The 72,089-nt window shown below is 40.2% G+C and overlaps 4 protein-coding genes across 5 annotated transcripts in view; 3 read left to right on the top strand and 1 right to left on the bottom strand.

The window, feature by feature from the left end:
- Positions 1 to 1,153: 1,153 nt before the first annotated feature.
- On the top strand, positions 1,154 to 11,109 carry LOC107568055 (bone morphogenetic protein 7-like). The gene is made up of 7 exons (XM_016253903.1): positions 1,154 to 1,526; positions 6,398 to 6,590; positions 8,730 to 8,872; positions 9,194 to 9,409; positions 9,576 to 9,652; positions 9,741 to 9,851; positions 10,960 to 11,109. Exons 1-7 carry the CDS (start codon positions 1,154 to 1,156, stop codon positions 11,107 to 11,109), a joined length of 1,263 nt encoding a protein of 420 aa, XP_016109389.1.
- Positions 11,110 to 14,106: 2,997 nt separating this feature from the next.
- On the bottom strand, positions 14,107 to 19,851 carry LOC107568056 (uncharacterized). Its single transcript, XM_016253904.1, has 3 exons — positions 19,784 to 19,851; positions 16,202 to 17,621; positions 14,107 to 14,476 (listed from the first exon to the last, which is right to left on the bottom strand). Exons 2-3 carry the CDS (start codon positions 17,282 to 17,284, stop codon positions 14,150 to 14,152), a joined length of 1,410 nt encoding a protein of 469 aa, XP_016109390.1. The 5' UTR covers positions 17,285 to 17,621; positions 19,784 to 19,851; the 3' UTR covers positions 14,107 to 14,149.
- Positions 19,852 to 25,863: 6,012 nt separating this feature from the next.
- LOC107568061 (dysbindin-like) lies at positions 25,864 to 61,068 on the top strand. The gene is made up of 4 exons (XM_016253909.1): positions 25,864 to 26,122; positions 56,087 to 56,236; positions 56,990 to 57,133; positions 60,313 to 61,068. Exons 1-4 carry the CDS (start codon positions 26,080 to 26,082, stop codon positions 60,573 to 60,575), a joined length of 600 nt encoding a protein of 199 aa, XP_016109395.1. The 5' UTR covers positions 25,864 to 26,079; the 3' UTR covers positions 60,576 to 61,068.
- Positions 61,069 to 65,335: 4,267 nt separating this feature from the next.
- cdh27 (cadherin 27) overlaps positions 65,336 to 72,089 on the top strand; it is a 13,916-nt gene continuing 7,162 nt past the window's right edge. For both annotated transcript variants that reach the window (XM_016253912.1, XM_016253911.1), the window contains exons 1-5: positions 65,336 to 65,440; positions 66,279 to 66,395; positions 68,340 to 68,489; positions 68,622 to 68,766; positions 71,660 to 71,823. In XM_016253912.1, coding sequence (XP_016109398.1) covers positions 65,414 to 65,440; positions 66,279 to 66,395; positions 68,340 to 68,489; positions 68,622 to 68,766; positions 71,660 to 71,823 — 603 coding nt within the window. In that variant the 5' untranslated portion in view covers positions 65,336 to 65,413. The remainder of the gene's footprint in view (positions 65,441 to 66,278; positions 66,396 to 68,339; positions 68,490 to 68,621; positions 68,767 to 71,659; positions 71,824 to 72,089) is intronic.

Below are 72,089 nucleotides of genomic sequence, written 5' to 3'. Positions count from 1 at the left end.
GGGATGATATGCAACAGTTTGTGTAGTGCGAGAGTCAATGTAATGGAAAGGGTGACCTCTGATGGTAAGCAGACGGAAGTTCATGGACCAGATTCATGACAGTTCTGTTCTGTTTACCCTGGGGGGTTATTGCTGCTCTCCCTGCTCTCATCCATGCTAGGCTGCATGGAGGCGCAGGGAGTTCTTGCCCAGAACAGAACTGAACCATACAGCCAATCCAAACTGTATGCTAATTGTCAATCATCTTTGATAGTTGTCCTGACAGAACTGATGCCAAATACCAGTGTGTCTTTACTAATACTATCATAGTATTCTCAACAGTTAATGTCACTGCTTACTAAAAGGCAGCCCGGTGTATTTTACACGGTTGTTAACTGTAGGCAAAAGGAAAATGCAAACTTTTTAGATGGTGTAAATAGTCACATGACCAGAGGCAAAGTCTTCTCACTTAAAAAAAAAAAAGAAGCTATTTATTTAGCCAATTTACTTACAGTTTGCATCATCGAGCAATCAAAGAGGTAAAACTGATCCCTAATAATAATAACATCCCTTGCGAAAATTAACCATGGTTTTATTATAGTAAAAGTGTAGTAACCATGGTTTTTGGTGCATTGATTACCGTTTGTATAACCACAGTTTTACAACAAATATCATGGTTAAATATATATATATATATATATATATATATATATATATATATACATTATTATTTATTTATTTTATTTATTTTGGTATTTGTAGTAAAACTGTGGTTAATCAATCTGAAGAAGAAAAAAAGACATGGTTACTACACTTTTACTATAATAAAACATGGTTAATTTTCGTGATGTGCAAATGTGCCTGTACTAATTAGAACATCATTTCCAGCAAACTAGTAGTTGTATGTTGTTGTGTAGGCTACTAAAAGACAGCCCATGTGCGCCCGCCCCACCCACGAGCTGCAGCGGGCTATTTAAAGCGTGAGACCATCAATGCACCATTACACATCATGCTGCATTTATCTCTGGATTGGATTATTAAACACAGTCAGTGTATTTGAAACCAACTTAACTTATTGATATAATCAAACGAAGTAGCAAGACTTGCTGTCAGCTCAGGACTGAAAAATATTATTTATTATCAGGACTTTATTTTGAAGAATAAGTTATTAAATATGATTCCAGTGCAGCTGATCTCAGCTTTGATAGTGGCGTGTGGTTGCAGCGCGCTCGCGGACGCAATGCAAGCAAACTTCAGTCTGGATAATGACATTCAGTCCAGCTTCCTCCAGCGGCGGCTGAAGAGCCAGGAGCGCAGGGAGATGCAGCGGGAGATCCTCTCCATCCTCGGGCTGCCGCACCGGCCCCGTCCGCTCCTGCAGGAGAGGCACACCGCGGCTCCCATGTTCATGCTTGATCTGTATAATAACGCCATCCTGGAGGACTCTTATAAACCGGCGTACACCACCCCGGGACCCCCGATGGTGACCCAACAGGACAGTCGCTTTCTCAGTGATGCCGACATGGTGATGAGCTTTGTCAATCTGGGTGAGCACTTTATGATATACAATCTTTAAAACAATAAAATACATAAATAAAAAACCTGAAGTAGCCTAAATGTGTGGATGGATTGCTAATGGAAAACATGATTCCTAGATTCAAATGTTAGATCAGTTTCTACTTTAATCAGTTTAGCAAAGAGGATCTTATCTGTTTCAAGGTGGATTCCGTCTTTCTCCCTCTTCTTATCATAAATCATGTTGGCTGTATTCTTGAGAACTATGACTTTTTGGCAATGCCAAACCTTCTTGTTCTTTTCCCTCTTGATTCTTATAGTTGTTAAAAAAAAATACTAAGAGTGTTTTATGATAAAATGGTACTTGCAGTCATTTGGGATTATTTTGTTGTTAATTAGTTTTACATTTTTATATTCTAAGTTATATTTAGGTATGAATGAGATTATGTATGTTATTAATCATAGCTAATATTTTAGCGCAGTGTGTTCAGAAAATGTATCCCCAAATTTAGTAGCAGCTAACTGTATTTACTTCAATTTATTACATTGATTTTTATATAAATGTATACATTTTTATTTCGCAGTTGTCCATCAGTCATTTCATACACAAATAATGTGTTTTGCAGTATTTCTTTTGCCGTTTCCGAGAGATTGAGAAAATATGAGTTATTATTATTATAATCACTATCGTTATTAGCATTTACTTTTCTAAATTGTTCAACACAGTTCAATATAACAGCAGCAAGCACATATCCAGTTTCCACAGAATCCCCTCAAAGCTCTAAGACACGGGGTTTAATGGGGCTTTGTTTCGCATGACTAAGATTTAGGGAGGCATTTCTGAAGAGCGCTGAGGGCAGTAGACATGGAGGGTCACATACATCATCCAAACACTCTTGCTTTCAAGACTAGACCTTCTAATGTGTGTTAAGTGTGTGTGTGGTCAAAAGAGATGCTGAATATTTGAATGACGGGGCATTCTGAGATGTGGATGTAAATGCAGCTGTGTGAAACTAATGATGCAAATGTTTTTGCAAGTGTGTGAATTTATTAAGTTCAGAAGTGCATGATCTGGTCAGTGACTTCCTTGAGCATTTCTCAAACCCAGTTCCTGTCTTTATATTGTCTTCAGTATTCCAATGCGCTGTAATTCACCATACAGCTGCAATACCTTCCAGCAGAATGACAGCTGCAGCTTATGCTGCGTTTAGAAGTGGAAAATAATGCACGTTTTGGGTGACCTCTTGGGAATTTCATCAAAAGTAGTCGGAACACCCTGTAAAGCAACCACCTTAGCAAACTCCTATACAAAGACGCGCATCTCTTCAAACCTCAAATCTCTCTTCAAACTATACTAAGGTTTATATAACTCTCACATTTCAATCTGTTCATGTATCAAACTTCACAATGTTTAAATAGCCTTCAAAATGTTTTAAACTTCCAGGCAAGGCTTTCTTAGGCCAACAATCCAAATCGGTTTTTGACAAACCTTTTCCTTTTCATATTATGGTGAAAAAAGGCCTGTATGACCTTCGGGTTTTTACTTTCAAGTTCTGTCTTTACTTTTCAACTCTTAAACAATGCTTTGTCATCAATGTGTGCTACTTTTCTAGTTTTAATTTGCAAAGAGGTTGTGGTTTCCAGCAACCTGGCTGTGACCTTATGGTAAAAAGCTTTTACTTGTGGTAAAAAAATTACTCCTGTTTTCCATGTTTATCTGAGTTTATCACTGATGCTCCTACTAAGAAAACTGTAAAAATCCACCAAAATCTTTCTTATCGGAATCATTTACAAGACATGGCCTTGTAGATTTTAAACTAAAACAGCTGAATGAAGTTTTTGACATGGAGCATAAGGCCTATATAAGATAAAAGTCAACCAAGATTACCATAACTAAACATAAACAAACAGTGATTGCTTATGTGAATTGTTCATCCAAATTCCAGCGAACTCTTAAGTCAGTGTAGAAGCATGCACAACAAGCAGCGTACAAATCCACCTGTTTATGTTCATAAGCAGATTTGAAAGAAAGTAAGCAGATCTTCTATCAGATTTCTAGCATCGGCACCAAAAGCCGATTAGACCGCCAATTAGTTTTTCAGCTCTGCTCAGAAAACACACTTTTCATTGTCTGATGATCAGCATTCAGCCTGGAATTTAGACAATAGAACATCCTGCTATTGTCTTCTAAAGTCTATTCTTGTAAACACACTTTTTTTTCATGATCTTTGAATGATCATTTATGAGCTTTTTTAACCAAATGTTGATATACGCAATAAAATACAACTGATAGATTAACTGCCGTAATTAATTTGATAAAAAATTTTAATTGATAGATAGCCCATATCCCACAGCGGAAAAGGCTTACGCTTGCATCTGTGAGTGTAATGACTGTTTTTACTCAACAGAGATTATAACAATTAAAACTTTTTGTTCTGCCAAGTGTATTGGCCCTCATTCCAGTCCCCTGATCAAGAGCTAAGTGTTAAAACACAGCACATGGTGCGACATGCATATCTGATCTTTGCATCATATGGCCTTTCACATAAACACACCAAACCTTACAAGCAATTATTGCCTTCATAAAATACCCATGTTTTCCTTTCCACTGTTTAATTGCGGTCAAACAAATGACTCGCTATTTTGAGTATGTGCATGCCTCAGAATTTTTCCTCTCCGAGTGCTTCCCCCAATAATCATGCTCTCGCAAGACAGTGAGAAGCTGGAAAAGACTCAAGTGCATCGCTGTTCCCTAGCACTTGATGTCATGAACTTACAGAGAGTATGTGCATAAAATTAAGAGGAATCGTCATAACATATTCCCTGCATACCTGCAGGAGGTCAAAGCTTGGAATTGGTGGAAGGGTGGAACTCAAGGATGACAGATTGGTTGTAAAAGCTGCACGCAACCTCCAGGAAATGTTTATGCCACCATCAGGCTGGAAATTCTGAGGATCGGCAGGCTCAGCTGGGTTTGGGCTGGGTTGATACAACACTGGGTTTAAGTCAGTGTTGACCGAGACTTCATTATAATTTTTTCCTCTGCACTCATTGAGATACTTTATTTTAGTCGCTCTTGGTGTTCATGGACGTGGATTAACGCAGATTAAGATGCCAAAAAAGAGGAAAGGAGGCCTACCCTACTAAAAAGACTAGCTTTGAATTGGTTATGCTGGAGTGGTGCTGTTCAAGCTGGCCCCTTTGGTGAAGCTGCTTGACAAGGCTGGTGGTGATCCCAGCATCCACAACCCAACATATGCTGGTCTTTTCAACAGGATAGGGACAACCTTCTCCCAGATGTGGTCAACCATGTCTGGTATACTTGGGACAAGCCAGATGCTACTCAAGACCTCTTCCTCATCCGGAATTAGATTATTTTACCACAGTTAACAGGTCTCTCAGGTTAGCACTGCGAGGAGCCACCAATATACAGCCTGAATGTGCATGTGTATCCATTACGTATATGTATATGCGGGGCACCGTTGGTTTCCGGGCCAGGCCTTTAGCTTTTCTTGTGGTTGGTACATGTGTGTGATTGAAGTCTATGGTGGGTGGGTGCAGGGCCTGTGGTTTCTCCCCCAGCTTCGGTCCCCAGGGTACCCAGCGCCCAGATCAATCACCGGCTTATGGAAGCAAACATTTCTTTTTTGGACACAGTGATGTGGGTGAGGCAATCAAGCGTAAGCGCTCAGTGTGACTCCACAGCGTTTCTGACCGAATGAAGTCTGGTGCAGTGACTTATGCTGTGGTGTCAGTGTGTGCGCTCATTGATTGGCAGCAGTACTGTGAAGTCAAATGAGACAAAAGAAAAGCTCGTAGTTTGCATTCGGACCAAACCAAATTTAGATGATTTTTTTTAACGAGCTCACACATATGTGTCTCACGCACAGTTAGCTGAGGCAGGAAATGTTACATCCTAAGGCTACATATTGCACACAAGTTTGCAAGCACAGATTCATAGAAATTGTCCATGTAAAATTCCAATTAATATGAGCTCATGAGCTTTTTAACATTTTTAAGGCAATATGTAAATTCATCAGTCACTCAAAATAGACCTCAATTACATAATACAAATATATTTGTGACCCTGGACCACAAAACCAGTCTTAGGTCTCTGGGGTATATTTGTAGCAATAGCCAAAAATACATTGTATGGGTCAAAATTATAGATTTTTCTTTTATGCCAAAAATCATTAGGATATTAGTAAAAATCATGTTCCATGAAGATATTTTGTAAATTCCCTACTGTAAATATATTCAAAAGTAATTTTTGATTAGTAACATGCATTGCTAAGAACTTCATTTGGACAACTTTAAAGGCGATTTTCTCAATATTTTAGATTTTTTTTTTGCACCCTCAGATTCCAGATTTTCAAAGTTGTATCTCGGCCAATTGTTGTCCTATCCTAACAAATCTAAATATCCTATTTATTCAGCTTTCTCCATTTCGAAAAATTGGCCCTTATGACTGGTTTTGTGGTCCAGGGTCACATTTAAATAATTAAATTCAATATGCTCAGATGTTCTGTTACATATATCTGAAGGTTCTCTTTAATAGGGAAAAATACAATCCAAAAATGTCACACTTCAAAATATTAAAAGGCTTTTATTCAACTGGCTGGTTTATGATATAAAACATTTAAAAAAAGATACTATTAATAATGGGCTGCAAACCCACGGCTGTGAAGGAGACACCTCGAAGAAGACATTTGTGGCCAAAATGCCACAAATAATATAAAACATTTTTAAAAACATCAATATAATGAAGTATAGCTGGTTGAATAAATTATTTATAATATTTGAATGATGAAAGTATAATAGAAATGACTTTTTCTTTAAGGACAGTTACATTAATATAATATAGTATATACTGACCATTAAATTTACCTTCCCTTTTCTGTAGGGGATCTAGATGAAGACCTCCGTCTCTATCATCAGCACCACAGAGAGTTTCGTTTCGACCTGTCCCGCATACCGGCGGGGGAAACCGTGACAGCTGCGGAGCTCCGCATTTACAAGGACTTTGTACATGAGCGCTATGAAAATGAGACTTTCCGTGTCAGTGTGTTCCAGGTGCTCCAACAGCAGCCCAAAAGGTATGTCATTATAAAATTCATAGAAACATAATTGTAAAAGTCCTTGACATCATACAGAACATTACTTGTGCATGATTCAATCGTTCATGATATTCCAAAATGTAATTAATTGTTTCATCTTGGAAGCCATATTCTTTTTCGGCTGACTTTGCAAATCCCATCTCAACCACTCTTTTCCAACCTCCTTGTCCATTGTGGTACCTAACACCCACTTTCATGATCCAATCAATTCCCTGTTCTACTCTAAAATCGCTCTGATTATGTAAGTAAAGTAAGTTTTTCACATGGACTTTGGATGTGCATCTGTTTGCCCTTGGCATTTAATGGTTTGGTTATTTATTGTGTAAGTCAAGGATATCATTTTTCAGGTATGTAAAAGCTAATTCACGACTTTGGTATGTTCTCGTTGGTTGGGTTTTTAAAAGAATAGTTTGCAAAGGCCTGCAGGCATAATAAAAAAATGAAATGAAACATATGCCACCACCCACACTTTTTAGCCTAAATGTAGGAGTGATGGACTTACACACACACACACACACACTGATTTGTCTGCCCAACGGTACATGTCTAGTGCCAGGGCTCCCACAGAATTCCTCCATCTGATTTACGGTGTGGCCGCTAACAAGCAGTGAGAGCAGCCACCATTACAGAACCATTACAGTCAATAATTGAGATGCAGAGTCCTCAGTGGAAGGGAGGTTCTCTGCCCCGGACATCTGGAGAAACCCCCCATTCCTCGACCCAAAATGATTTCCCCTTCATTCCCTCATCCTTGATCACACCTCCTTGGAAATTTTCTGATTGTGTCCGTAAAGCAGAGAACCTGAAAAAGTCCTCCAGGTGAGACATGCCCAGACAGACTGTCTCTCTTGAGGTTTCCGTTGCTTGTTCTAAATTACACGCACACTAAAGCATTATCCACCCCCGACGCACACATTCGCTGTGAAGACCACCCATTGTGAATCATCCTTCCTGCACCTCTCCTATTGTCATGCAGAGACGGTTTGCCCCGTTGAAGTGCACAGACAGCAAGGCGACTAGACAGGAGGAACATAAAGACCTAGTCTCTTGTTGGCCTCAAGGTCTGAAATCCTACCTGTAAGTCAAGTCATTGTTCTGGAGAGCCATACAGAAGCCCTGTTTTCATCACCGTAGGACAATCTGATCTCTGAAACATCACATTTAATAAGAGCGAACTTTGACGCTATCTTGGGAACATGTTGTTGCCTGCGCTGTGTCAGTTGTTTTGGATTTTATGGCTCGTATCAGTCAGACCTCAAGTTCTTATCTCATGGAGTAGAGCTTATTTTGTGATATCTGTATCTGAGAAGGACAACAAGTCCTGGCATGTCATGGTATTTTCGCATCTCATTTCTGCAGTTTGTAAATTTGTCTGTAGAGAAAACCTCAATGATGCTAATAGTATCTCAAATTTGACTACATTATGTGAACAGGGTGTTTTTAAACAACTGAAGTGAAAGTCTCTCTGAGGGTTATTTACTGTGGTGGACATTTTAATGTGCGGTCATATTTACATTGTCTGACAAATTTTTTTTTTGTTACAAAATCTAATAATTTCAATGGGAATCTACGGAGCCCCACACATGACATGCAAGAAAAAATAAATAAATCGTGCGCACAATTTACTAATAATTACACAATTTATAAATCGACGGAACGAAATAGTAAAGCGTGCACACGATTTAGCCTACTATTTTTTTTCCTGCATGCCATGTGCGGGGCTCCGTAGGAATCTACACAATCAGGAATTTCACATTAGATCGAAAGTTTTTGCCATGCAAATTTCACAGGAGGTTTGAGATAGACGTTCGGATTCGCCGCGTTGACCAAAAGTTTGAAAGTTATTTCTGTGTGAGCTGTGCCTTATACATGATTGACAACAGACAGTTTACCTTTTTTATCCATTAAATTGTATAAAATTGACCCCACCATTACTATCAATATGAAACGTAGACTTAGACCAGTAATCCCAGAACATTCTAGCATTGCGTTTTTGGGTTTAACATGGGTAAAGAGCACTAATGTAAAACCTAGGTGTTTTTTTATTGTTTCAGTGATCATATCCACTTTTTGCATTTGTAATAAAGAGGTATTGACCCATATTTGACCTCTTTGTAGGGAGCTGTACCTGCTAGACTCACAAGTGGTATGGGCGGCAGAAGAGGGATGGCTGGTATTTGACCTCACGGTCACCACTAACCACTGGGTTATAAACCCAGGTCAGAACTTGGGACTGCAGCTCTCTCTGGAAACCGCATATGGTGAGCATCTTCAAGATATCTTTATAACACAACCTGCCAAACTACCATCCTAAACAGTCAATTTTCCATTTGGGATAGGGGATAGAAACATCTGTCATCATTTACTCACCCTCATGTCGTTCCAAACATTTCTTTATTCTTTGAAACACAAAAGTAGATATTCACATCAGAAACATCAGAGCGCTCCAGTGATTTTCTGGACACCCAAACAGTTGACAAATTATTACAATTATTGGAATGACGTAATGTTTAGAATTTCAGAATTTTATGTATTCTAACTCATGGACAGAATATCATGCAGCTCACTGTCGCCCTCTGCAGGTGAAAGATTGAACCCAAGGAGAGCAGGTCTGGTGGGCAGCACTGGACCTCGGAATAAGCAGCCATTTATGGTGGCGTTTTTGAAAGCGTCAGGAATCCATCTCCGTAGTGTTCGCTCAGCATCAGGAAACAAACAGAGGGGTCCCCACCGCTCTAAAAACCCCAAACCTGGTGTTGCGCCCAGCCAGGTGGCTTTGAAGACAGCTGAGGCCGCAGGTGACACTTTATTACTAACTTTGTGTTAGTTCATTGCTGTAATTTCATTGTCAGGCTTTTTAATTTCTACCAGAAATATATAGCTTCATAATTAATAAGCATGCAGTTTATTAATGTGTTATTAACAAAAGTGCTACATATTTATTCTTCCTCCTGTTCTATGCAGAGGTTTCCAGTGTAGACCCCAAACAGGGCTGCAAGAAGCATGAACTCTATGTCAGCTTTAGAGATCTGGGATGGCAGGTACTGTGATCAGCTTCCTGTTTTAGACTCCTCTTTCATTGCGGGCCTTTATCTCCTCTAAACTTTCTCATCTTTCTTGTGTTTCCAGGACTGGATCATTGCTCCAGAGGGTTACGCTGCATACTACTGTGAGGGGGAATGTGTGTTCCCCTTGAACTCTTATATGAATGCCACAAACCATGCTATTGTACAGACACTGGTGAGTCCCACAGTCATTTTCTGTGTTAAAGGAATAGTTTACCCCGAAATGAAAATTTGGTCATCTTTAACTGACCCCCGTGTAATATCAAACTCACATGATTGTGTTTCTTCTATAATGATATTTCAATGTTTTGGACGTCAATAGGGCCTTTCGCACCGCAGGAACCTTTTCATAGTACCAGAACTAATTGTGGAACTACCCACTTTTCGGCATGTTCGCACCGCCGGAACTGGGAGCGATTTTAGTACCGGACTGCCTTTTTCGAGAACCAAATTAGCTCCTACTCCAGAGCAGGGTCTAACCAGCACCACTGGTACTAATCATGAGGCAAGTAGACATTGATTGGCCAAACGCGTACGAAAACACCCTCTCCCGCCATGATTTAAAACGCTGTGTAAACATACTGTAAGCATGTCAACTTATTTCGCAAGTATGGAGAACAGCGATAAATGGACGGACGCTGAAGTGCAGGCACTTGTAGCAAATGTAGCACTGCCAGTTGTCGTTGGAGATTCTTAGTCCTCCTTTCCGTTCTTTCAATCGCTTTACGTATACGTCGACTTTCCATGTCCATTATTGTGAAACCCGCGAGACACAACAAAAACACAGCTCCGATCACAGCGTCCTCCATCCTCCTGTTGTTAATGTTGTTCTTTGTTTCCGTTGTTGAACGCCGCGCACAAATGACGTCGCTGTCGACCGGCTTACGTCACTTCCTAGTACACACTGTTGGTGCGAATGCAACCCTTTAAATGGTACTGGGAAATAGTTCGCGCAAAATCGTCCCAGTACTTTAGTACCGTACGTTTAGTTCTGGAAATAAAGAGGTGCGAAAGGGCCTAATGAGATTCAAAACAGAACCAAATTAATTGGTTATTCCCTCTTAAATAAAATCTATTGATTGATCAAGAGCCCAAATCGAATATGGCGACATGTCAATAACATCAAACTGTGTATAATTGCATATACTTTGCAGAGTTCTCTGAGGAGTTTGATGGTCATTAGTTTAATTCGACTATTCAATATTTTATATACTCATGTTCTGCAGTTATAATTATGTTACAATGAAATCATGTCAAATCATGTGTTTCTCTGCTTATCCTAGGTCCATTTCATAAACCCAGAAACAGTCCCAAAGCCCTGCTGTGCTCCTACTCAGTTACATGGAATCTCCGTTTTGTACTTTGATGACAGTTCCAATGTAATATTGAAAAAGTACCGCAACATGGTCGTCAGAGCCTGCGGATGCCATTAATTACTATGCATGCCCTGGAAAAAATAAGGGATGCAAATACTTTTCAAGTGCCCAGAGAGGAAAGAGTCTCATTACTGGAGCAAAACTGGAGTCCTTTGTTAGAGGGGTGTACATCCAAAGCATACATTTTCATTTAAAACTCAAAACTCCTGGAACTGTATGAGGTTGACCACAGCTGAGTCAAGTGTGTGGTGTTCTGGCTTTCATTTCTGCACAGAGAGCCAAGTTTGGAATATCAAAGAGGACATACAGAGAGAAAGAACTGGCCTTAGAGATTTAACCAGACTGATCGGGAAAAAGGCAGTGGATTTAAGCACATTGCTTTATAGAGACTTCTTTACAAAAAACACTTGTATGATGGCATGAATTCACTAAAGTAATTCCTGGAAAATTCCTGCCATGACTTATCTTGAACTTATAAGAAAGTCTGAGACCACTAGTAAAAATGTTTATATTGTGGATTTTCTTATTTAATTAGTTTATTTCTGTTAACAACTAAGCACAACAATGTGAGTTAAAATGAACGTGAATGGGGGAAAAAAATTTAGAATCTTATGTGTTTCAATGGAAGAATTCAGAATTTTTAATATCTCTTTACTTCATTCTGGTTATTCAAAATTCTGGTTATTTCCAGGTTTAAATTAGATGATGAATCACAGAATTTCCATGTGGTTGCAGACTTTTAGACCCACTGTATTTTGCACGAGATGTGAAATAGAAATGCAAATGATGGGTCTTCGTTACAGTGAGTCAAAGCAATGGTTTTTAATTTCACTCTTTCAGGACACTCAACAAACTCTAACACAGATGTTCAGCACTCGATTAAACAGGACTGCGGAAAATATGCAACTCAACTTTGCCTTGGAATCACTTTGGTTTTGTCACATACATGAAAGAACACGTGTTTTCTCTCAGCAGCTATCAGTCATTCAGTTCATATAAAGCCATGTGCCTGTATTTGGCCTTTGAAGGGTTTCAGAAGAGCCAGTGTTTACAGTGCAATTGGTAATTTATTTTCTGTGAATTTGTTCTCTTTTGGTCTCATTTACTAATAGTTGTGTTATTACCATTAATTATCATGGTATATTGTATTAACTAATCAGAATAGCTTTTAGTGCTATGCTTAGCTAATAGTCTAAGCTGCTATCTTGCTAACTAAAGGTCACTGAAAAAACTGAGAAAAGGAAATGCTTAATTTGACCATTTTATAACTAATGTAAGATAATGTGATGCGTACTTAAAAATACATCAACAATTATTTTTATAATTAAGACTCAATAAAGCAAGGATTTAAGTAATTTTTAATCAGACAACAAATAAGAGTACACATAATATATATATATATATATATATACAGTATATATATATATATATATATATATATATACATACACACACACACACACACGAGCAGGAAATTATGTCATAAATATTATTTGCATATATATATGCTAGGCTTATTTTGTCAGCTTTTAGAAGCACACAGGTATATAGATTTCCACCAATTTAACATAAGTCCATGAAGTCCAGTGTCAAAAAGTTATCAGATATTAATATCAGATATTGTACAGGCTTTTTAGCATGTTCTTGATACCAGTGTATGTGCATACAGGAAATTATAGACTGCAAAACAAAAAATAACAACTGTAATATCCAATTTTGTTGTTGTTAGTTGTTGTAAGAATGTTGTAAGGAGTCTGATATGTATTTTGTGACTAAATAAACTACTGTTCAAAAGTTTTGGGGTCTGTAAAGATATTAATTAATACATTTTTAATGTTTGAAAGAAGTCTCTTATGCTCGCCTATGCTGCATTGATTCGATCAAAAATACAGTAATATTGAGAAATTTTATTATATTATATTACATAGTTTTTTTTTTATTAAAATATTTTTCAAGATTGAATTCCTGTTATATCAAAAGTACATTTTCAGCAGCCATTACTCCAGTCTTCATATCCTGTCAGTCTGTCACATGATACTTCATAAATTATTTTAATATGCTGATATGGTACTCAAGAAATATTTATTTTTATTACCAACGCTCAAATACATTGTGCTACTTAGTATTTTTGTGGAAATTATGATACGTTTTTTGCTGGATTCTTTGATGAATAGAAAGTGTAAAAGAAACGCATATATTTTAAATAGATTTTATTTCTAGCAATGTAAAAATAAATGTACTGCCACTTTTGACCAATTTAATAAATAAAATATTGTCTTATATTTATAAAAAATATTTATTTATTTAAAAAAAATAAACTCACTGACCCTAAACCTTTGAACGGTAGTGTAATTGAATTGGTAACATAGCAGTTACTATGTACACAGTTATATTTGCAAAAGATGGTATTTACAATGTACAAAGACTTATGTACAATAAAAAAAGTAAATGAAAACTTTAAAAATAAAAATAAAAATTAGACAATATATGACTTATGGCGGTTTTCCACTGCATGGTACGGCTCGGTACGGTTCACTTTTGGGGGGTTTTCCACTGGGTACAGTACCTGTTACCTGGTACTTTTTTTGGTACCACTTCGGTTGGGGTTCCAAGTGAACCGTACCGTTACCAAAACGTGACGTGTAAACTCTGCTGATCACGGATTGGCCGGATAGAATCGTCACTATCTGCGTCACTGAACTTGCGACACAAACACAAAAGAACCGCTAGATTTAAATCAGCACAGCCAGCGAAGGATCGAACGCAACTGTTTTGAACGAGTGCACCTTTTTTTTAACAACCAAAAAGTTTTGTTGTCTGTTGCGGAAGTACAGACGTTCCTCTCATTGATAGCAGAGGAGCGGATCCAGCGAGTGCTTGATGGGGCGATGCGGAATGAAAACGTTTTTTTTTAGGAGTCGTGGTAGTAGAGGCGGCACAACTATAACGACATGTGAATAATCCCGCCCACTCTAAAGCGGTACTGAGCTGCAGTGGAAATGCAAACCGTGCCGAGCCGAACCATGCCGTGCCGTACTGAGTCGTGCCGAGCCGAGTCGTACCACGCAGTGGAAAAGCGCCATCAGCCTTTAGCTGCTCAATCTTCGATGTTGTGTACCTTGGACATTTCCCTGAGTTCAGGAGCTGTGAAGTGTCTCTTTCTTGATTGATGTTTTTTCTGCATTGTGGGGTTGTTTTCGGCATGACACTTTGGGACCGCGTGATCTCCACCAACTTCAGCTAGGCTCTGATTGGCAGGCTGAGATGAAGAGGCGGGCATATGCGTCAGTGCCAGGCACATGTCACCCACCTTTAGTTGGCGGCATTGTAGTCTGCAGGTTTGACTTGTATGTTGAGGGTTACAGGAGGACCAGCCATGACCGCAAACGAAGAAGGGTAGCCCTTCACTCACCTCCAGTGACAACTGCAGAGAAAATGTGAATATTTTAAAGACATACTTGTCCAGAAAATGACAAGTGTGTCATAATTTATTTCTTATGTCCATCCCTGTTTTTGTTGCATCAGCAGCCAATGATCTTGCTGCTCAACATGTAAACACTTGGCCAGTGTTTGCTTAGTAGTTTGCAACATGCTTCAGAAAACCTCCACCTTCCCCAGCTCCACCTGTATAGATCTGCTAAGGGTAATTCCATTTATGTTAATAGTAATTTAATTTATGCTTCAGCAGGCCGCCCTCGAGCTCCACCAAAATGCCTTCTGCAAAGTGACGGAGAACCCAAAGGGCAGAAGAGGAGGATTTAGACTGTGAGCTAGTGTTTGTTTGGGGATTGTGTTTTTTTCCTTCTTCTCTCCAGACCAGCAGGGGGAGCTCCTCTCTTGTTTGCTTTTCACTTTCACACTTTGGTTTTTCAGGCACAGCATGAGTAGAATGGTCCAAATCGAGCGGCTGGTGATGGTTGTACTGAATATTGTGTTTAAAATATTCTTTATTAGATTGTATGTAATAAAGAACCTAGAAATGGGTTGTTTTTTACATAATGATTCTCTGACTTTGTGGTACTTTTTTGTTTTTTTGCATCAGCAGCCAATGAGCTTTGAATGTTCAACATTCAAACACTTGGCCAGTGTTTGCTTAGTATTTTGCAACATTCCTCAGAAACCCTCCACCTTCCCCAGCTCCACCTGTATAGTTCTGCTACGAGGTAATTTCGTGTACGTTATATGTGCAACAGTAGTATTTCTTACATGCTCACAGTAGTAGCATGTCTGTGGATGTATTGGCAGTCGCAAGTCTTGGTACTTGCTCTGCCACAGCAGAAGCAGCAGAGCAGATCTATTCTGCCAAGACCAAACACATTAACATTGCCAGGTATATTATCATACTAATCTTTCTGAGAGTTGTCATGACAGAACTGTGTTCAAAACACAAAAATAGCCGAGGCAGGACATATTTTCTTTTGTGTTTTACAGACAGTTTGAATAGTAAGATTTAATGATTCCTTTAAAGGGGTCCTATTATGCTTTTTCACTTTTTCAACTTTAGTTAGTTGTTGCTATTTGAGCATAAAAAGATCTGCAAAGTTACAAAGCTCAAAGTCCAATTTAAAAGGAGATATTTTATTTAACAGAAATCACTTTTCAAAAACTACAGCGAATGACTCATTTGGACTACAGCGCATATTTTCCGGGATTTGTGATATCACAAATATCGACGAATGGGACGAGACCTGGTTGAGCTGCACTAGAGAAGGCAATGAGTGTTATCACTATGTCGGAGACACGCTAGTTTTCCCAAGGCAGACAAACTTAGAGTGGTTACAATCATCCGGGTTTAAATCGCGCTCAAATTGATTTGATTTTGACGCAATATTTACACTGAAGCTCGCAGGCGGTTATGGTAAGGGGCATGACATTTCCAGACAGTGGTGCCAATCACAACACACACTGGCCCAGCTAACCAATCACAACACATTTCGTATTTCAGAAGGTGGGCTTTCATTTGATGCAGGAACTATTCGAGCCGTTCATGCCAGACTGGGGAGAGAGGTGTTGTAATAATGTAAAATATGTGAAAAATAACGTGTTTACCTAGTATAAAACCCTATTCTAGTACACCCCCAAAACAAGATCAAGACTTTGTAAAAGAGCATAATAATGTGCAGCAAATCAGGAGTATTTTCTTTCTTACCTGTGAGTGGTCATGCTCAATCTCCACATGTAAACATGAGAGCGTTGGGGTCTGTGAGGGAGTCATCTTCAACACAGTGAAACGCTTCAGTGTCAGCTCAGGATGTAACTGAGCACACAGATCCAAATCCTCCATCTTTAAATCCTCCACCCGCTTCAGCCGGCCACCCTCGAGCTCCACCAAAGTGCCTTCTGCAAAGCGACGGAGAACCCAACGGGCAGAAGAGGAGGATTTAGACGGTGAGCTAGTGTTTGTTTGGGGATTGTGTTTTTCTGCTTCTTCTCTCCAGACCAGCAGGGGGAGCTCCTCTCTTGTTTGCTTTTCACTTTCCCGCTGTGATTCTTCAGGCACAGCATGAGTAGAGTCATTCAAATCGAGCCGCTGGTGATGGTTGTACTGAATATTGTGTTTAAAATATTCTTTATTAGAATCTGTATGTAATAAAGAACCTAGCAGTGGGTTGTTTTTCACATAATGTTTCTCCCGATCTCTTTTAGAGCAGATTCTATGACTTTGTGGTTCGTGGTACCAATGTGAATATCTCGGTCTCTCTTTTTGCATGCACATTTTGACTTCCTCATTTGGAATATCTCTTCTTAGAGTATCCCTAACAACCCCTCTATAAAAATATGAAGCTGACAATGGGTCAATTTGTGGATTATGCAGCTTTCTGAAACCTTTGACAAGTCCATGTCCTACTTCTGGAGTTAAATAACTCCAGTATGATGTGCCCCTTCCAATACTGTGCAGCGTATTTGGGTCCCTGACAAGTAATTTCGATGAAGGTATTAGATATCTACTGCTAGTAGAGTTCAGACTCGGTGAAGGGTGGATCTGATTTGCTCCTATAACACAAGAGAGATCTGGGGTCGTGACAGAGCCTAAATCACACCTGTAAGTATACAAGTTAAACCCATCTGTGACAACACCAGGTGTGGATTCACGTACTTGTCTAGATCTTCTGTATATTAAATCCTGATTCCAAAAGGGTGAAGGGGTTTTAAAAATGGGTTCGGATGGCTGTTCATTTGGTACGGAATCCCATTTTTCTAAGACTGAGGAGGAACTTATATTTTTTGCCATGAGCACAACAAAGATCGTGCAGTATCACATTTGACATAAATGCTGTGCTGTCCTCCTCTTTCTCTCGTTAAAGCGACTTGTTTAGTAGTTGTGGAGAAATCTCAATAACATTGCCTTGTTTATGGTGGAAATTTGCTTATGGGGAAGAATGAGACCATTTGAGATGTTTTCAGAAAACGTTGTGAAGGTATTTTGAGGGCATAAGCACTTGCTGGATGATTAAAGTTCAGCTGAGTAAGGTGCTAATAGTTGTTTAAATTGTTGTGATGAGGAAAATTATTTAGGACTCAAAGGAGACTTGTGGCTTCATATTGACTGGGGTACTATTGGGTGGTTTCTGAAAAAGAAAAGAAAAAAGTGTAAATTAGATGGTGTTAGATATAATTGTAGATCTAATTGTAGCAAAACCAACCTTTAACCAGCAGTTATGCTGTATTTAAGTCAAACTGAAACTGTATAAAAAGAAAGAAAGAACATTTTTAAGTTTAAAGATACAGAATATTATAATGTATAATGTTTACTATGTTATGCTTTTATGCTTTCATGATATTCATGTTGGCTATTAACTTATCTTTGCAAGTTTAAAAAAAAAAAGTTTTATATTACACTACCATTTCATTTTTTTTCATTTCTTCAGCCCCAAAAAAGCCCCCGTTTTTTTTTTTTTTTTTTTTTTACATTTTCCTTTATTTTAAGTAAACATGTAACATTTAAATAACCAGCTGGGCACCACTTTTGATTGTGGAATAAATAAATATTGCGGGGCATTATGCATGCAAATATTATATTTCTACAATATAAATATTGTTAAGCTCCTTTTGTGCAATGCTACATGCAGGCCAATAGGTGTCAGTATAAAGTATAAGACCACTGTTGTATCAGCCAATGAAACTAACCGAAATCAAATGAACCACAGTAGTCTCTCAACACACAGTATGCGTCAGGTCACCAAAGTGTGGACACGTCAGAGGACAGTAAGGGTGCAGGTGCCATAAACAGGGTCATGTCCCCTCTTGTTTAATAATCAAAAAGTAAAAATTTCCAAGTTCCTGTATGCCAAAGACTGGGTAACTACAGTTGATCCCCTTTACCTCCAAACACTTGACTCCATTCTAGTGTATAATGGCAACTTTTTCACAATTCAAATGACCGGTTAAAATCAAGCCATTTTCTCTCACTGAATATCCTGTTTCACTCAAAAATGGGAAAAAAAAAACATTTTAAACATAATTTTTATTTTATTTTACGCAAACTAACATAATATTGTTTTCAAGAACTTCAAGATTAGTACTATCAAGGTAGTGTAATTTTGATTTCAGACAAGCTGCTTAATTTATGGCGTTTTCTTAATGTTTCTTAATATTTCCTTTAACTGCTGATATAATTTATTTTAACCCTGCAGAAATGTGCTCTATACTTTCCAAGTGTCTCTTCGCTAACAATTTGATAGCTTAATGGTACACTAATAACAGCATTCAGCGCCAGACGAGAGCTCTCACTCCAGCTATTAGTCTACAAACTTCAGTCTGCCCCCAAGTCAGGGCGTTTCTATGGCAACACATTTTCCATAATAGCAGTGCATGTTTGACTGTCATGAGGGTCAAGAATAAAATAACTATGGCCAGTAGGAGAGGTTACAAATACGTTTTGGAATTAAATGAATTAAGAACAACCCAATCTCATTTCTGAATGGGATGCAACTGGTCCATTTCTTTCGATTTTCACCCCAAATGCTGTTAGACTTATGAATGTTTTCAATTCCCACGCTGTCATAAAGACATTATGCTTATCACACATTGTCATCTGAGGTATGTACTGTGGAAAGAGGTATTTACCTATTCAAATCCCCCAGCTGTTTATTCAAATGAAATGACTAATGCTGTCATACAGTATTTATAGCCCTCAATCTTCACATACATTTTTTTCAGGTAATGCTACACAGAACATTAACACTATTTGACTAAGTGATAGGCAAATACAAGAATTGCTCATTTCTGTGGGACAGCGGATAGATTTTTTTATGCAAAAAGTGAATATTTGTCATGGAATGTCATTGAGCTGAACAATCCAAGAATTCACTGCAGTTCTGCAACCCATCTAAAATTCTAAAAAAACATAAAATAATAATAATCGGTGGTCTATAGCACATATATAGCAATATACCTTGCATATTTTTTAAGAGAAGGTTCTGACTGTGGTAATATTGTACGGCTCTCTCTAAAGCTAAATATAAAACTGTGCAGTTCTATGCAAATGAAATAATGTAGACTGACTTATGAAAGCAAAAGTGTTGTGAAATGAAAAATGAAATAAAAAAGTAGCTTTTTTAATAGTAGTTTCATAACATAACTTGTGCTTAATTACACTTACATTACTGCAAAAAAAAATAAACATTTAATAAAAAAACTAAAGTGCCCATTTTTGACTATATAAATGAAACTGTCAAATATAGAGAAGTGCCACTGCACACAACACATCAATAAAAAAAAATTACCTTACCTTCAGACACCCCTTGCTTTACATAACATAAAGGTCTGTGCTGTTGAAATGCTGTGCATCCAGTTGTGATGCTGACTTGCATATAAACTCTTATTTTCATTCCTCCTACTCTCTCTCAGTTTCTCCCACTCTCCTCTCAACTCTGTCTGACGGCTGATGCACTCTCTCTCGCTCGCTCTCTCTCTCTCTCTCTCTCTCTCTCACACACACACACACACACACACACAGAGAGTTGCTCTTTTCAATATATTTTGTAGTGTATGTAGCTACAGAGTTGACTATTTGCACAAATGTACAGAAATGTAAATTGCTAGGTTGCTTTCTGAGTAGCCTATATGATCTGAGTATATGTTCCTGTGCAGTTAAGGTGTTTGTGTGGTTGTTAGCACATTGCTAAGTAGTTGTTAGTGTGCTCTGGGCAGTTGCCAGGGAATTGTGTGTTAAAAAGTACCGACTTTGGTTCCCGCCGGTCCTGAAATGTAAAAATTTTTATGATACCAGCATTTCCTGTGAGCTTTTTGAGCACTGCTGAGTGGACTCTTAAACACCTCTGATTGTCCATTGTGTTCACGCACTCAACACATATGTCTGTGATTGGCTACAATGATCATCGCTTCACGCTCTTCACCGAACGCTTACACAGATACACATGGGAGCATTTGAAAGCTGTGTCTACTACCGGATCCGTCAGCGGACCCCTAATATATCTGCTCATAGACTGATCCGCTGATAGACACGGCTTTCGAACGTTCCCGTGTGTATCTGTGTAAGCGGAGCAATCAGAGGTGTTTAAGAATCCGCTCAGCAGAGCTCAAAATGCTTGTGGGAAATGCTGGTATAGTCACATTTTTTAAATTTCAGTACTGACTGCTCCTGAAGTTGGTACTTTTGACAACGCTTGCTATGCAGTTTCTAGGGTAGAATCCAGGGTGTTGTTAAGGTATTCTGAGTTTTTAATACACAGTACATATATAATAGTACATTTCAAAACAATTGCTAGGATTTTTGGGTGGTATCTGTGTTGTTGGTGGTTGCCGGGGTATTCCTATGCAGTTGCTAGGGTGTTCTGCACTGTTGCTGTGGCAATGCTATGCATTTAATAAGGTGTTTTTTTAGCATGTTGCAAACTTGCAATGCAGTTGCTGGGATATATGCAAAGGTGCTGGTTGTTAGTTGTTCTGAGTTTTTATACGGTTGCTAGGGTGTTCGTGGTCATTGGCAGGATGTTCCTGTGCAGTTGTTAAGGTGTTTGTGTGGTTGTTCACACATTGCTAAGCAGTTGCTAGAGCATTCTGGTGGGCTGTCAGGGCTTTGTAATGCGGTTGCTAAGGTGTTGTAGATTGTTACTGTTTTGCTATGCAGTTGCTAGGGTAGAAGCCATGATTTTGCCATAAGGTTACTAAGGTGTTCTGAGGTAATGTTAAAGTCCCCATGAAATCAAAATTAAAGTTTTTTGGGTGTTAGTATCAATATGTTAGTCTTAAGGTTATCTATAAGGCAGTGTGCTCCAAAACAGTGACAACATTTGCATTTAGAAGATATAAACATTCAAAGCTTGCAGTTCGTCACTTCCGCCAAAACGGCTCAACTATTTTTTTGACGTCACATCGTACTTCAGCTTCTCATCAAACTTTCTGTCCAATCAAATGCTCTCTAGAATCCGAAGCGCCCGCCCCCTACTCTATAAAATAGACGCTGAAGCCGCGGCTGAAATCGGTCACTTGTCCACAGAATTAGTATTTTCTGTACAGTGAATGGCACGTAGTGCACTATGTAGGGGACAGGGAACGATTCAAACAGTGTAAATATGCTTTTCATTGCGGAAAAAAATAAGTCTGGTTTCGTGCTGTGTCACGCTAACCACCGCACTGCACACACACTCTGCTCCGGTCCAGAGACACGATAGCATGGAGAGGATCACATGTGCGAGTCGGCGCAGACCACAAAATGTATCGGAGCTATTTGAATTCTACACAGAATGCTATATTTTATAGCAATATGGATGAGATTGTGTCTGGCATACCCTGTCAAATGCGGCTTTACGGAGCTCAACGGCTCTGAACGGCTCTAGCCCAAGCTGTGATATAAACGAACGCTATTGGCTATTTTAAAAAGGGGCGGGGCTGCTTGATATCCCGCCCTGTCTTCCTGTTTCAGTTCAAATGACGTCAACACATAGAGTAACTCTGCGTGTTTCTAAGCATTTCAGGGGACCTTTAATGACTTTCTAAACTGTTGCTAGGATTTTTGGGAGGTGTCTATGGTGTTCTGAGTGGTTGGTTTAATGTTACTATGGTAACACAATGCTAAATAGTTGCTGGGTGGTTGCCAGGCCATTGCTATGTAGTTGCTAAGGTGTTCTGAGTGGTTGTTAGAGCTTTTCTGCATGGTTGTTAGGGTTTTGTGTCTCGTGCAAGAATGTTGTTTTACATTTGATAAGGTGTTGCGAGTGTTAATTCATTGCTATGCAGTTGCTATGGTAGAAAATAGTGTGTTGTCATAAGGTTGCTAAGGAGTTAACAGTAATGCCTTTTTAATCAGTTGTTAGCATTTCTTCATGGTATCTAGGGTGTTCTGACTCTGAGTTGCTAGAGTGTTGTGGGTGGTTGTCAGGGCAGTGCTTGGTTGCTAAGGTGTTCTGAGTTTTCTGTTTAATAAAGTGTTATTAGTGCTTGACTTGTTAGTCATTGCTATGCAGTTGCTAAGGTGTTCTGAGTTTTCTATGTTTAATAAAGTGTTATTAGTGCTTGTTAGTCATTGCTATGCAGTTGCTAAGGTGTTCTGAGTGGTTGTTAGGACTTTGCTATGTGGTTGTTAAGGTTGCCTCTTGCAAGCGTATTGCTATACATTTAATAAAATGTTGTAAATGTTTTTTAGTATGTTGCTATGCAGTTGCTAGGGTGTTCTGGATGGTTGCTATGGAGGTGATAAAGTCTTCTGATTGGTTTTTAGCTCATTGCAGTGCTGTTGCTAGTGCAGGTGCTAGGTATTCTGAATTAATAATGTTAATGCATTTCTAAAGCTGCTAGGATTTTTGATTGTATTTATGGTGTTCTGGACTGTTGGAATGATGTTACTATGTGGCTGCTAAAGTGTTATTATGAGGGCAGATGCCAGAGTCTTGTGGTTATTTCCTTTAACCAGGAAATTAACGTTCTTAGAATTGACAAGACGGTTGACCCTGAGTGGTCAGCTAAATATCTACAGTGGATCTAAAATATGAATAGTTAATTATAACTAGTTATGGTTAATTATTCATATTTCCCCATGAGCTAAATTCGCTACAATGGTTTTTAAGCTGTTCTGAGTGGTTAGTAGAGCTTTGCTTTGTGGTTGCTAGGGTATTGTGTCTATTGTGTTGCTAGTTGCCATGGTGTTGCTATGCAGATAATAAAGTGTTCTGACTACTTTTTTTGCATGTTGTATTGCAGCTGCAATGAAAGATGCCAAGGTGTTGTTATATGGTTGCTAAGGCATTCTTAGGATTTTGCTAAGTGGTTGCTAGGGTTTAGTGTCTCAGTGCAAGGGTGTTGCTATGCAGCTGATAGTGTTGTGAGTGCTTATTGTTACATTCATATGCAATTTATGGGGGTTTCCAGGATGTTGCTGTGTGGTTGTGAGTGTGTTCTCTGCAGTTGTTGGTATGCGGCTATGCAGTTATTAAGGTGTTTTGGAAATGGGGTAACAAAATGTTCTGGGTGCTTGTTAGGGTGTTTGAGTGGTTGTAATGTTAGGGTGTTCTGGGTGGTTGTTAGGGTGTTCTGAGTTGTTGTTAGGGTGTTCTGAGTGATTATTATGTTAGGTGGTTGTTATGGCATTCTGAGTGGTTGTTAGGGTGTTCTGGGTGGTTGTTGTTGGTTACTAGATTGATATGGGGTAACAAGATGTTCTGGGTGATTGTTAGGGTGACCCGAGTGGTTATTTGGGTGTTCTGGGTGGTTGTTAGGGTGTTCCAAGTGATTATTAGGGTGATCTGAGTGGTTGTTATGTTAGGGTGGTTGTCAGGTTGTTCTGAGTAATTGTTAGGGTGTTCTGGGTGGTTGTTGTTGGTTACTAGTGTGTTGATTTGGGGTAACGAGATGTTCTGAGTGGTTGCTAGGGTGTTCTGGTTGGTTATTAGTGTGTTGATATGGGGTAACAAGGTGTGCTGAGTGGTTGTTAAGGTGTTCTTGTTGGTTATTAGTGTGTTGATATGGGGTAACAAGGTGTGCTGAGTGGTTGTTAGGGTGTTCTTGTTGGTTATTAGTGTGTTGATATGGGGTAACAAGGTGTGCTGAGTGGTTTTTAGGGTGTTCTTGTTGGTTATTAGTGTGTTGATATGGGGTAACAAGGTGTGCTGAGTGGTTTTTAGGGTGTTCGGGTTGGTTGCTAGGGTGTTCTGAGTGGTTTACTGGACCAGTCATCAATTTCCAGGAAACACATGTACTAATAAAAATTGTATACACTGAATGCACTGTTAAAAAAATAACAGCTATTGGTGCAGATATGATATATTTCACATTCAATAACATTAGTGGGCGATAAACAATTACATTGAAGATTATGTCCATATAATTGTACATCAGAATATGATCACATTTTATGCACAACAGATCTCATGAAAGTACTCCTTATTTTAACTGATGGGACTTCACATTATCTCATTGCATGTTTTTCCTAACTGGGTCACATTTTACATTGTTTTTCACCCACCAAATTTAGACCCAATCAACAGTCAGACGTGTTAATATTATCAGGGTAACCCGTCTGCACTTTTGCTTTATTCTGCTTGCACTTGAAACGTTAGTGACATGCTGAGGCCACAAACACTAAAGTGAAGCCCACACACAGACGCAAGGATTCTCTGTCTGAGTCATATGAGAGCTCTATAACACCACACAGCCCTCCAAACACACATTGCATGCATGTCAGTCTGGATTGTAAAGATAGATGTGTGTGTGACATTTAGAAAGAACTAATGCTGATACAATCATGTTTTCCACACATCCTACACACTCTTACAGCTGTGGTAAACTACTCTTCAGACGCAACAGAAGCTCAGCTGCTCTTTTGAGACTGTGTATCTTCTGAGGACAGTTGAAGAGCAGTTTCAGTACTAAACCGGAGAGAAACATTTAACCTCAATTCTGATCCTCTCAGCCTCACATTGGCACCAGTGGTTAGCGAATGTTCAGACGAAACAGTGTAAAACAGAATTGTTTTTGTGTTTTGGTTTGCATTTCGCTATTTCCTAAATGTGTATCTATTAGATGCTGCAGTGGTTACTTGAGTGATGCCCCTGAAAGTTTCCGACATATTTTAGATATATAGTTTGAATGTGGGCCTTCAGACAACACTTACACAAAGGGCAATTGCTAATTGTAAATGTACCACAATTAACAAGTGTCTCAGTATTAAGTGTTGCATTTCACATCTAAATTGTATATATCTGTGCCAGTATAAATGACAGCCTTTAAAATAATTAAATACACACCCTGATCTGACAGGTTTTGGTTAATTGCCACTAGATGGCGCTTTGCATGTAATCTTAAAACTAGGCTAAACGCACTGAAAAAATCCCCCAAACCTAAAAAAAAAAAAAAAAAAACCTTCTCTATTGGACTTGACACACACACACACACACACACACACACACACACACACACACACACACACACACAAACACACACATGTACGTTCTCATAAACTCAAATAAAATCTGAAAGAAAAAAAAAATGTATCAGGTGGGTTAATAGTATTATCTAGTCCCTAACTAAAAACTTGTGCAAAACACTAGATTTAAATAGAAACATGATTTGGTTGTAAATTCACTAGTTGGTAATCAACAGGTTTCACTATGTTAGTGAGGACATTTTGGACCTCGCAAGTTAAACTTGTACACAGAATAAGTTTATAGTTCATTTAAAATGAGTAAGTGTTTCGTGCACATCATCTGATATTACAGAAACATTTCTCCTTTCATGGAATGACATGTAAGAAAGAGACATTAGTCATTACATAACCCCTCCCTCCTTCCTCTGTCTGATCCCATCTATAAATTCTACTGTCCTCCTCCCACAAGGGTGGATTTGGTATGATCCACTTGCCCAAGACCTGAGGTCTGGGTCTGAGCAGAGAGATACGGCCACTGGCGCTGTTGCAGAGGACGTGCACGACTGAATCTACTGCCTAAAGCCTCACAGAGAGAGAAAGAGGGGGGAGATGAGCTGTGCTAGAGTCCAGTCTTGCTCTGGGACGGCAGACTGACTGAAGCTGCTGGTAGTTTTACAGCTGTGCATCTCTGTCACTCTGGAGTCATGAGCTCAAAGGGGACGAACCTCCACAACAAGCGTCTGCCGTGTGAGTATTTCACCTTTAGTCGACTTATTTTGTTCATCTTCTTAAACTTGGCTTCACATTAAGCATGGCATATGACCAGTCATTAATTAACAGAAGAATCATTGTGTCCTTAAAGAATATGTATAAGAAAAACTGGGGCTAGTTGTCACATTTTTACCCCAGTGAATATTTCTCATTGTATGTTTATTTTTTGATTATAATTGTTACAATATACAAACCATAAAGTCTTGGCAGCTCTTGAACATTTCCATCTTCTTTGCCCAGTAAGTTTACTTTTCACTGTTATTAAACATGCCAACCTGTTATAATAAACTTAAAGTAAACATTCACATATTCTACATATGAGAATGTAAGTCAAAACATATTACCTGTTATTTTCACTGGAGTATCACCAATAACACCATTAAATAGGCCTCCCTTATTTGTACTCATCACTTCCTTGGCTGAATAAGGAAAGATTATCTAAAACGGTCTGAGCTGTGGCTCTGTTTTATTTTAGCCTATCATAGTTTCCTGTGTAGACTGCAGGGATTTCATTTATAACCTCATTGTGGAAAGTCTTGCTTAGTTTTCTTAGTATTGTTTTAAATGTTATGTAGAATTTCTATTTTAAGGGGCTTCAGTCATTGTTTTGACCACACATTTAAAGAGCCAGATTGGCTTGATGAACCTGCCAAAGCTTAGAGAGCAAAGACGTACTTGGTTCTAGATTTGTTGTGTGTACCCTGACTGCAATCCCTCTAAATGGGATTGTTTTTCTGCCATTTTTAGCAGATGGACTGTGGGTACAATCCAAGTTCCCACACTCACTGGTTACACACACACACACACACACACACACACACACACATGCTTGGAGGTTGAGACTAGAAATTAGATTGGCCACAGGATAATTTGCCTCACTATCTTTCAATTTTGCTCACATTATGAGTAAAGTGTCCATGTCTGTCAAAGAGATTTAGAGATTTGTGCCCCAGATGTTTAAGATGCTGTCATTCAGGTTTTGTGGAATGACTCTACAGGAATTGTACTTGTCTTGGAATTTGCTAATTGTCTTGGCTTGCATGATTATGATAATGTTTCTGATTTGTCAAAAGGCCACATGGTAAAATGGAATAAAGGTGGATAGATAGATAGACAGACAGACAGACAGACAGATAGACAGATAGATAGATAGATAGACCATCAGTATGGTATTCAATAATAATCTGATGGTATTCATTGTAAAAAAGTATTCATAAATCCAGAAAATCAAATGGCGGCGGAAGATAGCATAACAATGGGAAGAAATTTCATTGAAGTTACAAGGAAACATTTAATCTATTTACTTTAGGAGCTTGTTTTAATGACATCTGAGAAAAAGATAACATTCATTTTGGTGGACAGCACAGACTTCTCTACTCCCTGTTTCATAAACCTCATTGTGGAAAGTCTTGCTTAGTTTTCTTAGTATTGTTTTAAATGTTATGTAGAATTTCTATTTTAAGGGGCTTCAGTCATTGTTTTGACCACACATTTAAAGAGCCAGATTGGCTTGATGAACCTGCCAAAGCTTAGAGAGCAAAGACGTACTTGGTTCTAGATTTGTTGTGTGTACCCTGACTGCAATCCCTCTAAATGGGATTGTTTTTCTGCCATTTTTAGCAGATGGACTGTGGGTACAATCCAAGTTCCCACACTCACTGGTTACACACACACACACACACACACACACATATGCTTGGAGGTTGAGACTAGAAATTAGATTGGCCACAGGATAATTTGCCTCACTATCTTTCAATTTTGCTCACATTATGAGTAAAGTGTCCATGTCTGTCAAAGAGATTTAGAGATTTAAAGATGTTTAAAATGCTGTCATTCAGGTTTTGTGTAATGACTCTACAGGAATTGTACTTGTCTTGGAATTTGCTAATTGTCTTGGCTTGCATGATTATGATAATGTTTCTGATTTGTCAAAAGGCCACATGGTAAAATGGAATAAAGGTGGATAGATAGATAGACAGACAGACAGACAGACAGATAGACAGATAGATAGATAGATAGACCATCAGTATGGTATTCAATAATAATCTGATGGTATTCATTGTAAAAAAGTATTCATAAATCCAGAAAATCAAATGGCGGCGGAAGATAGCATAACAATGGGAAGAAATTTCATTGAAGTTACAAGGAAACATTTAATCTATTTACTTTAGGAGCTTGTTTTAATGACATCTGAGAAAAAGATAACATTCATTTTGGTGGACAGCACAGACTTCTCTACTCCCTGTTTCATACTTTCCTCATGACTCATTATCAAGTCAGTCAACCCGTGGACTCTACTAGAAATTCCTCTCAGTTTGTTCAACTCACACTGTTCTTTGTGGTACTTTACTGTGAATCTTAGTTTATCTAAGCAGAACAGCTGAATTGGGGGTTGCCTTATTAAAGATGCTGAAGTAAATGTGTCTAGGAGGTTAGTGTGTGTGAATGACTTCATTGTCAGATCGCTAGAGAGATTTGGGGTGTTTTCTGGGTTTTGTTTCCTTATTTCTAAAACTTACATACCCACACATTCCGCACACACAAAAGCAACTCCCACTATTACTAATTCAGTTAGTTTAGGAAACCACAGACATGCGTGTATATTTGACACATGGCATGACAGGGGATTTCTGTTTTATACAGTAACTATTTATGCTTTTGTTATATTATCAGACTTTCAGGAATACGCTCTAGTAATACTTAGACACTTAAATGTAATTAATTGTGTTATCTGCACAATAGTAAGAAAATTAATAGGATGCCAAACAGGATTGAAGCCAAGAGCCAAAGTCAACAGATGTTCTACAATGAAGTTATTTTTTATTTAAACTGTGATAATAGCAATGTATTTCTACTTCTTTTTGTTTAAGAAGAACACACACACACATACATATATGTAAATGTTATATACTGTATATATATATACAGATTAGATAGATGGAAGATTTGCATAACGCCGCCCAAATGTTCACGCAAAGAAAGAAGGCGTAACTCTTATTCTCGCTGTAGTATTGTTGTTGCCGTCGCCACCATGTCGTGGAGGCGCTGTGTGTTTCGTTGTGAAAGCGAAACTACTTTGTTTGGCCTTCCAAAACGCTCCTTTGTCGAATCTGCCAGCCGGCCCGTTCTCAAGCCCGCCCGCTGCCACTCACTCAAGCCGGCCTCCACTCACTCAAGCCCGCCGTGTGTTTCATTGTGAAAGCGAAACTATTTTGTTTTGTCTTCCAAAAGAGGACATGACTAGAAATTAGTGGTTAAGTTGTATTTACAACACTGTTCCAGAACAGTTCAACCCAAATATTCAGATGTGTGCAGCACATTTTATGGAGGACTGTTTCCTGATCCTGGGAGAGTAGACTACAATACCGGTTGTTCTGACTCACAGTCTGTAAGTACGTTTTTTTATATTTAAAGAATTTGCCACTGACAATTCAAAGTGAGTTGTGAATAGTGTAGAGTAGCGCTTGTTGTTTGTCATTTCTCCGATCACAAATGCAGACATGGTTTTATGTTTACACGGTGCGATGCAAAGCAACGTGTAAAAAGACAGTATAAGTCATTATAATCAGTAATTATGTCCCCACTGGATGCAACAAATGCCTCGTTTATAATGGGTTTTAATGACCGGGACACGGCATCACAGTATGGTAGGGGCATAACATTTCCGTCACACGCTTGTGGTATTCGGCCAATCACAACGCACTGGATAGCTGGCCAATCAGAGCACACCTCACTTTTCAGAAGGCCTCCCTTATTTGTACTCATCACTTCCTTGGCTGAATAAGGAAAGATTATCTAAACCGGTCTGAGCTGTGGCTCTGTTTTATTTTAGCCTATCATAGTTTCCTGTGTAGACTGCAGGGATTTGATGAATCGAACCATAAAAATCGACGCGTTTCAGAAAGGCGGAGCATAGAGGAGAAACAATAATGTACAGTATGTGGAAAATAATGTGTTTTTTGAACCTTAAACCGCATAAACACATTTCATTACACCAAATACACAAAATACTGTTCTTTTTAGCAACGTCATATGACCCCTTTAATTTAAATGTATTATTGTGATTGAAGGAAATTGATTTAACACGTTTTTAAAAAATGTGACTTAACTGTGGATATTTTATTAATGGGTGTTTCTGCAACTTCGGGCACTTTTAAGTCCCAGCAGTGAAATTTTCGATTTATGTTAAAATTTGTCATATGATGCTTTATAAATATATTGTACAGTGTCATTACACACCTTGACACAAAATATAATTAATGATTAATGTGATTTAATATAAAATTATGAAGCATTTATAGGTCTAAACACCATGTTTGTTCATGTCCCACAACTCTGGTCACAATGTTGAGATACAAAAAATAAGCTAATTGAATTACAATTTGACATTATTTCAAATGGAATTGTTTAATATGCATATTAATTTACAGCATCTTAAATTGTTTTGCATTATTTACTGATAATTGTTATGATTTTTATATGTGCCTGTCCCACACTTTTGAGTCCTTACCGCAACAATGAAAAAAGGCTTTTATTATGACATTTTATCAAAGACAATCAAGTCTAGTTTCTATAGAAACAGAAATTAGCACGTGAGCACATTGCTGACAGACTGGGCCACCTCACTCACAAGATCCCAAAAATATAAGGTAAATATAATATTTTCTGTGTCAGTATTTATTGTATGTCCTAACCATACAGCTTAGTAATTATGTACTTTGAACTACATTTTAAAAATAAATGTATATTACTGTTTAATTCATGTATATTAAGATGCTAAGAGTCTAAACTAATGTAGTAGACCTTGCTAGCTGCCAATTAGCTGCAATATCGGCAAAAATGTAATTTCTGCAACATGTCTTTACCACAGCAAATTTAGCTGTTGCGGTAAAGACCTTGTGTTGCGGTAGAGACAAGTTCAAGGTTTACTGTATATTAAATTACAAATATTTCATATGTTGTTCTCTACAGTAGCCTGTTTTTGATTTCATGGCACTTTAACATTACGTCCTTACCGACAAAAGATGTAATTACTGCAGCTCTGCTTTATTTAATTATTTTTTCATATTTTTATTTGCAAAAAAAATATTTTAACCCTTCAGTTGAGATGATTTACACATTGAAATTGCAACATCTGTCATAAAAAGCTAAATACGTTATATTTAGTGTGCATGGAAACAATTTACATGGCATAGAGAAAACCATGAAATCCCCTATTTTGTATATTGCTACTTTTTAATATCAGTATTTACAAAACTGCACAAAATTTGAAAAAGTTGCTGCAATATGTTACATTTTTATAGAAATTAAAAAAGAAAAATTTATATAACGAACATTATTGTTACATTGCGGTAAGGGCGTTTTGTAAGAAGAGTTGAAAAACATAAAAAATAAACATGTTCCAGATTAAAATCTTAATGACTCCATGCAATTTTGTTGACCTTTTTATATTTGATGGGTAAAATTAAAATTCCCAGGGGTTGATTTTTTTAATTTTGGAGGGTCAAAAGTGCCCGTAGTTGCAGAAACACCCTAATAAGTTTTCTTCTGATAGGTTGCACCTTGGAACGGCTTCCATGGCATAATGAACCCGAATATAATGAGTAATAAGATTACTAAAACATGACCTCACCTCATATGTACTTGCTTAAGTCAGAGATGCTTTTTAAAAACTTTTTGCAACTGATATGTGTACAGACTGGACAGGAAATGTTGATGAGAAAAGAGGGAACAGGATCAGGAAAACCTTACCAGACTGAAAGTATAATTACCCTCATGAACGCAGATCAGTCAGTCAATGGATCTTTGTTAACCACTAGTCCATGGCTGTAAGAGAAGCATGTTGTCCCTCTAAGTTCAGCGTGTAGCCTATATATTATCTGTTTGGAAACATATTTGGGTACCTTTAACGTCACTCTTGACATGATGTGAGCTAATGCTTCTGTCTGCAGTTTAAAGGATGGCATTGTGAAAACGCAGCAGGTCAGAGATCAGTAAAGCTAACAAATAGCGGCATATGCAAATGACCTGACAGATCATGACATTGGTAGACATGACATCTTTTATAACAGACCTGTGACATCACATTGTGCTTGAGACTTAGTGTTACATAACCGTGATGACCCAAGGAGTACATGGACATGATAATAGCCTTAGATCAGCTGTTTTCCTTGTAAGACGCATAGGTAGGCCTATAATAAATTGCTTGAATTTCATCAGTATTATTACTTCTTAAATAAATGTATTCATTGTTGTCATATATCCTAGATATGTGTACCCTATAGTACCCTATGGAGATTTGTGGCTATGTTTTTAGCATTGAGGCTAACATACTTATGGTAACATATTCCTTATACTTCACAAATAAAGCAGGAAGCGAAAGAGAAATCTGAAGGTGTGTGTTATAGTGAGTTTACCATGTCTAATGGGTGTTCTTAAAACCCGTTGAAGAAAACAGTGTTTTGATCAATGTTTATACGTGAAGAAGTGATCAAGCCTCTTCAGAAGACGTATTTAACCACTCAATTCTTATACGATTTCTTCATGAATTTTTTGAAGCATTTTGGTGGAATGTGTTTTCAATGGAGGGACAGACTCTCAGGTTTCATTAAAAACTTCATTTGTGTATTGAAGATGAACAAAAGTCTTGTGGTTTTGGAATGACATGAGGGTGAGTAAATGAGAGAATTTTCATTTTTTTGGGGTGACGTAATCTCTTAAGAGGTTGTAATGACAGCTGAATACCTCATCCTTCATCCAAGGATCTCATTCCTTTTGGTTTGTGGGTGAAATGAAACCACCAGAATGGCCATTTTGATCCAAAGTTACCATACTTGTTGTCAAAAGTGGGTAAAACCATTCTTCAATGGGAGAAACCAGCATCTGTATTTAAATGGATAGATCACTCAAAAATGAAAATTCTGTCGTTAATTGCTCACCCTCATTTTGTTCCAAAACCGTAAGACCTTCATTCATTTTTGGAACACAAATTAAGATATTTTAAGCTTTCTGACTCTGCATAGACTGCAATGTAACTGAAACATTTTATGGCTGAGAAACGTATAGGGGCATTGTTAAAATAGTCCATGTGACGTCAGTGGTTCAACTGTAATGTGCTACTCTCGTGATTAGTGGAGGAGACTGGCCTGGAAGAGAATAAATTGTTGAATAAAGTTGTTAATTTCGTTTTTCTTTGTGCACAAAAAGTATTCCTGTAGCTTCATAACATTCCAGTTGAACCACTGATGTCACATGGACAATTTTAACAATGTCCTTACTACCTTTCTGGACCTTGAATGTCAGTTACGTTGCTGTCTATGGAGTGTCAAAGAGCTTTCGGACTTCATCAAAATATCTTCATTTGTGTCCGAAGATGAGCGAAGGTCTTACGGGTTTGGAACGACATGAGGGTGAGTTATTAATGACAAAATTTTCATTTTTGGGTGAACTATCCCAAAAATGTAAATCAGTAAATCAGGCTTTTGCTCTCTAGTCCCTGAGGTTTAACACATGAACTTTTAACTCATTCATCTGGAAAGTTCATTTCCCATGTCCTGTTTTCAAACTGTCCTCAGAGGGATGTGGTGGACTGTTTTAGGTTGTTATTTGGTCTGTAATTGCTTCTGAAAGTCACCTTCTAGAAGAAAAATGTCAGTGTTTTGGGTGAGATGCCTGGAAGAGGTTGATGTGTGGTTTAGGCATTCCTACTGTGGTAAGTAATTAAACAAACCTACGACTATTTATACAAACTGAATATGTTCCTGTGAATGAGAGGCCAAGATCATATAAGCAAGACCTACATGATGGTTTTACTTGTGTCTGAAAGAGTTGGGACTGTTGGCATGACTCTGAGAGGGCCTACATGGATGCTCTGCCTTTTCCGGTACCCTGCTGGATCATAATCCCAGAATGCTTTGGTGCGAGACCCACTGTGACAAAGAAAGCTGGGTGTGGGGTGTGGTGGAAACAGAGCTTTGCCTTGTACGGAGGGAATAACAAATCAGTCCTTACAGACAATCCGCCTTTCTTCTGCTTTGATCTAACAAGTCTTGCTCACCCCTCCCAGCCTACACCGCAGTGTGAATGGACAACACAGTGCGAGAAAGAGATGAGACTGAGAGAGGAAGAGAAAAATAGAGTGATCTCATCCTCATGTGGTTGTTTACTCGACTTATGAATGATCTTATTGGATGATTTGGGACAGGGTCAGAAAACCTCATGATGGAGTCATTCACTTAAAATTAATCACTGATTCCGTCCTATTAGAAAACACTGGCTGATCAATTATGGAACTTGCATGACTCATATTTTCCAACGTGATGGACACACTACAGCTCTTCCTTTCCCATCTAATGCCAGTGTGATGTAACTCGATTAATATCATACCGTGTTCAATCGCTTAGGCCAGAGGATGACAGGTGCCCCAAATGAGTCTAGTTTCTCCATTTCTGTCACCTGATGGAGTTTGGCCACTGTGGTCTTCTCGCTTGCTTAGCTAGGGTCTGAAAGACACTTAACTTTCAGTAATTTATTGATATGGCCCATTGACTGACACCATCAGGTGACGAAACGTGAAGGTAATTAATTTGGATGATGGTACAGTTGTCTTTTGTAGAGCTGATTTACAGCTAAATCGCATCTTGCAGCATTAACACTGGTATTGAATTGACTGAATCCACACTCGGATAGTGAATAATGACATTGCTGCCTTTTGCAAAACTGTCCTAGTGAAAAATAAATACACTAAAATGTATTTGTAATACATTTATTTAATGCTAAGTATGCTACAAATACATTTACATATTTATATACTTAATAAAAATACCCTTTAACTGTACTTTTAGTACACTAAGCTGGTATACTTAAAGTCTGCTAAATTGGAACAAATTAATGCACTTTAATTGTGCAGAAGTAGTTCTGAAGTCAAGCTAAAGATATACTGAAGTATATTTGATTGTGCTAACGTGGAACTATTGCAAGTATACTTCAGGTACACTTTAAATATCTTGCATTTAAAGACCAGTATTATTCAAAGACCATACAATCCTCAACAATAGTGACACTAAAACACATTTTAGACTTAATATTATTAAATGTGCATTGTGCACAAGTAGTACTCCAAATAAAGTTGAATTATAACTTTTATATAAGTCTCCAGCGATACGTCAGTAAATATGAGCCGAGCATAGAGTTGAACTATACTTAGTATGTAATAAATGTATTTTAAATGTTACTTTTTTACTAGGGTGCTGCTTATCCCTTACCAAAAAGTAGTATACTTCAAGTTTATTTTATTAAGTTATACTTAAGTACATTTCAAGTATATGTTTAAGTATACTTTATGTAAACAATACATAAAGTATACAAATATCAGAATACTAGTAGTAAACTTGTAAGCAGTGTTGGGGAAAGTTACTTTTAAAAGTAATGCATTACAATATTGCATCACTCCATAAAAAAGTAACTAATTACGTTACTTAGTTACTTTTTATGGAAAGTAATGTGTTACGTTACTTTTGCGTTACTTTTTAAATCTGGACAGGGCTTGCTTGTTTGTTTTTAAAATAAAAAAGTTATATTTTTGGCAAATATAAAAGCCTTTTCACACCAAAAGTGAAATGAATAAGCCTCAGGCTGAAGGGAAATTAAATTTACGTCCATACAGTAGAATGCAGAAGAAGAAATTTCAACACTCTTCAGCAATAAAAAAAGACACAAATGTTTGTCTAGAGTAATTTTTGCTTATTAGTACGCTTGAACTGGATCATCGAAGGTCAGAAGCAAAGACATTGGTTAATAGAATGGGATTAAATACATAAAGGATATTTGTGTTGTTTAACATTTAATTATTGCAGGTTTGCGTCATATATTGCGTCATTGAGTTGCATTATTTTTATTAATTTTGAGGAATACTGAATCTGTGTTTTTGTTTTTTGTGAGTGAGATGAATTAATGCATATTCATATTTGTTTTAGAACTACAATAACATCTTCTGATTTCTCTCAACATGGGGACAGGAGAGCTGTCAATCAATAAATTGGGAAAAAAAGTAACTTGCGTTACTTATTTGAAAAAGTAACTCAGATATTCTCTTGTAAATTAAAAAGTAATGTGCTGCTTTACTAGTTACTTGAAAAAAGTAATCTGATTACGTAACTCACGTTACTTGTAATACGTTACCCCCAACACTGCTTGTAAGTGTACTATTTCAATACTCCTTGGAACTAAATTGGCCCACTTTCTAGTATATAAAAGTATACAAGTATACTTTAAGTATAACTGTAGTAAACTTTGAGTACACAACTAGTTTGCATCTATGTTTTTAGTTTGTACTGCAACTATACTAAAAGTGAACTTATAGGTATACTTATAGTTTACTAATTCAATACTTGTAGCATGTTTAGTACACTTTGAAGTATAGTCTCATTAAACTACTAGTTTAGTAGTTTTATACTGCAAGTATACTCATAAGTTTTCTTTAAGTGAACTTTACATCATACTTTAAGTATACTATTATGTCCCTATTTAGGTATTAATTTGTATATATTTTGTTATATGAATATCTGTACATACAAAACATCAAAAGAACAGGGTTTCTGCTTGTAAACAAAAACATTTTATTCTAGCTTCATACATTATTTTTTTAATGTTATGTTATGTTTAAAGAAAACATAAAGAACATTTTGAACAAAAAGCTGAAAAAAGACTATTAATTGGATTCAGAATGATAATCAAAACGTAGATGGAGTCGATCAACACCCCAAAGCTTGACAGTCATTATTACCTCTTCATTGGTCGACATTTTATTCCATAACATTACACAGTTTTGATGCTGTTTAATGTCTGATGATCATGTTAGAATACATGTGGAAGCATCTGTTGTTTCGGTTTCCTCTTCACTTGTGTTTTTTTGGAAATTCTGTACATAAGATGTGTAATAGCGCCCCCTACCGTACAACAATGAAAACATATAAGTCAAGTATACTTAAATGTCATTTTAGGTATATTTCTGAGAAGTACATAAAAAGTAGACTGAAAGTATACTTTCCTATTTTAGTTTAAAAGAAGTATACTAATAGCACACTTGAATAAACTTATTTTTCATAAGGGTATAGTTGATTGATTAACTTCACACACTGTTATTGATCTGAACTAAACCAAACACTGAACTGACTAATGGCACAGCAGAATCTGAATATTTCCAGTTTAATCACTGTGTGTCATGGTGCACACAGCGGGGAGGAACAAGGAACACGGAGACAAGGAATAACTCAAATAAGCTTGGGAATGGCCTCCGTGGCCATGACAAGAGAAGCCGCCAGCTTTCGAAGGGTCTCTATGGACAAGACAAGACAAGACCCACTGGAATTGTTCCTCTGGACACGACAAGACTTGCAAACATGGCTTCATGGAATTGAGCTGACATTGGAGCGAACTCTGGGGCTGGAGCCGACACAGGAGCGAGCTCAGGGGGCTGGAGCCAACACAGGAGCGAACTCAGGGGCTGGAGCCAACACAGAAGCGAGCTCAGGGGGCTGGAGCTGACACAGGAACGAGCTCAGGGGGCTGGAAGTGAGTTGCGACTGGCGGGCTTGACTTTGGAGCGGCCGGCAGGCTTGACCTTGGAGCAACCGGCGGGCTTGAGTAAGCCGCAGCCAGCGGGCTTGACAGACGAACGGCCAGCAAACTTGACTGAGGATCGGCCGGCAGGCTTGAGTGAGCCGCAGCCGGTGGGCTTGACTTCATAGCGGCTGGCAAACTCTCATGCTAAATCTCCGCTGGCTAGGGCGGAAAGACGAGCAGCGACTTCCATGCCGTGGGGGAAAAACGGAAAACAAAACGGGGATAATGGGCACCACTCACTGTTATCAGTGTTCAAAACTATGTCCTTACCTTAGCCTGATTCACAACGGTAAGCCTGTAGTACTGTTCCCCTTCAGGAACTCGAGCTGCGTCGGAAACGCTTTGGGAATGCCCCCAGCATGACCATGCTCTGAATCACATATGATATCATTCCAATAGATGGGCGAGACATCATGGGCGGGTGATGTTGCGACCAGGAAGCTATAAAAGCATGTGCGGTGGAACCGGCGTCAGCTTTTTGTCATTCAGCAAGCGCTCTGTGTGTGTGTCAGTCGCTATCTGTTTGTGAGTCTTATTTAGTGTTGTTTGTCTCCATGTTGACTCCATTATACCAAGCTTCAGCAAAAAAAAAGCATTTGGGCAAGAGCAGACAGCATTCAGGCTGTGTATTCCTCCCTGCCCGCGCTATATTTCGGGTGGGGACACACACAGTTTGTGTGTTGTCTGCTTGGGAGCGAAGCACGCAGAGTCAGCTCTCATGGTGAGCTTTTGTTACTGCCTTGCTTCGCTCTCGGAAGGCTCTCTTTGAGGAGGGAGCCTTCACCGGCGTTTCTCGCGGCGCCAGCCCCACTTTCACCGAGGCTGTAGGGAATGTAGACGGGCGAGTCCCTATCTTCTTCCTCACCTACCAGATCCAGCGCCCGCTCTCGGGGTTCGGAAGCCCACGCTGCGGTTATTTCCCCCCAGTGAGAGGGCTCGACGCTCCTCCTGTCTTCCTCCGAGGAGGTTGATATGGAGGGCGTCGATGAGCTCGCCAGTTGCACAAGCATGAGTTACACAAGCATATTATGCGTAATATTATAATGAGCAGCTTTACAGTTGAGCGGAGCTCGCGCAGTCAGCTCTCGGAAATAATGGGCTGATTGTGCTTCTCCCCGCTGAACGCTCCGCTCCCGCCGAGCATGCTCCGAGGAGTGTGTCCGTGCTTGCGAGCTCGCGGTTCGGTCCCACTATTGCTGAGGCAAGGCGGCGATTCAAATCGCGGGGATCGCACGTGGATCTAGCGGATGGTTTGGAGATGGCTCGCCCTTTCTCCGCCTGCACTCTCTAGATACAGCGCTCTCTCTCGAGGCTCAGAAGCCCGCGTTGTGGTTTCTTCCCCCTCTGAGTGAGAGCTCTGCTGCTGCAGCTATTTTTCTCCAAGGAGATTGATATTGTTTGTGTGACCAAGCGGCTCAGTGCTGCCGAGGCAACGTGTGTATTACATAATTTTCAGTTTTTGATGTGAATCTTACCACACCAGACCGTGTTTATTCATTTGGTTGTTTGGCTGCATTTAATTCTGAGGAATTAAATGAGGTATTTATCTGACTATGAGAAGTTAGATATATCATTTTCGATATTTGATATGAATCTTATCACACCAGACCGTGTTTACTCGTCTGGTTGTTTGATTGCATTTAATTCTGAGGAATAAAACAAAGTATTTATCTGACTATGAGAAGTTAGATATATCATTTTCGATATTTGATATGAATCTTATCACACCAGACCGTGTTTACTCGTCTGGTTGTTTGATTGCATTTAATTCTGAGGAATAAAACAAAGTATTTATCTGACTATGAGAAGTTAGATATACAGGGGCTCTTGGGATAAAAATTTCTTGAGTAAGAGCACGTGTTTACCTCTCTTCGTCTGAGGAGGTTGAGGTGGTCAACAGGGGCTGCTGGGCGGGAGCAGCCCCAACCAACCGTGTTCCAGCTCCTCATATAGGGAGCGTCACTTCTCGTACTCTTTAGAATTTAGAGTCAGAGTGGCGCTCCCGGGCCGAAGGCTTCTAGCGGAAGGCGGATCTGCGGACCGTCATTTCCACTGGATAGTCTTCAGCTAAAACGTCCTGACGCCTAAGGCCCAGGACTTCTGAGGGCTGGCCCCCTCTGGGGAAGAGTGGTGTACACCTCATTATACGGTGGCCGTCTCTCCTCAGTGCTCTCAGGAGATCGATCTGCCAACTCTGCCACCTATTGTGCTTTAGGGCACAGCGGTCTTCGGCGAGTGCTTCTCTCAGTCACTGCCCGGAAACGTAGCGGTACTAAGAGGCTCGCTACCTCTTGGGAGGTTTCTAGGGCAGCTAGTTTGGCCGTTCCCTGCTGGTCCGCCGCTTCAGGGCACCAACCTAAGTGCACCAGAGGCCAGTCTCGAGAGACTGGTTCCCTTAGTAGGTCACCTGGCGGCGTGGGAGCCTCTGCCAAGCGTGTCTCATTGGGTCCTGCCCCGAGCAGGTTCTGGTTCTATCAGTCTAGTCTTCCTAGGAGATGACGCGTGTCTGAGGACCGTTGTTTTCAATAGGAGACTTCAGCTTAGAGAGTCCTGATGCCATGGCTCAGGACTTCGGAGTGCAGGCCCCTCTGGGTAAAAGTGGTGTACACCTCATGATACGGTGCCCGTCTGTCCTCAGTGCCCTCAGGAGATCGATCTGCCAACCCTGTCACCTACGGTGCTCGCTACCTCTTTGGAGGTTTCTAGAGCAGCTAGTTCGGCCGTCTCCTGTCGGTTCGCCGCTTCAGGGCACCGACCTAGAAGCTGATTACACCAGAGACCTCATTATTCATTATCTCAGTCTCGAGAGACTTATTCCCTTAGTAGACCTTTTTGGCAGTGTGGAAACTTCTGCTAAATGTGTCTCAGTGGGTCCTGCACACTGTAGAAGAGGCTACTGAATCAGTTTGGTTCTTCTCCACCTCATTTCAACGGGGTCATTCCCACTCTGGTGGGCCCCGAGCAGACTCTGGTAATGGATCAAGAAGTTAACACTCTCTTGAGGAAGGTGACCATCGAGGTGGTCCCTTCTCTCAACAGACAGTTTGGGTTCTACAACCGGTACTTCATCGTCCCAAAGAAGGATGTTCTTGAGGTTTGCTTTTGGGGGCAAAAGCTTACCGGGTTCTTCTGTTGGCCTTGCACTCTCACCCCGCACTTTCACGAGGTGTGTGGATGCTGCCCTGGCTCCTCTGTGACTCCAGGGCATCCACATACTCAACCACATCGATGATTGGTTGATATTAGCTCAATCTGAGCAGATGGCGGTTCGGCATCGAGATGTCGTTCACGCTCACTTGTAAGAGCTGGGGTTTAGACTTAACGCCAAGAAAAGCGTGCTTTCTCCAGTACAGAGCACCACTTATCTGGGTGTGGTGTGGGATTTGACCACGATGCAGGCACGTCAGTCTCCTGCGCAGTTTGAGTCGATCCTCACTGCAGTCGCGAGAGTGAGAGAAAGCCGGTCACTCACTGTCAGCAGTTCCAGAAACTGCTGGGTCTGATAGCAGCTTCGTCTAACGTGATATGTTTTGGCCTGCTGTACATGAGACCCCTACAGTGGTGGCTCAAGACCAAGGGGTTCTCCCTGAGGGGAAACCCGCTCTGCATGCTCAAGGTCACGCAGCGATGCCTACGTGCCTTAGACATGTGGAGTAAGCTTGGTTCTTGTCTCAGGGCCCGGTGCTGGGAGCTCCTTGTCGCCGCGTAATGCTAGCGACGGATGCGTCCTTCACCGGTTGAGGAGCAGTCATGGGAGTGGCCGCCATCTCACGTGGCACTTCGACTGCCTGGAGATGCTGGCAGTGTTTCTAGCATTGAAACACTTTCTCCCAGACCTAAGAGGTCACCATATGTTGGTGCACTGACGACACAGCGGCGGTTTCTTAAATCAAGCACCAGGGAGATATGCGTTCGTGCTCCATTTACAGGCAGGCGCACCAGATCCTTGTGTGGTCCCAGGGCAAACTCCTCTCACTGAGAGTAGTTCACATTCCTGGTCATCTCAATATGGGAGCAGACATCCTGTCGAGGCAGGGGCTGAGGTCCGGGGAATGGAGACTTCACCCTGAGGTGGTGAAGCAGATATAGAGAGTTTTGGCCAGGCTCAGGTGGACCTGTTTGCGACTCGAAAGACATCGCACTGTCCCCTCTGGTTCTCTCTGACTCATCCAGCTCCTCTCGGACTGGACGCTATGGTACAGACGTGGCCGAGGCTTCGTCTGTACGCCTTTTTCCCCAATCACTCTGCTCCCGGGAGTTCCGGAGAGAGTGTGCCGGGACGGGGTCCGTCTACTGTTGGTAACCTCGTTCTGGCCGGTCCGAGTATGGTTCTCGGACCTAATTCCCTTCTCGACGGCTCTCCATGGGAGATTTCTGTCAGGAGGGATCTTCTCTCACAGGCGGAGGGTACTATCTTCACCCCCGCCCGGAGCTGTGGAAGCGTGGGTGTGGCCCCAGGATGCTTTTTCATAGCCTCGAGTCCTCTGATCTACCCTCTCCTTTAGGGGTCAAGACTCACTCCTTCTGAAGTTGGCCTTTGGGATGCTGCAGGATGTCCCCGCCTACTTTGTCAGGTGCCTTCCTGCATTTTGCGCCACTCCTGGCTCCTTTCTCTCGCCTTAGCTGTGTTCTTCCACACTAGGCAGGGATTGGTAAGTCTGGCCGTGTGGGCGTACTCATTCCCAAAGCATTTCTGACGCAGCTCGAGTTCCTGAACGTCTTCAGGTTACGAATGTAACCATGGTTCCCCGAGGGAACGAGACGCTGTGTCTCAGTGCCATACTTCCGGCATCCCTGTGAGCACTTGCTTCATTCCCAGAAGCTGACGCTGGTTCCACCGCATGTGCTTTTATAGCTTCCTGGTCGCAACGTCACCCGCCAATGATGTCTCGCCCATCTATTGGACTGATTTCACATGTGATTCAGAGCATGGTCACGCTGGGGGCGTTCACAAAGCATTTCTGACGCAGTGTCTCGTTCCCTCGGGGAACCGTGGTTACATTCGTAACCTGGAGACGTTTTCTAGTATTTGAGTGGATCGGTTCGGTTTCCAAGTTTGCTGTCATAGTAAGCTATATCGCGTGTGTTGATGCTGCAGGTGGTGGATAATTTGTAGCCTCATCATCTAATGGCAACTGGAATAATTAAACTTATCATTTTAGAATGAATTCTAAGGAAAATTAATTTGTTTTTTGAGGTTTTGAGCTTGAGAATAATTTATTTTGATGAAATTCGAATGGTAAGACAAAGTGTTTAAACTGTATCTACATATAATGCTAATGCACACTAAATACACGTAGTCACGCTTGATGTTAAAATATAATATATATTTAATATATAATAATAATTAGAATAATTAGAATTATAACCACATCGATGATTGGTTGATATTAGCTCAATCTGAGCAGATGGCGGTTCGGCATCGAGATGTCGTTCACGCTCACTTGTAAGAGCTGGGGTTTAGACTTAACGCCAAGAAAAGCGTGCTTTCTCCAGTACAGAGCACCACTTATCTGGGTGTGGTGTGGGATTTGACCACGATGCAGGCACGTCAGTCTCCTGCGCAGTTTGAGTCGATCCTCACTGCAGTCGCGAGAGTGAGAGAAAGCCGGTCACTCACTGTCAGCAGTTCCAGAAACTGCTGGGTCTGATAGCAGCTTCGTCTAACGTGATATGTTTTGGCCTGCTGTACATGAGACCCCTACAGTGGTGGCTCAAGACCAAGGGGTTCTCCCTGAGGGGAAACCCGCTCTGCATGCTCAAGGTCACGCAGCGATGCCTACGTGCCTTAGACATGTGGAGTAAGCTTGGTTCTTGTCTCAGGGCCCGGTGCTGGGAGCTCCTTGTCGCCGCGTAATGCTAGCGACGGATGCGTCCTTCACCGGTTGAGGAGCAGTCATGGGAGTGGCCGCCATCTCACGTGGCACTTCGACTGCCTGGAGATGCTGGCAGTGTTTCTAGCATTGAAACACTTTCTCCCAGACCTAAGAGGTCACCATATGTTGGTGCACTGACGACACAGCGGCGGTTTCTTAAATCAAGCACCAGGGAGATATGCGTTCGTGCTCCATTTACAGGCAGGCGCACCAGATCCTTGTGTGGTCCCAGGGCAAACTCCTCTCACTGAGAGTAGTTCACATTCCTGGTCATCTCAATATGGGAGCAGACATCCTGTCGAGGCAGGGGCTGAGGTCCGGGGAATGGAGACTTCACCCTGAGGTGGTGAAGCAGATATAGAGAGTTTTGGCCAGGCTCAGGTGGACCTGTTTGCGACTCGAAAGACATCGCACTGTCCCCTCTGGTTCTCTCTGACTCATCCAGCTCCTCTCGGACTGGACGCTATGGTACAGACGTGGCCGAGGCTTCGTCTGTACGCCTTTTTCCCCAATCACTCTGCTCCCGGGAGTTCCGGAGAGAGTGTGCCGGGACGGGGTCCGTCTACTGTTGGTAACCTCGTTCTGGCCGGTCCGAGTATGGTTCTCGGACCTAATTCCCTTCTCGACGGCTCTCCATGGGAGATTTCTGTCAGGAGGGATCTTCTCTCACAGGCGGAGGGTACTATCTTCACCCCCGCCCGGAGCTGTGGAAGCGTGGGTGTGGCCCCAGGATGCTTTTTCATAGCCTCGAGTCCTCTGATCTACCCTCTCCTTTAGGGGTCAAGACTCACTCCTTCTGAAGTTGGCCTTTGGGATGCTGCAGGATGTCCCCGCCTACTTTGTCAGGTGCCTTCCTGCATTTTGCGCCACTCCTGGCTCCTTTCTCTCGCCTTAGCTGTGTTCTTCCACACTAGGCAGGGATTGGTAAGTCTGGCCGTGTGGGCGTACTCATTCCCAAAGCATTTCTGACGCAGCTCGAGTTCCTGAACGTCTTCAGGTTACGAATGTAACCATGGTTCCCCGAGGGAACGAGACGCTGTGTCTCAGTGCCATACTTCCGGCATCCCTGTGAGCACTTGCTTCATTCCCAGAAGCTGACGCTGGTTCCACCGCATGTGCTTTTATAGCTTCCTGGTCGCAACGTCACCCGCCAATGATGTCTCGCCCATCTATTGGACTGATTTCACATGTGATTCAGAGCATGGTCACGCTGGGGGCGTTCACAAAGCATTTCTGACGCAGTGTCTCGTTCCCTCGGGGAACCGTGGTTACATTCGTAACCTGGAGACGTTTTCTAGTATTTGAGTGGATCGGTTCGGTTTCCAAGTTTGCTGTCATAGTAAGCTATATCGCGTGTGTTGATGCTGCAGGTGGTGGATAATTTGTAGCCTCATCATCTAATGGCAACTGGAATAATTAAACTTATCATTTTAGAATGAATTCTAAGGAAAATTAATTTGTTTTTTGAGGTTTTGAGCTTGAGAATAATTTATTTTGATGAAATTCGAATGGTAAGACAAAGTGTTTAAACTGTATCTACATATAATGCTAATGCACACTAAATACACGTAGTCACGCTTGATGTTAAAATATAATATATATTTAATATATAATAATAATTAGAATAATTAGAATTATTAGAATAAAAATATAATAATAATTTGAGAACAAAGAATAATAATACTAATTTGCATGGTTTGTTGTGATCAGAGCTAAATTTGCGATCGTTAGATTTAATCACCATTGGTAGTGAGATTTATTGTCAAAAAAATTTTTTTTCTCTTGGTCAGAACAAAACTGGCAGACATATTACGTACATGTTTAGATTACATTTTCTGGTGTAACTTCTTTTTTCGAACATACTTCCAAGATGTAGTATCTGTAATTCCGAAGTACAGTGAGCATCCACACTGGTGCATTGACTGACAGCCCACACTTATGCCTCAAAAAACATTAGATTCATCTTCGCTGAGGAGCTGTGCCAATGCACAACCCATGTACAGAAGATAAATCCGCAAATAACTGCAACTGCACTTTCCAAACAGAGATGGCGACAAAGAGGCAAAACTTATGGACTCCAGCTTTAAGTGGCAGTGCCTTCCCACAGGCATAATATGGACAAAAGTATCAAAAGTATTGGGACACCTGACCATTACACCAACCATTTGAGCATATGCTAGGTCAGGTACTGATGTTGGATGAGAATCTCTGTTCCAGTTCATCCCAAAGGTGTTAAATGAGGTTGAGGACAGAGCACTGTGTGGGCCGGTCAAGTTCTTCGACAAAACTCATTTAGCCATGTCTTTACGGATTGCGCTTTTGTACACTGTGGCACAGTCATGCTGGAATAGAAAAGGTCCTTCCCCGAACTGTTCTCACAAAGTTGGAAGCACAGCATTGTTCAATGTCTTGATATGCTGAAGCATTAAGACTTCCCTTCACTGCAAGTAAGGGGCCAAGCCCAAACCCTGAAAAACAGCCCCATATCATCAGCCCTCCTCCACCAAACATTACAGTTGGCACAATGCAGTCAGGCCAGTAACATTCTCCTGATGACTGTCCAGACTGTCAAACAGAGAAGCATGAATCGTCATTCCACAAAACATGTTTCCACTGCTCCAGAGTCCAGTGGTTTTATACGTCTGTGGCACTGAGACTAACTGAAACACTTGAATTCAAAAATTAAATCATGTGTCCCAGTACTTTTGTCCATAGTACAAACACATACACACACACACTGATATTCCTGTCATTATGGGGACTCTCCACAAGCTTAATTGTTTATATACTGTACAAACTGTGTTTTCAGTCATTTTTATATTTTCCAAAAAACCTAATTCTGTATGATTTATAACATGTTTTCCTCATGGGGACTGAAACAATATTCCCACAAGGTCAAAATTTACTCGTATTACTATCTTTGTGGTGACATTTGGCCGATAAAGTAGGAAATCCCAGGTACACGCACGCACAAAACACATGCAAGATTTTCAAGCATTGGAAAATCAAATGGAACAATAACAATACTCTGACATTTTCTATTTGATTATTTTTGCTCATGCATGTTCCCAAATAATATGTACCTTCAACATACTTTGTCTATAAAGTGTAAGAAGTTTAAGAAGTCATAGGGCCCTATTTTAATGATCTAAGTGCAAGCTCTAAAGCGCACGGCGCAGGTGCACTCAGGGCATGTCCTTTGCTTAGAGTTTAACGACGGGGAAAACGGTGGCTCGCCAGGCGCGTGGTCTAAAAGGGTAGTCCCTATTCTCTTAATGGGGTCATATGATGTTGCTAAAAATAACATTATTTTGTGTATTTGGTGTAATGAAATGCGTTTATGCGGTTTAAGGTTAAAAAAACACATTCTTTTCCACATACTATACATTATTGTTTCTCCTCTATGCCCCGCCTTTCTGAAATGCTCTGATTGGCCAGCTAGCCAGTGCGTTGTGATTTGCCGAATACCTCAAGCGTGTGACGGAAATTGTATGCCCCTTGCCATATTGTGATGCCTTGTCCCGGCCGGAGCGACGAGGCAAAAACATTAAAACCCATTATAATAGAGGCATTTGTTGCATCCAGTGGGGACATAATTACAGATTATAATGACTTGTACTGTCTTTTTACGCGTTGCATTACATCGTGCCGCGTAAAAATAAAACCATGTCTGCATTTGTGATCGGAGAAATTACAAACTACAAATGCTACTCTACACTGCTCAAAACTCACGTTTGAATCGTCAGTGGCAAATTCTTTAAATATAAAAAACTTACTTACAGTCTGTGAGTCAGAACAGCCGGCATTGTAGTCTACTCTACCAGGATCAGGAAACAGTCCTCCATAAAATGCGCTGGACACATCGGAATATTTGGGTTGAACTGTTCTGGAACAGTGTTGTAAATACAACTTAACCACTGATTTCTAGTCGTGTCCTCTTTTGGAAGGCCAAACAAAGTAGTTTCGCTTTCACAACGAAACACAGCGTCACACACAGCGGGCTAGAGTGAGCGCAGGCCGGAGGCCTAGAGTGAGCAGAGGCCGGCGGCTAGAGTGAGCAGAGGCTGGCTTGAGTGAGCGGCAGCAGGCGGGCTTGCGGCAACCACATGTGACGATTCCACCACATCCATTTCATCCATGGTGAAAGCCGATCCGGCAATCCACAGCGCGAAGTTGATGCATTTCCTCAGCGACCAGCACGGATCAGCTCCAGGCATGACGAAATGGATATCGTCCTCTTTTGGAAGGACAAACAAAGTAGTTTCGCTTTCACAACGAAACACACAGCGCCTTCACGACATGGCGGCGGCGGCAACAACAATACTACAGCGAGAATAAAAGTTATGCCTTCTTTCTTTGCGTGAACATTTGGGCGGCGTTATGCAAATCTTCTCACATCGTGACGTAGACATGTGGGGGCGTGTTAGAATGAGCCGTTTTAGGTAGGCGTGGTTGACTCTTAACTTTTATAAAGAATATCTATTTGGATTTGAGACTTTAGTCTTTGCAACTTTACAGATCTTCTTTATGCACCAAGAGCTTGTAACACTCCAAAGAGAAAGGAAAAAACGTCTCGGTTACGTATGTAACCCTCGTTCCCTGAAGGAGGGGATGGAGACGTTACGTCAGTCGTGACTGACGAATTGGGATCCGTATGGAAAACGCCACTATTGCTGACCCCCTCCAGTGCCTGCGAACGCCGGCAAGTCCCCCCAAACCAGTTGGGGTGGAAGAAGGACAGTGCTTAGACAGAGGTGTCCGCGATTGCTGTTCCATACAGTGGGATATTGGATAACACTGGGAAAGCATACCCAAGTAGGGGGACGCTACAGAAGCCACATCCTGCGTATAAGAGGTATCATGTGGAGGTAAACATATGGACTGGCCATAGGGCAGTACTACATATGGGAGTCCCTGTGCTAGACTCAGCCCGCCTGGGGTGAGATCACTATGCAGCAGAGATGGCAGAGAATGTCTGCTAGGGAAAGACATGGGCTTACCATCAGGGGAGCCGTACCGTGGAATAATACACATGTGGGATCACCCGAAGGGGGAATCACTACACATGGACACCTAGCCCAGCACAAGGGCTGACCTTGGGCATACACACGAGAGCTGGACCTGGCGTCTGGTGCTCTGCCACGCCTGACCGCCGAGGGTGCGGGAGAAACTTCAACAGGGTTCGCCATGGGGAACTGAACTGAGAAGCAGAAAAGCACACGTATCCGGTCCGTAGAGGGGAATGGCGCAGCAAGCGTGATCGACACCGAGCGTGTCCGGTGTTACTGCCTGAGGCGAGTACACGAGAGGACACGGGCTCTACACAGAGATTATAGAATCTCGCAAATGTGTTAGGTGTCGCCCAGCCGGCAGCTCTACAGATTTCTGCTATCGAGGCGCCCCGCGCAAATGCCCAAGAAGACGCCACTCCTCTCGTAGAGTGTGCTCTCACTCCGAGGGGGCATGGTAAACGTTGGGCCTGGTATGCTAAGACTATAGCCTCCACTATCCAGTGGGCAAGTCTTTGTTTGGAGACAGCTTTTCCCTTCTGCTGTCCTCCGAAGCAGACAAAGAGCTGGTCTGAGGTCCTGAAGCTCTGCGTACGGTCCACGTAAGTGCGCAAAGCGCGAACGGGACAGAGCAGAGCAATGGCTGGGTCTGCCTCCTCCCGGGGCAGCGCTTGCAAGTTCACCACCTGGTCCCTGATAGGCGTGATGGGAACTTTGGGCACATATCCAGGCCGGGGTCTCAGGACAACGTGAGAGTTACCCGTTCCAAATTCTAGGCACTAATCGTCGACCGAAAATGCCCACAGGTCCCCTACCCTCTTGACCAAGGCCAATGCGGTGAGGAGCACTGTCTTCAACGACATAAACTTAAGTTCTACTGACTGCAGAGGCTCGAAGGGCTCCTCCTTCAAGGCCGTCAGGACCGAGGGGAGATCCCAAGAGGGTAAAAGGTGAGGGCGGGGAGGATTTAGCCTCCTTGCCCCTCTGAGAAACCTGATGATCAGGTCGTGCTTCCCCACAGACTTACCGTCTACTGCCTCGTGATGTGCGGCAATGGCGGCAACATACACATTAAGGGTGGAGGGAGACAGCCTTCGCTCCAACCCATCTTGCAGGAAAGAGAGCACGAGAGGCAGTTGATATGCCACTGCAGTCGGGGCCCCGACCAGAGCCCCGCAGCTGCATGCCCATTGCACATGGCACCCCAGCCCCTGGCAGAGGCATCTGTTGATACAAGAAAATGCCTGGACACTTGCCCTAGGAACACTCCTGACCGAAGAAAGGCAAGATCTGACCATGGGCTGAAGGTCTGACGGCAGGACGGGGTGACTGAGACCCGGTACGTGCCGTGTCGCCATGTCCATCTTGGGACCCGGTCGTAAAGTCAACGCTGAACCGGTCTCATATGAAGCAACCCGAGTGGCGTGACAGCGGCTGCTGATGCCATATGCCCCAGGAGCCTCTGAAACTGTTTCAGTGGAACCGCCCTCTTGCGCTGGAAAGACCCCAGGCAGTTCAGCATCGACTGTGCACGCTCTACTGAGAGACGTGCTGAGAGGTTGACCGAGTCCAGCTCCATGCTGAGAAAAGAGATCCTCTGGACTGGGGAGAGTTTGCTCTATTCGCAGTTGACCCGAAGCCCCAACCGGCTGAGGTGACTGAGCACCGTGTCCCTGTGTTCGCATAACTGTGCTCGAGACTGGGCCAGTATGAGCCAGTCGTCGAGGTAGTTGAGAATGCGAATGCCAGCTTCCCTTAATGGAACAAGGGCAGCCTCCACGATCTTGGTGAAGACACGAGGCGACAGGGATAGCCCTGAAGGGGAGGACCTTGTACTGATATGCTCGCCCTTCGAACGCAAAGCGGAGAAACGGCCTGTGTCGAGGGAGAATCGAGACATGAAAGTACGCGTCCTTGAGGTCGATTGCTGCGAACCAATCGAAAGGACGGATGCATTGAAAGATGCGTTTCTGCGTCAACATCCTGAACGGGAGCTTCTGAAGGGCTCGGTTCAGCACGCACAGTTCCAAGATTGGTCGTAACCCACCGCCTTTCTTGGATACGATGAAGTATGGGCTGTAAAACCCTGACCTCATCTCGGCTGGAGGGACCGGCTGTATTGCGTCCTTCGCCAGCAGGACCTCAATCTCTGCACGCAAGACAGGAGCATCTAGCCAGGCCCCCAGCGACCGAACAAGCGGGACTAGGGAAACCACTGACGTACCCGCAGTGGGGCAGCGAAGTGGAACACAGGGACCCAACCCCGAAGGCAGTGCGTCCCAGAGTGGGGTCTGAGTGCGCGGTGCACCACTTACCTGGCTCCACGGCTGAGCAGGGGGCGCGTGAGGAGGCATGTCGTCCTCGAACCGGACCCTGCTGCCCATTGGCGAAGGGAGAGGGGGACAGGAGTGTGGAGACTGTGTCTCGTGCACTGCCATCCTCGCCCTCTTGGGACCCGGAGAGAAAGGAAACTGCTCTTTTTTTGAGGTTTTGGGTACCACTGGCTGGGTACAAAACAGGAACAAAGGATTCTCCACCCAGCCCTCCTCCGGGGGAAGGAGTGGTGCGGTCACCACCTCCTGAAGAGCAGGATTCAAGGACTCCGGGTCGCCCGTCTCAGGGATGCCGCCTGCCCTGGCGCTTCACGGGCTTGGCAGGGGCAGAGGCGGACTGCGCCGCTTTCCTGCGGTCAGCTCCAAGCTGCGGCTTTTTTTTGAGGTTTTGGGTACCACTGGCTGGGTACAAAACAGGAACAAAGGATTCTCCACCCAGCCCTCCTCCGGGGGAAGGAGTGGTGCGGTCACCACCTCCTGAAGAGCAGGATTCAAGGACTCCGGGTCGCCCGTCTCAGGGATGCCGCCTGCCCTGGCGCTTCACGGGCTTGGCAGGGGCAGAGGCGGACTGCGCCGCTTTCCTGCGGTCAGCTCCAAGCTGCGGCTGTTGTGAAGGCTGCTGCTGTGGCCGAGCTGGAGCGGAGGTGGAGGCCGCAGGAGGGCGCCCTTGGCGACGAGCAGACAGAGAGGCTGCAGCCGGCGGTGGTGTGGAGACAGTAGCAGACCGCCGGGGCAGGATGTGCCGAAACGACTCCGTCTGCTTCTGTGAGCCACGCTGCGGCCGTTGTGAAGGCTGCTGTTGTGGCCGCGCCGGAGCGGAGGTGGAGGCCGCAGGAGGGCGCCCTTGGCGACGAGCAGACAGAGAGGCTGCAGCCGGCGGTGGTGTGGAGACAGTAGCAGACCGCCGGGGCAGGATGTGCCGAAACGACTCCGTCTGCTTCTGTGAGGCAGAGAACTGTTGGGCAAAGTCCTCTACCGCTTCGCCGGATAGGCCGGCCTGGGAGATCGGGGAGTCCAGAAAGCGATGCTTGTCGGCCTCCCTCATATCCGCCAAGGTCAGCCATAGGTGGTGCTCCTGGACCACCAGTGTGGACATTGTCTGACCCAGGGCCCGCGCTGTGACTTTCGTCACCCTAAGTGCGAGGTCCATCGCAGTACGCAGTTCCTGCAACACACATAGGTCAGCACCACCCTCATGCAACTGCTTCAACGCCTTGGCCTGGTGGACTTGCAGGCGGGCCATGGCGTGCAGGGCGGAAGTGGCCTGTCCAGCAGCACCTTAAGCCTTAGCTGTCAGAGCAGACGAAAACTTACAGGCCCTGGACGGAAGGCGTGGATTACTCCTCCAGGCGGCAGCACTTTGCGGGCAGAGCTGCATGGCAATAGCGCGCTTGACTGGGGGGATGTCCACATACCCTTGGGCCGTCCCACCGTCGAGGGTGGTGAGGACAGAGGAGGCATCAGGCCTGTTTCGGGCAGAAAAAGGTGCTCTCCAAGACTTAGTCACCTCCTCATGCACTTCCGGGAAGAATGGAACCGGAGGAGGCTGCCGACGACCGGCCTGCACCCCCAGGAACCAATCGTCCAGCCTCGAGCGTTCGGGAGAAGGAGGAGGCCTCCAGTGCAGCCCGACACTATCGGCGGCCTGGGAAAGCATAGCAGTCAGCTCTGGATCTGACTCAGGAAACGCCACTCTTCCTGATGGAGGCAGCGCAGCCGAATCGTCATCTCCAGAGCTTAGCTCGCCGTCCGATGCAGCGATCGACATCCTGTCATCTGCCTGCACTCCGCACGAGATGCTGGGCCCGCCCTGTCCAAGGATCCAGCGAGCTCGTCCGGGAACACCAGATGGTGCGATGTGCTGAGAAATGAGAGGCCCGCGGAGACGCACTCGAAGGGGAAGCTCTCACTGTGATCCTCAGATCACCCTGACCATGAACCGAAGTAGCCCTCCGAGAGCCGGAGGAGCTAGAACGGGGCATGGCAAGGGGGATACCCTCCTGTTTGATGAGGAGGTATCTGGACCGCAACATCACGATGGTCATGTTCCCGCAATGAGAACATGACTCATCCATGAGCGCTGCTTCAGCGTGCTGAAAGCCCAAGCACGAGATACAGCGATCATGACCGTCAGATGAAGCCAGGAAACGACCACATCCAGAAATGTGTTTATTAAAATGATTATGTAGCAGGTAAACCATCACAAATATGTATTACCTTTTCAATATACTGGCCACCTGCTTACACACACTGTGCTGAGTCACACAGCACTGTCAGATGGAAACATATATGGGACATTCAGCTTCCCCTTTGCCCTTTCTGGCTGTGGTGGTCAGCTAGTGCAGATCTGGTAAGTTATTCAGAGTGACAGCGCTGTGGCCCCTGGATGCCTCGCATCATCCTCACTGCCACCACCAGGCGAGAGAGAATGACCCCATCTAAACCTTACACAACTGCCTACTGTGGCGGTTTGCCTGTCAGATGTGATGACTCATGAATTCTTTAAACGGAAATGCAGTCATCACAGTCTTACCCAGGCTCTCCAAAAGGTTTTGCTACCCTAGGAACAGAATTTAGATAGTAAAGAGATTCTATCTGTGATCATTCTTTTTGGCAGTGTCTAAAAGGGGTAGTTCACCCAAAAATGTATCTTTCATCGTTTATCGTTTACTCAACCTCATGACCCTCAATGGACTAAAACAAAGATACATTTTTTTAAAAATGTCTTTGAAAGTGTTTCACAATAGAAAGAAATGCATACAGGTTTGGAGCAATGTGAGACATTTTCTCAAACATGGGTGATGGATGATATACACACTGTCTATAATATAAACAAGAGTTGGCAATTTGTTTTGGAAAGTTACTCATATATATTGTGTGAATGTACATTTTCCAACACCCTATAGATATGGTTAATAAACACTGTACTGAAGGCCTGGTCTGTTTTAAAGTTGAACTGGTTCTTTAACCTTATAAAGCCTACTGTATTGCACTGTTTGGTGTGTAAAATTGTAAGGCCTCTAAATTATAAACATGATCAAAACTTGTCCACACATTTTAGCAAATAAAAGGCCTTTTATAATTCGAAAAATGTCCACCTGTACATCTGTCTTTTTTGTATGTGAAATTGTTACTTATTTAAAAAAAAAAGTAAATGTAAGATTAGTGTAAACGTAGTCTGCTATACTGTTATAAACATTCATATTACAAGCTATCAGAAATTCCTATTTCTTGTTGGCCATATAAATACCAGCACATGCACTGTTTTTGCTCTGTTTCTTTTCTCCATGAGTATGACCTGTACATGATCTTATGTCATTTTATATGGTTCATGAAAGCCTGATGAAGGGGTATCAAATATGATTATCAACAAAAATCACATATGCAACTTATATATTGTTGGTCTTGAAAAAAAATCAGTGGTCCAGAAAATGCTGGGACAGTGTTCACATGTATCCCTCTCGGACCTGTTCTACAGCACGTCTGATTGCAGCTGAAAATGCCATCAGCTCTCGCAGCACACACCAGATAATCTTTACATTATTCCTATTTTAGACCAGGTTTAAAAGGCAGATCCAATTATTTCAGGCTCAGCCTGTGCCTTCTAATTATGGTTGAATTGCGGGACACTGTCTCTGTGAGTCTGGATGTATTAATGACTCGTGAAAGGAAAAGAATGCCATTTTTTTCGAACACGTTACAGCCATGGTGCAAGCTTTAGGGCTGTTATTTCAGTTGAGCTGATGTGTGCTCCTGTGTCACTTTTCAAGGACAGTGAAACACAAATGTCAGGCTGAACATGTCATACTGGCAACCCATAATTAGCTCGATTGTTGCTTGTGTGTACTGTAGAGAATCTGTGTAATGAAAAAATACACAATGAATCCGGTCTACTATACTGCCTCTATTAAGTGATTATATTACCGTACTGCATCTGATGAAAGCTGAAATTAAGTGCTTTGCTCAGAACTGGTTGTTCATGTTTTTATTGGTAGGTTCCTGGGGTCAGGGTGGCAGATGACTCATATTGTCTATTTGGAGATCCTTGTGCATGAGCTACCACACATTGAGAGGTCTCTGTATATAGACCAATGACTAATATCTCTCTGTTTGTCTGCTTTCATGTTTTTAAATATATATTTATCGTAATAACAGGACATCTTACTGACTACTAGCCATTCAATAAAGCAGTGGCACCATAGTTTCAAGGTGTCAGTATATGTGTACATGACACAAAGATATATATATATATATATATAAAAAAAGAATACTGTGATATTATAAATAAATATGTTTTGATGTGACTTATTTTTTAGTGCATTTTTTAACCTTTTTTTCCCCTTTTGAAGATGTTGAAAGCACTCTGGGGACAAAGTATTAGTGATTTTGTCCCTACAGAACCGTAGCTCAGTCAGAAAAACACACAAATGTTTGTATGGCATCCTATACTTAATTATATTCTGAAGAGTCTAATGCACACTACATTATAGCGTGTCAAATGAGGCTTAAGTAAAGAAGGTTTAGCAGCCCTGTGAGTAATCAACCATACTGAATCAACAAGATGTTCATAATATCTCTAACACATTCTCATTTATTCCACAAATGTTTCTTTATTTTGTGTTAGTGCAGCATTTAGTACAGCATGTTCTCATTCTAATTTTGTTACTTTCATCTTCTCTTTTCATTCGGGCACTCTTATTTGTTACTGTATTGGCTGAAATGTACACCACTCAAGACGTTTTGTTAATTTAGAGAAACAACAAAAACTTCGAACCACAGGTCTGAATTTAATTTGTATTAAAAATATATGAGGTTATGGACATATGAATCGTGTAAGGGTTAGATATTAATGTAAGGAAGCGCAAACTGAAAACATTCAGTGAGTGTAGAGATTTCAAGTGGTACCTTATTCCCCCTGCTGGTGGAATTATTATTATTATTATTATGTGTTTTTTTTATTTTTATACAGGGGTTGTAGAATGCAGCTTGTTCATTATTCTACTAGAACTAACTAACTGTTGCATGGAAGTGTAAACATATTCTGTTAACGGATGTTGATATAACCGTAAGTGAAGTGACTGTCTCTGTTGTTGTTGGTAGCTGAGACAGAGCATGCGCAGAGAGTCCCGGATGCAGATTCAACCCAGCAAATGAGGCTGAGAGAGAGACAACGATTCTTTGAGGAGGTGTTTCAACATGATGTCGATGTCTACCTTTCCTCTGCACACCTGCAGATAGATTACAAGAGACGTGAGTTTAAACACACACATAAATGGGTGACTCTTTTCATTTTTTATTTATTTTTTAATTATTATTGGTATAATTATAATGTTAAAACAATTTTTTAAATATTAAACTTTTCCAGAATTTCTGTATTTTACTTAAAAAGTATTTTAAAACTATTATAAATGATAAATTAGTGCTGTCAAGCGATTAATCGTGATTAATCACATCCAAAATAAACGTTTTTTTAAATATTATATGTGTGTGTACTGTGTATATTTATTATGTATATATAAATACACATACATGCATGTATATATTTAAGAAAAATATGTTATGTTTATATATTAAATATATGTATATATAATATAAATGATATGAATATAAATATATACATGTAAATATATGTAAATATTTTCAAAAAATATATATATTGTCTTTGTGTGTATTTGTATATACATAATAAATATACACAGTACACTGACATATATTATGTAAACAAAAACTTTTATTTTGGATGTGATTAATCATTTGACAGCACTACTATTGATACATATGTTTACATGTATTTACATATATGTAAATATACACATACATATAGCCTATGGCTTGTTTTATTTTTCAAGTTCACTTCCATTTTTTCCAAAGACCATGATCTTTATTCTAAGACATGTAATGAAACAAACAAACATGCACAAGATTATAAGTAGCCAAATACACCATGTTTATCTCTAATAACTTTTTAGTCTTTGTATCTTATGTCTGATTCTCCTATTGCAGCTCCCTTAGGAAGTATTTCATCAATGGAGGTGAACGTTGATATGGTAGAGCAGATGGACCTGATGGACATCTCTGATCAGGAGGCCTTGGATGTCTTCTTCAGTGCCAGCGGAGAGGAAGGATCTCTGACATCCCCTCTTCCCGGTACATACTCCAAACTAGTCTAAGTAGCTGTCAACAGGTTTCTATAGGTTGCTAGTTGGTGTTCTTGCTTGACTGCAGTATCCAACAACAGTATCAGGTGGTAGGTGATAGGATCAACTGTCTGCATTCCCTTATGGTATTTTTAGTAGAACGTCATAGCATTGCTGACAGTCTCCATTGCCTCATGTCACTTTGTTGTTGAAAATTGTCGGCAGTGGAAAAAAAATGTACATTGTTCTCGAACCATGCACGCTGTTTCCTAAAAGATTTCCTGTAGAATGCAAAGTAGTACTTTTTCTATCCTCACTGAAAGCAAACTTGAAGGTCCACCTCTAAACCTAACCAGTGGGGTGCAGACAGACTGTTTGAAAACTTATGAATGTGAATTAGCCACCGTTTGCCAAAATGGAAGTGAATATGTTTAAACAATGACACAGCATACGTAGCAACCTTGGATATGTTCTTGCATGCCAGCCACAAAGTAATTAGTTTCTGGCTAAATAAGTAAAACTATGTGATTGACCATTGACAAGGTTGACAAGAGTTCGACTTTATGCAAATGAACAGTGGTGAGATTCAGTGAGCGCTGAAGTGTAGACAGTGATTTGCCTGATACACCTGGATACTATAGTCAAGCTAAAATGCTAGCTAGCATGAATTTTTTTTTCCTCAAACCAGAAAAGTGCAACCCCATCCCACAGCCAATTTCATTGGTCAGCTCATTCATGAGGTCACCTGGCAAGAGAAGTTTTAGAAGGCTAGTATAGTTTTAACATTGTACAGGAAATCAGTGCAGTTACTGACATGAACAAGGTTTGAAAATAACACCCACAAACCTGTCAAATGCGGGTGGAAACCCTATGACGGTAAAACATATCAATAGTCAGTTTGGTGGGTTATAGTTCATAAATTATGTACTCCAACCAGGAGCCTCCAACATTAGAACAACAAAGCATAAAGAGTGTTATGCATTTTGAAAAAATGTGCCATGTTTTAAAATTCATATACTTTTAATTACAAAAACAAAGCACACTGACGAAGGCAGATAGCCGAAACGCTTGTCTTTTTATCTCAATTCAATTCGATTCAAGTTTATTTGTACAGCGCTTTTCACGATACAAATCATTGCAAAGCAACTTTACAGCAAATTAAGTTTTTACAATATTTAGTGGTAGCTTATAAGTGGTGACTGTCAGTTAATGTACATATGGCAAAAATGTATGGAAAAATCTATTAAAGATGTAATCAAACAGATGATGAACACTATTAACAGCAATTATTATATACTGCAGTAAAAGATTATGAGATGCATTATTTGAATGCTTGGCCAAAGAGATATGTCTTTAATCTAGATTTAAACAGAGAGAGTGTGTCTGAACCCCGAACGTTATCAGGAAGGCTATTCCAGAGTTTTGGAGCCAAATGCGAAAAACCTCTACCTCCTTTAGCGTACTTTGCTGTCCTAGGTACTACCAAAACGTCTGGTTATTTGTTAATCTAGCTACTGTGCTAAATAAAAACCTTGGATTGTTTTGGTTATTTTCTATGAGTTTGTGGATATGTTAATAAATAAATAAGTTTATCTCCTTATTTGATCCCATTAAAAGATTTAAGGAGTGCAGACCAATCTTTGTAATTACAAAGACAAACAAACAAAAATAATTTTTTTATTATTTTTATTGTATCCACAAACAATGATTGACTGAAAGCTTTCAATTCAATGATTCTGAATCAGATTTAATAATAAATATATTAAAATATAAATCTAAACCAGTGATTTCTGTTTATAATCTAGTTTATTTCTGGTATTTTTGGTATATTGCTTGTAGAAGTTCTGCATGGCTGGTAACTTAAAAATACTGTATAGCCAATTTGGCTGGTGAGTGAAAAAGTTAATTCCAAACCCTAGACATGATCAATGAAATATTTAGAATTGTTTGCTGGGTGTGGTTTGTGTTTAACTGTTTTAGGGGATTAAGACACACACACACACACACGTTTGTTTCTGTGAATTGTGGGGACTTTCCATAGACTTCTATTACTTTTATACTAACCCAACCCTAACCCTAAACCTACCCCTTACAGAAAACCTGTTTGCATTGTTACACTTTCAGATAAACATAATTTACTATTTTTAATATTTTTATTAAAATATTTTACTATCCTTGTGGGGACATTTGTTCCCCACAATGTAGCATAGACAAGTACACACACACACTACTAGTAATAGTGTGCAAAGACCAAGGTTTGGTTTGGCTGTTATAATGGCCCTGTTAATCCCTGGTTGGTATAGATTCCATTAATAGCCATTTAAACGTCACTGTGTATTCTGAATACATTTTTTGCAAGAAACATAAATAACAAATATTTCATTATAGTATAGTAGATGGTTTTTAGTCATGTCCGAGCATTTAAACATTTACATTTATATTTATTAATTTTGCAGACGCTTTTATCCAAAGCGACTTATTGGGGAAATCATCAAGCGATTCATCTTAAAAAAGGCAAACAGACACAGGAAGTGCTCGTAATACCAAGTTTCAGGCATTGTTCAAATAAGTGCAAGCTAGAAAGGGAAGGAATAAATAAAGAGAAGACCATTTTTATTTAATTTTTTTAAATTTAGGATGAAGTCAAAGAATGTCGAAAGAGGTGAGTTTTCAGCTGCCGCTTGAACATTTTCAGGGAATCAAAAAAAAAAGCCTGGTTCCCTTTAGCAATGCCATCAGATAATGAACTGCCATTGAGATGAACTGGTACAGATTACTTGTAATTGTGTATTGACATGGGTTTGTTTAGAATCGGCTGTGAGGTGGGGTTTTGCATTTAACTGCTTCAAAGAAAAACTAAAATTTACAGCAGCAATTTAAACACTGTCAGTGTGAAAAGGGCTTGAAGGGTTTCACAGAGACAGGTGTGATTTCTCAGGAGATCAATTTCAGTGTCGTCTGTCAGGTAGTAGGAACGTTTTCTATGTGCTGTTGCATAAAATGACTTGGAGCATTTTAGCATTGTCATTAAAGAGAAAACAGACTGATTTCTAGTAAAACCCCTCTTATTGTTAAACATTTTTCATAGAAGTGTCATAAGAAGCAGTCACTCATTGTATGTTGAAGCCATGTAGCTTTTGTAGTTTTGTACTTTTGTCCAAGTAAATCAAACAGCCATTTCTTTTCCAGCTCTTGGCCACACTGATGTAGAAGAGAATGGATTGAGGAGAAATGACGTGTCCTTGAGAATTTCTGACCCTTGCGAGATCAAATCCCGTATGTTGTCCACTTCCTCCAACTCCACCTGTGACAGTCAGGCCTCCAATGAGGATGGATCAAACACTCCTGTCGTCCAATCAGACGATGAAGACGTGCATGAAGATAGCCTGTTACAAACAGGAGCGGCCACAGCCAGCAATGCCACAAATGAGCAGTCTGCTCTCTCAGTATAAACTGCCTTCTCAATAATTACTGACTATTTGGGAAGTGTAACATGACTAGGTTGAGACTGTTTCATGGGTGGGTTGACTGGTTTTAGCCATAAATCAATCTACCAAAGAACTTTATGAACACTTGTGAAATTCAACTCATTCAAGGTCCCCATTACGTCACACTGGGAGTGTCATGCTTTGACAGACCTGAATTTTTATATTGCCACTTGCGTCTTACCAACATTTTACTCTTTTGCATTGGGAATATAGGTTTATAAATACACATCACCAATATTTTGCAATTCTCTTTACTAAGACTGATACTGCTCTGTAGAGAGACTAAATGCATCACCATTTTGAATTAAGGTGGTGAGTCTCAAAAACATTTCCAAAAGAAAAAATTAAGCAAATAAAGAAAATGAAGCTTCTTCTGTACAACATTAAAGGGAAAGTTTACCCCAAAAATAAAAACTTATCATTTACTCACCCTTTTGTGGTTTCAAACAAGACTTTCATTCATCTTACAAACACAAATGTAGATATTTTTAATGAAACCTAAGATATAAAAAGTCCATGCAAAAACTTTGAAGGTCCAAAAGGTCATAAAGGCATCATAAAACTAATTCTGGTCTAATGGTTTAATTCAAGGCACAATTGCTTTAAATGGTAAACCGATTTAATTTAGGTGTCAGACTTTATCAGATGACGTTTTATGATCAATGTGCATAGAGCACATCAAATATGGTAAACAAGGAAGCTGAGATGTGAACAAACCGCATTGCATATCTGGGTTTGTCATATTGGATGTGCTTTATGTATTTTTGACAGCCATTGTTTACATAAAAAGTTTTCATATAAAGTGCATGCATCGCTTCTTTGTGTTGTGAGAGATGAATGAAAGTCTTATGGGTTTAGAAGGACATGAGGGTGAGTAGATGGAGAAAGAATTTAAATTTTTAGGTGACTTTTTTTTCTCTTTACATTAACTTTTTTGGAATGTTCTTTTGTAACTTCATGGTAATTATTTTTAGATTATTAGATTTTTTTTATTGATGTAAAACAGCATAGAAGGCAATACAACAAATACTAGCTTGCTGTAAATTAAATATTAAACACGTTTGTGAATGTTTATTACAGTAATGAGAATTTGAGATAATTCTCTGTAAATCAGTAAAGAGTTCTGATGCAACTTCTCCTTCCTTATGATTATGTTCTACATTTCAGTATAGTAGTGAAGTTATCAAAATGGTTAAAAATGCAGTTACAGTAACAATTAAAATGTTAATGTAGCATTGGTCATTTGTCTTGCATTAGGTTTTGATTAGTTTTAAATTTACATTTACATTTAATCATATAGCAGACACTTTCATTCAAAGTGACAAAGTTTGGTTTTCACATTAATTATGAATCTGCATATAAACTCCTTAGTAGTTTTCTGGGAGGCACAAAAAAGTAGCATTTAGCTAGTAGAGGGTTAATTAATGTTTTATAACTTATTAATTTGTTAATAACAGTTACTAGAATAGTAAGAAAGTTGTTGGTTCAAAATGTTCTTTCTATCATGGGTCACAAATTCAGTCCGTGGAGTCCAAACATTTTGGATGGCCTGGAAGCATTTTTCTTTGTGACTCTAGTGTGTGAAGTTGCAACATGCCAAAAATTTCCACATCATTTTAAACTCACCCCAGACTGCACATTTAGGCCTGTAAAAATGACAGGCTAGCAGGTGTACTTGTAAAAAGTGACGGTATGTTCCTGAACAGCAGTCTGTTAATGTGATTGCTCTTTGCTGCCACGACCGAAACCCTCATAACAGGAATGTAGTGCGTTGTCATTCAAGCAAATGTTATTCAAAGACAAACAAAAGAGAAAAGGCTTACTGAGCTGTCAAAATGGTATTTTGAAAAGTTATAGTTATAGATTATATAACAGCTTACATTTGAGATGATAAGAAGATTTTCATGTCAGTCAGTGACACGCATGGAGGGCTAGGAGTGCTGCTTGTAAAGGATCCAATCAAGAATTGCCGGAACTGGGAGCGATTTTAGTACCAGACTGCCTTTTTCGAGAACCAAATTAGCTCCTACTCCCGAGCAGGGTCTAACCAGCACAACTGGTACTAATCGTGACGTAAGTAAACATTGATTGGCCAAACGTGTATGAAAACATTAAAAGAATTAAACTACTTCAGTCGGTGTGCACTGAATTTATTTAATACACGAGTTTCACAATTCGAGTTGAATTACTGAAATAAATGAACTTTTCCATTACATTTACATTTAGATTTAGTCATTTAGCAGACGCTTTTATCCAAAGCGACTTACAATTGGGGGATACATAAAGCGATTCTTCTTAAAGAGGCAAACAGACACAGGAAGTGCTAGTAATACCAAGTTTGTAGACATTGTTCAAATAAGTACAAGCTAGAAAGAGAAGGAATAAATAAAGAGAGAATTTTTTTTTTAATTTTTTTTTTTTTTTATGATGAAGTCAAGTAGCTTCGAAAGAGATGAGTTTTCAGCTGTCACTTGAAAATTGTCAGGGACATTCTAATTTATTGAGATGCACCTGTATATTCTCTGTAAATCAGTAAAGAGTTCTGATGCAACTTCTCCTTCCTTATGATTATGTTCTACGTTTCAGTATAGTAGTGAAGTTATCAAAATGGTTAAAAATGCAGTTACAGTAACAATTAAAATGTTAATGTAGCATTGGTCATTTGTCCTGCATTAGGTTTTGATTAGTTTTACATTTACATTTAATCATATAGCAGACACTTTCATTCAAAGTGACAAAGTTTGGTTTTCACATTAATTATGAATCTGCATATAAACTCCTTAGTAGTTTTCTGGGAGGCACAAAAAAGTAGCATTTAGCTATTAGAGGGTTAATTAATGTTTTATATCTTATTAATTTGTTAATAACAGTTAGGACGCTGAAGTGCAGGCACTTGTAGCAAATGTAGCACTGCCAGTTGTCGTTGGAGATTCTTAGTCCTCCTTTCCGTTCTTTCAATCGCTTTACGTATACGTCGACTTTCCATGTCCATTATTGTGAAACCCACAAGACACAACAAAAACAGCTTCGATCACAGCGTTCTCCATCCTCCTGTTGTTAACGTTGTTCTTGGTTTCTGTTGTTGAACGCCACGCACAAATGACGTCGCTGTCGACCGGCTTACGTCACTTCTTAGTACATACTCTCGGTGTGAATGCAACCCTTTAAATGGTACTGGGAAATAGTTTGTGCAAAATCGTCCCAGTACTTTAGTACCGTACGTTTAGTTCTGGAACTAAAGCGGTGCGAAAGGGCCTAATAGGGCCTTTCGCACCGCGGGAACCTTTTCATAGTACCCGAACTAATTGTGGAACTAACCACTTTTTGGCGTTTTCGCACCGCCGGAACTGGGCGTCACAAATTCAGTCCGTGGAGTCCAAACATTTTGGATGGCCTGGAAGCATTTTTCTTTGTGACTCTAGTGTGTGAAGTTGCAACATGCAACCCAGTTAACAAATGCCAAAAATTTCCACATCATTTTAAACTCACCCCAGACTGCACATTTAGGCCTGTAAAAATGACAGGCTAGCAGGTGTACTTGTAAAAAGTGATGGTATGTTCCTGAACAGCAGTCTGTGTGTGATTGCTCTTTGCTGCCACGACCGAAACCCTCATAACAGGAATGTAGTGCGTTGTCATTCAAGCAAATGTTATTCAAAGACAAACAAAAGAGAAAAGGCTTACCGAGCTGTCAAAATGGTATTTTGAAAAGTTATAGTTATAGATTATATAACGGCTTACATTTGAGATAAGAAGATTTTCATGTCAGTCAGTGACACGCATGGAGGGCTAGGAGTGCTGCTTGTAAAGGATCCAATCAAGAATTTATGCTTCTTATAAAACAATAAAATTGTGGAATATCAAAAGTAGAAATACGTAGAAATGTAATTTGCATCCATTTATGATTTCACAAATTGGGCACTGAACAGGTTTGACATCAATAAACACAAGTTGTGTGAACTACCTATCATTGAAGTGAAATAAGGGTGGTCAGCTCGTGGTTAGGCACTTGCTGTTGTAGGTGCGATCGCAGGTATGTGTGACCTTTGAACTGGTGATTGACTGACACCTGGTTGGGCTTGAGTGACTGCTTCTGCAGTTCATGAACTATAATTTGGGTTTGGATCTAATTTGAATCCATGTTGACGGGTTCCCGCAAAATCGTCCCAGTACTTTAGTACTGTACATTTAGTTCTGGAACTAAAGTGGTGCGGAAGGCCCTAATGAATAAATGCACTACAAATATCTCCAGTAAAAAGATTTGAATTCTTTAAACAAAATAACTTTAATTTGTTTTGCGTATTTGTCTTTACACAAATTTAATCTTCTTAACCTACTGCCACTTTTTAAATTGTTTAAAAAAAGTCTAACAACTTTTTTTATACTTAAAACAAGAATGGGCTAGAAATATAAGCTTATTTTTAAGGGGATGTCATTTTACACAGGCTTACTTAAGTCTTATTTAGGTCACAAATAATTGTAACTTCTTGTAAGAATATTTAGAGATTTGAATTGCAAAACATCCGATTAAAAATACTGTTTTTTTGTGGTATAATTCTCCTTTTATCTCTCTTGCTCTCTTCTCCTATAGAAATGTGTGTAATGTCTCTCTCTATAATGTCTTCATGTGTACACTGCATAACTAGCACTGCCCCAGGGTGTAGTTACCTGTACTTCTGCACTACACAGGTGTGATTGTGCTCTCAGTTCAAGGCAGAAGCAGGTCTGAGCGTGAGAGTTCATGAGCTTCCAGTGTTAAAGCTTTCTACCTCATATTATGAATTGAAATTATTGTGGCTACGATGATGTTCAGCTACTTGGTGCTTGTGGTAAGTACAGTGTGTATTGTTGTCACAGTTATCCAATAGGTTAATTCAAGATTCGGTAACATTTTAAATCAAAAATGTATTTTTATTCTGTTGCTTGTTCGCTGTAAGTTACTTTTTACATTGTTTTGCAAATGACAGTAATGGTAAAAATTTTAATTTGTTACCCTAAGGAGTTATTTCTACCTTAACCCAATTCTAATTAATTTCCACCATACCTAATTCAGTCATATTGATTTTTTTATTTTTTATTATTTTTTAAATGTAACTAAATGCAGTCAAAACCTTGTTGATTTCTCTGTATTTGTTCTGATATTGTGATTATTGGGACCTCGATCTTAATCAGTAATCTGTGCAGTATAATTAATAATATAAATATTATCAATATAATAATACTATAATAATTATTATTAGACATTTTATGGAAGTCTGTGCTTTTAAATGTGTATTCCTGTAACATGAGTGCCTATCAAATTCTTTCTGGGGGTCAGTTGAGAAAAACAGCAACAAAGGAGAGTCTAGTATATAACTTTTCCCAAACCTGTTTCACAACTTTGAATTCTCTCAGGTAAATATACATCGCAAGTTCAAAATGTCTCAAACTACGCCAAAAAAAAATATGTCCTTTGACCCTGCCTTCACGGCAGAAATGACTAAAAATGATCCAGATGTTAATGACTGAATGGCATTTTTAGTGGTAAAGCAAAGCTGTTGCATCATGTTCACATCTTGGTGAGATGCATTTGAAACATTTCTCTTAGCTTTAGGTTTTTTCTGCTCCTAATTGATGTAACATGTTTAAAGCCATACATTAAATAACACACACTGTTTCTGTTGAAAGGGAATGATCTGTCTGTGCAGCACAGAGCCTCTCAAACGCCATAAACGGTCCTGGATTATAGACTCGTTTGACATTGTGGAGGAACACCCGGGGCCTTTCCCCTATGAACTGGGGCAGGTAAATACCATTTCTCTCTAATGCACTGCGGGTATCAAATAATAAAATAATTCAAAACTCGGAGTGGTATATCATTTTGGTTAAAGATCTGGGTTTGTTGCTGGCTTGGTTGGGCAAAATTCTCAATTAAAACTCCCTTCAAATGCATGTATGTACATTTGAATTCAATTAGCCACAAACCAGAGGATGTTGAATTGCAATGACAGAAAGACAAATTTATTTATTTAGTATAAATTTACTTTGTGCTTTATTCTTTTCTTTCTTTCTTCCTTCCTTTCTCTTGATCAAAAAATAAAATAACAAACTCTACATTGTTGCAAAAATTTCATGAAATTAAAAATATTTTGCATGCATCATTTCAGAAAAAAATTAAACCATTTTCAAATATTTCTTGAACATCAAATATTAGAATGATTTCTGAAGGATCGTTTGTGACCCTGAACCACAAAACCAGTCATAAGGGTCAATTTTTCGAAATGGAGATTTATACATCTTCAGAAAGCTGAATAAATAAGCTTTCCATTGATGTATGGTTTGTTAGGATAGGACAATATTTGGATGAGATACAACTATTTGAAAATCTGGAATCTGAGAGTGCAAAAACATCAAAATATTGAGGAAAAACGCCTTTAAAATTGTCCAAATGAAGTTCTTAGCAATGCATATTATTAATCAAAATTAAGTTGATGTATATACAGTAGGACATTTACAAAATATCTTCATGGAACATGATCTTTAGTTAATATCCTAATGATTTTTGGCATAAAATAAAAATCAATAATTTTGACCCATACAATGTATTTTTGGCTATTGCTATAAATATACCTGTGCTACTTAAGACTGGTTTTGTGGTCCAGGGTCACATTTGACACTGAAGATTGGAGTAATGCTGAAAAATCAGCTTTACCCACAAAGGAATAAGTTGCATTTTTAAAGGGGTCATATGATGCTGCTAAAAAGAACATTATTTTGTGTATTTGGTGTAATGAAATGTGTTTATGCGGTTTAAGGTTTAAAAAAAGACATTATTTTCCACATATTGTACATTGTTTCTCCTCTATGCCCCGCCTTTCTGAAACGCGTAAATTTTTACAAAGCTCATCGTCTGAAAAGCGAGGTGTGCTCTGATTGGCCAGCTAACCAGTGCGTTGTGATTGGCCGAATACCTCAAGCGAGTGACGGAAATGTTACGCCCCGGCATTGTAGGCTACTCTCACAGGAAACAGTCCTCAACCTCCGCAAAATGTGCATCACACATCTGAATATTTGGGTTGAAGTGTTCTGGAACAGTGTTGTAAATACAATTTAACCACTGATTTCTAGTCATGTCCTCTTTTGAAAGACAAAACAAAATAGTTTCGCTTTCACAATGTAACACACGGCGGGCTTGAGTGAGCGGAGGCCGGAGGGCTTGAGAACGGCGCGGCCGGCGGATTCAAGGAAGAACACACAGCGCCTTCACGACATGGCGGCAGCAACAATACTACTGCGAGAATAAAAGTTACGCCTTCTTTCTTTGCGTGAACATTTGGGCGGCGTTATGCAATGACGTATACATGTGGGATGTGTTAGAACGAGCCGTTTTAGGTAGGTGTGGCTGACTCTGAACTTTTATAAAGAATATCTCTTTGGATTTGAGACTTTAGTCTTTGCAACTTTACAGATCTTCTTTATGCACCAAGAGCTTGTAACACTCCAAAGAGAAAGGAAAAATTGAAATCGCATCATATGACCCCTTTAAATATATTAAAATAGAAAACAATTCTAATTGTTATTAATAATATTTCACTGTATACATGAAATATCTTATTAAAAACTACATTCAATTCCTTTGCATAAAAAGTATCAGTTTAATGACAAATTATCAAGTATCGCAAACAATGTGCCATGTAGTAAAACTTGCCATCCTGATAAAATTTTTATTTTTTTTATCCCAAATTCTAGATTAAACTGGACCGTAGCTATTTAGTGGAGTTCAGGTTAAAAGGAAAAGGTGTGGATGAAGATCCAAAGGGTGTCTTATCTATTGATTCGCTCACAGGAATCATTAAAGTCCACCGGAAAGTCGACTATGAGCAGTACAGTGTTCTGATGGTAAGTGGAATCTGATTTTTTATTAGATATAGGTTATATTAAGGTCTTATGTCTCACTTGGGACGAAGAGGATTAAGTGAGTAAGTAATATTAAGGGCATAGGTTGGAACTAATTTCATCATCCTTTCAAAGCTGACCTTCCAAGCAAGAAATAAGTCCAACTTGGCCATAGATACACAACTTGGCATGGAAGTCAACATACTGGACATCAACGACAACCCGCCGGTATTCCAGAGGAGGGTTTATGATGTCACTGTAAACGAAGCAGCAAAACAAGGTCAGTATCATTGCCGAACTGTTGAATTTATCAGCTGTAATTCAGGTTTGATTTACTGCAAAATAATATGTAAATCCTACCCACCTTATTTTTCCCGTAAGAGTGGGAAAATTTAATGTTTCTGGCTTCCGGTGTCATTGGCTTCCAGCTATTTTTAGCTGCACAAAACAGCTCGTTTTGCTGCTTGATATTGCAAACTGGTGTCTTACAATTTTATTTTAATGTAGGCTATTATCTTAATTATGAACACACTGGTTTGTAGTGCAAACAGTTTTACCGTTTACTGCACTGTTCTTTTCATTATTTCCCTACAGCGGCTAATGAACCGGAAGTCTTGCACATTCACAGATAGTGCCGTCAAACGATTAATCGCATCCAAAATAAAAAAGTTTTTGTTTACATAATATGTGTGTGTACTGTGTATATTTATGTATATATAAATACACACACACGCATATATTTAAGAAAACTATGTTACGTTTATATATTAAATATATTTATATATGATATAATTTATATGAATATAAACATAAACATGTACATACATTAGAAGTTAAACGCCCTTTAAACAGAGTTGTTGCTTTTTTAACATTATGACTAGTTTAATGTGTCTGCCAGCTTCACTGCCATTTTTTCTGAAACCATTTGTAATTTCTGCCACATTGTAAATCACCATTCATTCAGAAATGATAGTTCTGTCAGGACCACTATCGTCAAAATGATAGATACTTAACATAAAGTTTGGTTTGGCGGTATGGTTCTGTTCTGGGCAAAAAACCTCCCTGCCCATCCATGCAGCCTGTCATGAATGAGCAGGGAGAGCAGCAATAATAACCCCCCCCAACACAAACGATAGGCCAGAACCGCCCAAACCACAACCAATGGCATTCTGAAAGAAGCATATCCTTCTGGAATAACAGAGACTGGGGCAGCAGCAACTTACAGGAGAAGGCAGCGAAGGGGTGCTCTTCTTTATAAGCAGCAAGCCCCTTACCGGAGAAGAGTAGCAGCAAAGGGGTGCTCTGCGGATCAGAAATTATGAATCTCTGATAAGTGGCAGTCCAGCAGGGAAAGCATAGACTGCAGAAATACTTCGAAAGACGGTCATTGATATTACATTCTTATATGTATAGAAGCCATTAGGAGCGATAAACGCGTGCTTCTGACGCAGCTGAAATCAACCGCACACTCACACAGCTAGTGAAACATCAACCTTAGAAATAAACAACCATAACATTGAGATTATGCCGCTGAATACAGCGAGCCCCAGTTGAAACGCATACACGAGAATGCTTGTTTCATTTAAACTTGTTCTCATGGCCTTAACTATCGGCGTGTCCTCAGAGCGATTGCATGCTCTATACTACGTGTTGCTCCAGCTGTGTGAACACAGATCCGTAAATGCTGCTGCAAATATGCTTTTTTCAATTAGCAGACCAGGTAATATACACAGCGATATGGATTAAAACAGCATTCACTTATCTTAGATGTGGATTTCAGATGTTCTGAAACACGCTGCAACAGTTTGATTTGCGAGCAGCGATGCTTAATTTGCTCCGAAGCAAGCTGAAAAGCTGCTGAATAATACTGAATACAGCTTATATAGGAATGCCGTGATAGGTGTCGTATTCCTATAGGTAGATGTGATCAGCTGAGAGTCAGCTGATGCAAGCTTGACTCACGTGACCTGCCAGAACTAACGCTAAAGCTTAATTGCTGGAAATTGGTTTCTAAACAGTTAAATCTTGTAGCATCATAAATTCACACAAATACAATTAGATTGTTAGATTTTTTGCATAATCTGAAAAAATTACATCTTTATCAGAAATTACATTCAATAAAAATATTAAATTCTGTTTTTAAACATTATGTCTGATATGGGACAACTGTAATATTTGATGTAAATTTCACACAAGAATTGCTGAAATATATTTGTTCTGTATCACCAAGATTGCATAAATAATGAAAATGATTATTGATTTACATATTTTAAGATTATGAGTCTATTCATTAAAGTTATCGGAAACTTACTATGATTAAAATGTAAAAAAAAAATCTTAAACTATAATTATTATATTAACCTTCATGAAAAAATACTCCTATTGTTGAAGATACACTATAAAAAGAAATGTTGCTTTTATGAATAAGCTTTTATTTATAAGCCCTCAAAATATGAATTAGTAATGGCAAATATGTGATATGTTTACTTCCCTGAGATTTTAAAGGGAAAATGTATTATTCACTCACATTTATGTCATTTCATACAACTTACGTCACCCATACAACTTACTTTCTTCTGTGGAACACAGCATTTTAAACAAATTTATGGTTGCTTTTTTCCATACAATTACAATAAATGGTTTTTAAAAAAAAGAGCACCATGAAAGTAATATGAAGGTGGTTTTTATGACTTGTGTGCTATATTTCAGGTTTTCTGATGCCATACAATCTTTGTGTGACAAAACTTTAATTTGTTATTCACTGAAAATCATGATATCCCCAAAATAAGTAACATTGTCTGATTTTAAGGCTTCAGATCTTTTCAATTAATTGCTTGATCCACTTCAAATTACTATTTCATTGATTCAGTAACAGCAGTTAATGGCTCATAAAAAACTCAAATCCATGACCTTAGTGTTGCTTGTACTTGTACTTGTTTGAGATACAGGAAAGTGCTTTTGCATCATTTTTGAAGCATAATTAGTTCCAATTTATTGTAATCGTATGGAAAAGAGTGACTAGTAAAGTATTTAGCTGTTCTCATTTTGAAAAAAAAAAAACAAGTTATATGGAAGTGGAACAATATGACGATGAGCAAATAATAGATTCTAATTTTCAGAATAAATATTCCTTAAAGAAATGAAGTCATGCTCTTCATATTGTCTGTTTGCAGGTGGTTTTATTGTAGGTGTTTTAGCAATTGATAAGGACGCACCAGGAACTCCGAATTCCACCATTGATTACAAAATCATTTCTGTCACTCCAACAACTAAAAATGTGGACTTCTACATCCAAGAAAGTGGTGCAATATCTTTCAAAGGATGCTTTGATTATGAGGTAAAATAAAAACCCAGGAAATGCATAATTTGCAAGTACAGAAATAATTACTTTGTTGTTACTTGCACAGTCCATAACATACTGTACTACAGCCTATAGCATATGCATGCCTTTAAAACCAGTGTGTCATGCTAGGATTGGGATATTGCAGCAAAAGACAAGAGTTATCATGTTTGTGCCTGACAGACCAACAGGCATCACAGTCCAGTTTCAGTGTTCAAGTAACATGTGAAAACATGTCTTTAAAATATCTTGACATTTGCCAG

The sequence above is a fragment of the Sinocyclocheilus grahami genome, unplaced genomic scaffold (genome assembly GCF_001515645.1).
Source record: "Sinocyclocheilus grahami isolate Dianchi unplaced genomic scaffold, SAMN03320097.WGS_v1.1 scaffold1210.1, whole genome shotgun sequence".
Classification (NCBI taxonomy): domain Eukaryota; kingdom Metazoa; phylum Chordata; class Actinopteri; order Cypriniformes; family Cyprinidae; genus Sinocyclocheilus; species Sinocyclocheilus grahami.
The sequence above is the reverse complement of the archived record's forward strand: the minus strand, read 5'-3'. Positions and strand labels throughout refer to the sequence as shown.

Excerpts from the sequence above, each read along its gene's own strand:
- LOC107568055 (XM_016253903.1), top strand. The coding sequence starts at position 1,154 with ATGATTCCAGTGCAGCTGATCTCAGCTTTGATAGTGGCGTGTGGTTGC. Across the intron at positions 1,527-6,397 it reads GATGAGCTTTGTCAATCTGG|GGGATCTAGATGAAGACCTC; the intron begins GTGAGCACTTTA and ends CCTTTTCTGTAG. Across the intron at positions 8,873-9,193 it reads CTCTCTGGAAACCGCATATG|GTGAAAGATTGAACCCAAGG; the intron begins GTGAGCATCTTC and ends CGCCCTCTGCAG.
- LOC107568056 (XM_016253904.1), bottom strand. The coding sequence starts at position 17,284 with ATGGCAAAAAATATAAGTTCCTCCTCAGTCTTAGAAAAATGGGATTCC. Across the intron at positions 14,477-16,201 it reads TTGAGCATGACCACTCACAG|TTGTCACTGGAGGTGAGTGA; the intron begins GTAAGAAAGAAA and ends TTTTCTCTGCAG.
- LOC107568061 (XM_016253909.1), top strand. The coding sequence starts at position 26,080 with ATGAGCTCAAAGGGGACGAACCTCCACAACAAGCGTCTGCCGT. Across the intron at positions 56,237-56,989 it reads GCAGATAGATTACAAGAGAC|CTCCCTTAGGAAGTATTTCA; the intron begins GTGAGTTTAAAC and ends CTCCTATTGCAG. Across the intron at positions 57,134-60,312 it reads TCTGACATCCCCTCTTCCCG|CTCTTGGCCACACTGATGTA; the intron begins GTACATACTCCA and ends TTTCTTTTCCAG.